At 37.4% G+C, this 72,089-nt stretch overlaps 1 protein-coding gene and 1 long non-coding RNA gene across 5 annotated transcripts; one reads left to right on the forward strand and one right to left on the reverse strand.

The window, feature by feature from the left end:
- Positions 1–22,032: 22,032 nt before the first annotated feature.
- On the reverse strand, positions 22,033–23,949 carry LOC141665692 (uncharacterized). Its single transcript, XM_074471677.1, has 3 exons — positions 23,481–23,949; positions 22,836–23,381; positions 22,033–22,412 (listed from the first exon to the last, which is right to left on the reverse strand). Exons 1-3 carry the CDS (start codon positions 23,947–23,949, stop codon positions 22,033–22,035), a joined length of 1,395 nt encoding a protein of 464 aa, XP_074327778.1.
- Positions 23,950–37,757: 13,808 nt separating this feature from the next.
- LOC141667316 (uncharacterized) lies at positions 37,758–41,183 on the forward strand. Of its 4 annotated transcripts, none has more exons than XR_012552566.1 (9): positions 37,758–37,987; positions 38,070–38,133; positions 38,247–38,496; positions 38,580–38,678; positions 38,794–38,943; positions 39,953–39,996; positions 40,087–40,307; positions 40,747–40,794; positions 40,931–41,183. It is a non-coding gene; the product is annotated as an uncharacterized LOC141667316 (long non-coding RNA). The 4 variants fall into 4 exon arrangements; XR_012552564.1 differs by having other exon boundaries at positions 38,842–38,943; XR_012552565.1 differs by lacking the exon at positions 39,953–39,996 and having other exon boundaries at positions 38,842–38,943; positions 40,068–40,307.
- Positions 41,184–72,089: the final 30,906 nt, after the last annotated feature.

A 72,089-nucleotide genomic window follows, 5' to 3' on the forward strand; every position in this document is an offset into this window, starting at 1 on the left:
ATTTCCATGCTGAATGTCAGTCAGAAAGAACAAAATTCTGCATACTCTGGTGGTGATATTTGATGCAGTGGGTTATTTGCAGGCAGTCATTGTTTATTGTCACATACATCAGAAGATGATTGAATTTTGGATAGCAGCGCATCTGATCATATGTGCCATGACATTGCTTTATTTGAAGATTATACTGAGATACATAAGGATAGTAGTTTTATTACAATTCCGGATGGAAATAAGATCAAGGTTACACATGTTGGAACAGTTAAGATTACTGGAGATATTGTTTTGCACAATGTCTTGTATGTTCCTACTTTCAAGTTTAACTTGATATCAGTCCTTCAATTGTGTAAGGATGCAAATTGTATTCTTCAATTTGATTCTCATGGTTGCACTCTTCAAGGTCAATCATATCAGAAGCAATTTAATTTTGGGAAAATTCAGCATGGCTTGTATTTGGTAAATAGTGCACAAGAACTACATAACAAGTATTCTGATCATTTGTCAATCACGTGGCATCCTCGAATCTTGATGCCGCTAAGCTATTACATTTAAGGATGGGACATGTGCCATTTTCTCAATTGAAGTACATTCAGGAAGATATTAATGGACAAGCATTGGCTGATCAGTTCTTGTGCACCATCTGTCCTCAAGCTAGACAACAAAGACTTGCCTTTCCAACTAGTGATATCAAAACTAAACAGTGTTTTGAGTTACTACATGTAGACACCTGGGGGCCCTTTAAGGTAGCAACACATGATGGTTGTAAATGGTTTTTAACCATTGTTGATGATTTTTCCAGAATCACCTGGATTCATTTGATGAAGAATAAAACGGATGCTGTGCAAATCTTGGTTTCTTTTGTGGAGCTTATTTCCAACCAGTTTCATGCTAATGTGCAGAAGATAAGAACAGATAATGCTCAGGAATTCTGTAATGGTCATATATTGTAACTTTACAGAACCAAAGGAACGGTGTAGTAGAAAGGAAGCACAAACACTTAATGGAGACTGCTAGAGCTCTTTATTTTCAATCTAAGGTACCAGTTTGTTATTGGGGTGAGTGTGTAAAGACTGCTGCATACCTCATTAATAGGATGCCATCAAGGAGATTAGACTATAATTCACCATATGAGATTTTATTCAAACATAAGCCTGATTATTCTATTCTTAAGGCATTTGGGTGCTTATGTTTTGTCTCTACTTCAAAAACTTATCGAAGTCAATTGGATCCTAGAGCTGTGTCTAGTGTTTTTCTAGGTTATCCAACATCTCAGAAAGGTTATATCACTCTTAATCTTCTGTCTTGCAAACTCTCAGTTTCCAGAGACGTAATCTTTCATGAGGATAATTTCCCATATCACGCTTCTAAATCCTTACATCAATCATCTATCTTTTACCTGCCTGTGCATAAAGAACAACCAGATATCTCTTCTGTTAGATATATTTGATAATGTCATGGCTAATATGTTTTATGTTTAGCTTTCAGATCTTGTGTGAACAGGATAGATCAGTACTTAACTGTTGATCAGTACTTATACTGGAAGTCAGGACTTAAGGATATCAGTACTTGTATTATCAGGAGATAAACATCAGAAGATAGATATCAGAACTTAAGTGCTGAAGGACAATCAGATAAGGACAGTAGCTGATTAAAGAAAAGAAGATCGAGATAAACATAAGAAGAGATATGAATGAAGAAGGAATTCCGTGAAGAATGGAATACTTGGAATAGAAGATATCTGATTGATATATTTTAGGAAGCAGAATTATATTCCATATCAATTAGCGATTATCTTGTAACTGTGTAGTATATAAACACAGGCATAGGGTTTACACTATAAGTGTTATCATTATCGAAGTTATTATTCTATATAACCCTAGCAGCTCTCGTGATATTTGTTCATCACTGAGAGGTAACAGTTCCATACTGTAAAAGAGTTTATTGTTTCAATAAAGTTTGTTTTCTGTTACTTAAGTTCTTTAAGTTCGATTTGAGTGTACTATACACTGTATTCACCCCCCTCTACAGTGTGTGTGTGACCTAACAATTGGTATCAGAGCCTATCTGTTAACATACATACAGTTAAAGATCCAAAAACAATCATGTCGGACACAGAAACTCCAACTAAGCCTACTAAAACTGAGGAACCACCGAAGACACAAATTCAGAGTCGGTATGAGACCATCAGAGTCCCCATACTGAGACCATCTGAATATCCCATATGGAAGGTAAGGATGACCATGTTCCTGGAAGCAACAGATCCAGAATACCTTGATAGAATCAAGGAAGGTCCTCACAAACCAACCAAACTCGCAGTTGCAGTTGCAGGTGAAGCAGCAATGACCGTACCAAAGGAGAAGAGTGATTATACTGCTGAGGATATAACATCAATTGCTAAGGATGCTAAGGTACGACACTTACTGCATAGTGCCATTGATAATGTAATGTCAAACAGGGTAATCAACTGCAAGACTGCTAAGGAGATATGGGATGCTCTGGAAACAAGATGTCAGAGAACTGACACAATTAAGAAGAACAGGAAGACAATACTTACTCAAGAGTATGAACACTTTGACTCAAAGACTAATGAGTCATTGAATGATTTATATGATAGATTTGTCAAACTTTTGAATGATTTGTCATTGGTTGATAAAGAGTATGATCTTGAATATTCAAACCTTAAGTTCCTGTTAGCTCTTCCTGAATGTTGGGATTTGAAGGCAACGACAATAAGAGACAACTACAATCTTGATGAAACAACTCTTGACAAAATTTATGGAATGCTCAAGACACACGAGCTGGAGATGGAACAAAGAAGCAAGAGGAAAGGAGGAAAGTCAAGGACAGTAGCTCTTAAGGCTGAAGAAGAATTCCCCAAAGCAGCTTCCTCAAAAAAAGACAAGGGTAAAGCTCTTTTCATAAAGTCTGATACTGAGTCATCAAGTTCTGAGAGTGATGATGACTCAGATTCTGAAAGCTTGCCTGAGACTGATGCTGATGAGGAGATGATGAAGCTGTGTGCTCTTATGGTGAAAGGAATCACAAAGATTGCATACAGGAAGTTCAGGAAGGGAAAGAAGTTTTCCAGGAAAAGCATAAGTTCTGATAAGAAGAATTTCAGAAGATCTGAAGGCAGAGGAGGAAAGTCTGACAGAGGAGATTACACCAATGTTAAATGCTATAACTGTGGTGAGAAAGGCCACATATCTCCTGACTGCAAGAAGGTAAAGGGTGACAGAGGCAAGGCTCTTGTCACAAAGCAGAAAAGCTGGACAGACACTTCAGACTCTGAAAGTGAGGAGAACTATGCATTGATGGCAAATGCTGATAAAGAAAGTGCTGAGAGCAGTTCTGAAGCTGCTGAAACAAAGGTACCTCAGACTACTTATGCTTTTCATACTGATGATATTAATGAGTTGAGAAGATATCTTAAAACCATGTTTGTTAGTTATAGAGATCAAACCTTAACATGTGAAAGATTAACTTCTGAAAATCTTGTTTTTAAGAAAAGAAATGATTTCTTAGAAAGAGAGTTAGTTATATTCCATCAAACTCAGAAGGATAGAGATGATGCTTTTTATGTTAGGGATGAAGTGCTAAAAATGAATGAATCTCTAAAAACTGAGTTAGAAAATGAAAGAGAGATAATCAGGACTTGGACTAACTCTGGCAGAACAACTCAAAATTTGCTAAGTAGTGAAAATTGGAAAGAGGGCTTAGGTTATGGAGAAAATAAGAATGATAAAGGAACTGAAGAAATTACGCCTGTTGTTAAGCAAAAGCCAAAGTTAAAACCTGTTAAGTTTGTAACTGTAAAGTCTGATAATGAGAAATTAGAAGTTAAAGAGGAATTAACTTCTGACAAACTAAAACAGGAAAAGACAGCTGAAGTAAACATAGGCTTAATGACAAAGAAGCAGCTTAAGTCTAAGCTGAAAGATGTCAAGAATGCAAACAAGGTAAAATCACCTAGGAAAAATAGGAATGGAAAGGAAGGTGTGAATAAAAGCAATGATTATAAACCTGTTCCTGATGCTCCTAGGAAAACATGTCATAACTGTGGAAGTTCTAACCATCTGGCTTCTTTTTACAGGAAAAATAAGAATATTAACTCCTTACCTTCAAAATCAGGAGTTAAGAGTCAGTCAATTAGATACAAACCACAAAATCCTTGTTTTCATTGTGGTAGTTTATGGCATTCCATTTATACTTGTAAGGAATATCATAGTTTGTACTATGATTATTATCAAATAAAACCTTCTTTGAAGAAAGTTTCCATTGTTCCTTCTAGTATAAATTCTGATTCAAAGTCTGATAATGTAAATTCTGATAAGAAAAATGTTAACATAAACTATGATGCTAAATCCGCTGCAAATGTTAACAAACTTAATAAAGCCAAAGGATCCTAGCAAGTCTGGGTCCTTAAAACTAATAATTAGTGGTCTTTATGATTGCAGGGCAACAGGAAAAATATTCTAGTTCTGGACAGTGGATGTTCAGGTCATATGACTGGAAATAAGGCCCTGCTATCAGACTTTGTGAAGAAAGCTGGCCCAAGTGTTTCTTATGGAGATGGCAACATTGGAAAAACATTGGAATATGGCAATATCAATCTTGGGAATGTCATCATTAAAGAAGTAGCTCTGGTCTCAGGACTTAAACACAACCTTCTGAGTATAAGTCAAATCTGTGACAGAGGTTATCATGTTGATTTCTTTGAAGAACACTGTGAAATTGTGAGTAAATCTAAAGGCAAAGTTGTTCTGAAAGGATATAGACGTGGTAACATTTATGAAGCTAAGATTTCAACAAGTACTGATGGCTCTGCAATCTGTCTGTTAAGTAGAGCATTAATTGAAGAAAGCTGGAATTGGCATAAGAAACTCTCTCATTTAAATTTCAACAATATAAATGAACTGGTCAAGAAAGATCTTGTGAGAGGATTTCCAAACACAGTATTTGCTCCTGATGGTCTTTGTGATTCATGTCAGAAAGCCAAACAAAGAAAATCTTCATTCAAGAGCAAGACTGAATCATCAATTCTTGAGCCTTATCATCTTATACATGTTGATCTATTTGGTCCAGTAAATGTCATGTCTATTGCAAAGAAGAAGTATGCGTTGGTCATAGAGGATGAGTTCACCAGATACACATGGGTGTATTTCTTGCACACAAAAAGTGAAACTGCATCTATCTTGATTGATCATGTCAAACAGCTGGATAAAATGGTCAAAGATTCTGTGAAAATTTTAAGGAGTGATAATGGCACTGAGTTCAAGAATTTGATAATGGAAGAGTTCTGCAAAAGCCATGGAATAAAGCAGGAATTTTCTGCTCCTAGAACTCCACAGCAAAATGGAGTTGTTGAAAGGAAGAATAGAACTCTCATTGAAGCTGCACGTACAATGCTTGAAGAAGCAAAGCTTCCAACCTATTTCTGGGCTGAAGCTGTGCAGACTGCTTGTTTTACTCAAAATGCAACACTCATTAACAAGCATGGAAAAACACCATATGAGATGGTGAAGAAAAAGAAGCCAAATCTGAAATATTTTCATGTATTTGGATGCAAGTGTTTTGTTCTCAAGACTCATCCTGAACAGCTATCAAAGTTTGATCTAAAAGCTGATGAAGGAATCTTTGTTGGATATCCACTTTCCACAAAAGCCTTCAGAGTCTATAATTTGAGAACAAAAGTGGTCATGGAATCTATCAATGTCTCTTTTGATGACAAGAAGATCACTGGTCTTAAAGATTTCGTTGACCATGATCAGCTGAGATTTGAAAATGAAGACTCATATTCTGATACTGAAAATCCTGACAGTCTAAGTCCTGATACTACAAACTCTGACGGATTAAACTCTGATGTTATTGAAACTGTGGTGACTACGTTAAAGAAAGATGCACCTATGCAGGGGGAGCATACTCAAGATCCTACCACATCTTAAGAAACATCAGAACATGCATCTGGCTCTTCAAGTTCTGATTCGTTAAGTTCTGATAAGCCAAGTTCTGATAGTGCTGAAAATCTTAATTCTGAAGAATCCAACTCAGAGAGCATAGTTTCAGGGGGAGCATCAGAAAATGAAAATGATGATAGCATGGATCATGGGGGAGCATCCAGTTCTAGAGAAAACATTCCATCTGCAAGGAAGTGGACAAAATCACATACACCTGATTTGATAATTGGAAATCCTGATGCAGGTGTCAGAACTAGAACAGGTACTTCAAATGAGTGTCTATACAATTCTTTTCTCTCTCAGACTGAGCCAAAGAAAGTAGAAGAAGCTCTTCAAGATGCTGATTGGGTGCAAGCAATGCAGGAAGAGTTGAATGAATTTGAAAGAAACAAAGTCTGGACCCTAGTGCCAAGACCAAAGAATAGATCTGTTGTTGGTACAAAGTGGGTATTCAGAAACAAAACTGACAGTGATGGCATAATTACAAGGAATAAGGCAAGGCTGGTTACAAAAGGATACTCCCAATAGGAGGGAATTGATTATGATGAAACATTTGCACCAGTTGCTAGGTTAGAAGCCATAAGGATATTTTTGGCTTATGCTGCTCACAAAAAGTTTACTGTCTTTCAAATGGATGTGAAAAGTGCTTTTCTCAATAGAGAATTGGAGGAAGAGGTATATGTTGAACAACCTCCAGGTTTTGTAGATACCAAACATCCAGATTATGTCTACAGGCTTGATAAAGCACTTTATGGACTTAAGCAAGCTCCTAGAGCATGGTATGAGACTTTAGCTCAGTTTCTTCTGGAAAGTGGATTCAACAGAGGGACAATAGACAAAACACTGTTCTACCTCAACCATGGAAAGGACTTACTTCTGGTCCAGATTTATGTTGATGATATCATTTTTGGATCTACAAATGACAAACTTTGCAAGAAGTTTGCCAAACTAATGCAGTCAAGATATCAGATGAGTATGATGGGGGAGCTTAGCTATTTTCTGGGCCTTCAAGTCAAGCAAAATGAGGAAGGCACTTTTATTTGTCAAACCAAGTACACCAGAAACTTGCTAAAAAAATTTGGAATGCAAGATTGTTCAAGTGCATCCACTCCAATGGCCACTGCAACAAAACTGGATAAGGATACCGGTAAATCAGTAGATATTACTGACTACAGAGGTATGATTGGCTCTCTACTCTATCTAACTGCTAGTAGACCTGATATCATGTATGCTACCTGTCTTTGTGCAAGATTTCAAGCAGATCCAAGAGAACCTCACTTAACAGCTGTAAAAAGAATCTTTAAGTATCTTAAAGGGACAGCTGCTCTGGGATTATGGTATCCTAGAGAATCAGATTTTAAACTAATAGGTTACTCAGATACAGATTTTGCAGGTTGCAAAATTGACAGGAAAAGCACAAGTGGAAGCTGCCAATTTTTTGGAGGCAGATTGGTTTCTTGGTACAGCAAGAAACAAAAGTCAATTTCCACATCAACTGCAGAAGCAGAGTATATTGCTGCAGGAAGCTGTTGTGCACAGATTCTTTGGATGAAGAATCAGTTACTGGATTATGGGTTAACATATTTCAAAATCCCTATTTACTGTGATAATCAAAGTGCTATTGCTATGACAGGTAATCCAGTTCAACACTTTATGACAAAGCACATCAGCATCAGGTACCACTTCATCAGGGAACATGTGGATGAAGGTATAGTGGAATTACATTTTGTTCCCACAGATCAACAGTTGGCAGATATCTTCACAAAACCATTATATGAAGCTACTTTTACAAGATTGGTAAATGAACTTGGAATGGTTTCAGGTTCCTTCTCTAAATCTGCTTAGACTTGTTCTGTGTTATCAGACTTTATGCTCAGTATTTACAGAATTAATCTCATTGTGTATTCTATGCTTAATTGCTAAATATTTTTAAGTACTGACTGTTGTCTGATATATATTTCTCAACTCTGATAAGTGATATGTCTGTTTCAATAATTATTCAATCCTATGAGGATAACTGTGCTAGATACTGACCTAGTAGTCTTCAATAAACAAATGATTCCATGGAAGAAGTAATTATTTCAGTGGAAATCTTATGACACTAGCAAATTCTGATAATTGAGCTTAGTTCAGTTCACTTTGTATATCTTATTACTAAGTCACAAATTAGAATAATGCTACCCATCTGTTAAGTTCTGATACTAGTAAAACTGCTGAATGTACTAAGTGCTGATAAACCTCCCTTATCAAAAGAAAAAGCAAAAAGATCAAAGAATAAAATCAGGTACTCCTTTGAGATCTAGAGTAAAAATGTGGAAGGGACGACCCAAGTGCATTGCTGGTATTAAGTAAATATGCATCAGAAAAGCAAAATATTTTCTTGGTGACTTTTCACACTCTATGATTACTGGAGAAATACTCTGAAAATAGCATAAATTCTGATAAACAGTCGTGACTCACTTACACTGAGAAGCCACTGTAAAATAGAATTTCAAAAGATGCATAAAATTAGCACAAAATAGTTGAGGTGGACTCAAGCATAAACTCATTCTTCAGTCGGTTTCAGGACAATGACAGATCCTTAGCAAAATTTTAGTTATGCCTTATTTCTAAGATGTACTGCAGTGAGTCAGACTTTACTATTTGTCTGTTTTTAGCTTAATGCACACACTAATCACTCCATCTGAATGATGAAAATTTCTGTGGTGGTCTATGTTATTTTCGATAAACAGTCAGTGTGTCCTTATTGCACAAATTCTGAGGACAAGTTCTAAGTTACACGTTCTGATGATTAAGTTCTGACGTCCATAACTCAGAACTTGTATGAGGATTTACTAAGATGGGCATTCCTTTTTCGAGTTAAGAAATTATGTTCTGACGACTGTTAAGTTCTGGTATAGGTCTAAGTTCTGATTTCTCAGTCTAATCCTTTACTTGGCTTATCTTTGAATAAAATTTGATAACAGTCTCAGTTTGTACTCAAATATGTTAAAGTGTAAGATTAATAGTCACTGTGATTAGGATTAATGGTATTTGTACTTGAACAGACCACTGTTTCTTGTGTTTTGTGCGGTCTAGACCATGCTTCCTCTTTCCAATGACTGTTATTCTTTTTCAAAGTCTAGGAAGATGAGGTAGAATTAATTCTACCTGTCAGCATTAAATATCTTTGCGTCTCTTGGCATTCTCTTGCCTATATAAGCAACCACTTCACATCAGTCTTTCCATCACATTCTTCTCACACACTTATCCTCCTTCTTCTATCAAAAACACAATGGTTCGATACAACATGTTTTTGAACAACCAAACCTTCACAATGGAGCTAAGTTGTGCCGATTGGCAGCAGGAGTGGCATGTAACAGCCATTCCTGAGGAGATCTGGGATTCTGTCCCACAGGAGGTGCTAACTCACCTTCTATTCTTCTATATGGACTACCATCGCCACCTGGAGCGATTGGAGGAGGAAAGGCGGGAAGCTATCCGTCAGCAAGAGCGAATTATACGACTCGCCATCTTGTTCGTCGAAGATAGGAAGAGGAAGATGACTTAATCTCGTCTTCTTCCTGTTCTTCTTCATCCTCAGCTTTGTCAGGCTTCTTAGCTAGGACTAAAGCTGTTGACGTTAGGATTAGAAGCTTAGGGAAAATCTTGTATAAGTATTGATGTAATTTCCATTTCATAAATGTATTGACTTGATATATTAATGAAAACTGTTTTTACTTCAAGATTGTGTCTCTGAGTTATTTTATCTTGTGTTGATAAATCCTGATTGATATTCTGATGACCATTTAAATTGTGCCTTTAGTTAAGTTCTGATTCTCTGTCAGCACTTATTCATCGAAATTATCTCGGTCATTTTTAACATGATTTATTTTCAGAATATTAATGTTGCAGTGACAAATAATTCAATCAGTGATAACGGGTTAAAATTTGAATTGTTTCCCTTGATAAATGGAACAGTTTTTCCTTGAAACTCGGCAAATGGGTAAGTAATGATTACTGTTTTTTCGAGCCCAGTAACTATCCGTTATTACTGCATGTCTGACAGGTGTCCAACGGTAATATTTTTTTTGTATAAGTACAGCAGAGAGAAGATTTCTTTAATCTTTTTAATTTCTTCATCTTTTATCTCTCTTCTTACTTTTACTCTCCTTCACTTTACTATTTCCGTTGTTTTCATACAGATATTATATCAAACACCTATCAGGCATACTTAATTCTCAATTTTTTTTTCACATGGCACCAAAGGATTTAATCATTGATGGCGCAAAGTTTGTTCCAAACAACTATGCTGCAATTCTTGATCATGCTGAAGCTCCATCTGAATTGCACTTTGTGCAAGATCTTCTTGCACATAGTGAGGTTGGGTACGCCTTAACTCAGCCTGAATTATTTTCAAGTCAACAAGTTCTGAGGTTCTGGAGGACTGGCGTTTTTGATGATGGTGGTAACCGTGGAACTCCTAGTATTATCTTCCAAGTGGGTGATTCATCTTTTGTAGTCACTCCTGGTACAGTACGCAGGGCTTTACATCTTCCCGAGGATTGTACTTTCTCAGTTCCAGAGGACTCAGCCCTTCGGGAGTTAATGGCTGAATTGGGATATGAAAAGAGTCTGACGAAACTTGGACAGTTGAAACGGGCTAATATCAGAAGAGAATGGAGTTTCTTCTTTGATTGCATCACCAAAGCTTTTGGGAACAAATGTTCAAATTTTGATGCTATCCCAATTCTGAGTCAGCACATAGGGTATGCTATTATCCATCAAACTCATTTTGATTTTGCAACCGGAATAATTGGTTTTATTGGGGATAGGATGACAGAGGATAGAGATGTTGTTTATTTTTCTAGATTCTGTCAACTTATTTACACTTACTGTACTGATGAACCCCAGTTAGTCAGCACTCAAACCCCACCTTTTAAGGTTACAAAAAGGTACTTTAACGACCTGATAAATGCTGACACAAAGAAATCAATGGTGAGATAATTACAGATCCCTCAGTCTATGAAACAGATTCTGGTAAATGCTGATCCTGCTACTTACAAATCTGTTTACTCAAATGTTCAACCAACTCACCATAACCAAAATCCATCAACCTCAGTACCTACCTCTCATTCTACTCAACCTACCCTCAGAACTTATCTCAAATCCTATCTCTCCACTTCACAGACTGCTCAACCTTCTTCTTCAGCACCTATTGTGAAGCCTACATCCTCTAAGCCAAAGAGAACAAAGACTGTTCCTCAAACACCTCAAAAGAGGAGGAGAATTACTTTGAGAGATGAATCAGATTCTGAGGATCAGATTCCTTCTTCAGAACCTGTGGTAGATGAAGCTGAGAAGGCAACTTCTCAGAAGGATTCTGCAATTGGGGATTCTAGGCTTCTCAAGAGGCTTAGACGTATGACAGTTCCTGAAACTCCCAAGGAATCCAAATCAACAAGGAAGTACAAGAAACAGAGGGCACAAAGGCCAGTTTCAGATGATGAGGAGGAAGCAGCTAAGGAAGGGGATCAGGAATCTCTGATCTCACAAGACAAGGAATTTGCTCCAGTCACTTCTTCTCCATCAACTCCATCTCAGGAAGCTGTATCTGACAAGGCTAATTCACCTTCTGTGTCTCTTGTTGATCCAGGCACAAGTGCTGAAATTAATATTCAGAACCTGGTTGTGCCTGAAATACTTTTCTTAGAAGCTCCAACAGCAAATAATCCTTCCACAACACCTGTTACTGATGCTGTTCAAACTCCTGAGTTATCACCAACACCTTCTCTGCATCAAGATGCTGATGATCAGATTTTAGGTGAGCATCAGGATATGGCTGTTGATCAGAACTTAGTATCAGATCAGCAATTAGAGGATGCTGAAGCCTCCATTGCTACTCACACTGTTGTCTTATCGGAAGATACTGATTCTCTAAGTTCTGATGCTGCAAATGTTGGAGATACTGGTGAGGCTGCTACAACTGTAGCTGCTGATGAAGCAGGTCCTTCAGGACATACTCCTCCACTGACTCTTCCTAAGTCCGAACTGGTAAAGGAGTTTGTTATCAGGGATGCACCAGTACCTTGGAGTGAAACTCCTGCAGGTCAGGAGTGGACTAAGGAATGGAACTCAGTTTCATGTGTTCCAAATGCTTTACATCTTGCTGAGCACTTGACTAAAGCTGATGAAATGTTATATTCTGATGATTTTAAAACCCAGCTTAGAGTCACTGCATTGAGTACTAAACATCTACAAGGTCTTCATTCCAACACTCATGCAGAGCTACACAAGATTCAGGAGACCTTTATCAAACAGGAAGAAGTTTGGAAAATTGATAAGAAAAAGTTCTTCCAACCTACCATTGACAGGGTTGCTTATATTGAGAAAACTCAAGAGAAGCAACAAGCTCAGATTGATCAAATTCTGACAAATCAAGCTTCTCAGCAATTGCAACTTACTGAAATCCCGACCTCAGTGGAACTACTTATCTCTCTTTTATTACCTGCTGATGCCAAAAAGGGGGAGAAGGTAATTAAGTCCAAATGCAAAACCAACAAGACACTGCAAGGAAAGGATGATGGAAAAGATGACCAAGGAAACTCTGGAATGGGTAGTGGTCATAGTCAAGGTAGAAGGTTTACATCAAGACAAGCTAGTCACAGAACAAGTTCTGATACTGGGAAAAGAATAAGTTCTGCTGCTGGTAAAAGGATAAGTTCTGATGAACTTCTAGATCTTGATGAGGAAATGTCAAGACAGTTATTTCTTCAAGAAAATCCAGGGATGGACTTGGAAAGTTTAAAGGAAGAAGAAGCCAGACTTAAATCAGAGAAAGTCACATCTAAATCTGAAGCTTCTGGTAAAAAGTTACTTCCAAAACCTAAAGGCATTGTGATCAAAGAAAGGATACATACTGAAGAAACTTTGGCTAGATCACAACCACAGATAGATCCAAGATCCAAGGGTAAAGAAAAGGTTGGTGAACCTATCAAGCCTTATGTACCTCCTGAGGAAGAAGAAATTACTGATGGAAAAGATGATCTTGCTCTGACTTTAAGAAAAGTTCTTAAAACAACCTCTGACATGGCTCAAGTTGTTCAGAGTCAAGAAATTGTAAGTTCTGATATTCAGAAGAAGCAAGTAACCTCTGACAGTGCTCAAGTTAACTTGATATCAGAAAATAGATCTAAAACACTCCTACCAGGATTCACTAAAGCAAAACAGACTCAATCTTTGAAGACTACTCCAAGTGGTTTTGAAGCAAGAGTAGTTACTGGAAAGGAAGCTAGAGATAAAACTGGATTGGGAAGTGCTGATGAAAGAAGAGTACACAACACTACCGATGATCCAACTTCCTTGAGTGAACCAGGTATTGGAGCAACTCCTGAGAGATTGAATCAACTGGAATCTGTACAGATGGTTTACCATACCTACTTGAAAGAATACATCATGTTGTATTTCATGACAGATGGTAGGGTTTATCATATAAGACAAAATGCCATTCCTTTGAAGTATTTTGAAGAATTGGAGCATGTACTTTTCTTACATCAAGTGGATGACAGAATAACAGAGACTGCTGCAAACTACTTAAAAGAACAGATTCAGAGACAGAAAAGGCTTTATTCTATTAAGTCTGACAGCAGATATGTTCCAAAGTACAGAGATCACAATGGTGATATTGTTGATATGAAGCCTAATACTGCACAGATCAGAACGTATCTTGGTATTAAGGGACTTGAATTCAATCTTGAATCTGACAAAGTTTATGTTATAAGACTAGATCAGGAGTTAAGGAAAGCAAAGATTAATGATCTCAGAGCTGCAATTTTTCAAACTGGTGAAGATACTGCAGAGCTTAAAGGTGTTAAAAGGAGAATGATTGATGAACTAAAATATGCTGAGAAATGTTTGTTGAAGAACTATCTCAGAACAACTCCTGACATCAGAGAGATCAGAAGATGATGAAGCCAAGTCGAAGATCTACAACTGCTTAAATTCTGATATTTATACAGATTGAAGTTGTTATCAGAAGTTAAAATTGGTAAAACTTTAAGGACTGTAAGTTGTAGTTATCTAGTCTATTTCTCATGCATTTGTACTTAATGTTTTTGACATCATCAAATATCTGTTTAACTTGTATATTTTGTTAATTTACAAGTTGGGGGAGATTGTTAGATATATTTGACAATGTCATGGCTAATATGTTTTATGTTTAGCTTTCAGATCTTGTGTGAACAGGATAGATCAGTACTTAACTGTTGATCAGTACTTATACTGGAAGTCAGGACTTAAGGATATCAGTACTTGTATTATCAGGAGATAAACATCAGAAGATAGATATCAGAACTTAAGTGCTGAAGGACAATCAGATAAGGACAGTAGCTGATTAAAGAAAAGAAGATCGAGATAAACATAAGAAGAGATATGCATGAAGAAGGAATTCCGTGAAGAATGGAATACATGGAATAGAAGATATCTGATTGATATATTTTAGGAAGCAGAATTATATTCCATATCAATTAGCGATTATCTTGTAACTGTGTAGTATATAAACACAGGCATAGGGTTTACACTATAAGTGTTATCATTATCGAAGTTATTATTCTATATAACCCTAGCAGCTCTCGTGATATTTGTTCATCACTGAGAGGTAACAGTTCCATACTGTAAAAGAGTTTATTGTTTCAATAAAGTTTGTTTTCTGTTACTTAAGTTCTTTAAGTTCGATTTGAGTGTACTATACACTGTATTCACCCCCCTCTACAGTGTGTGTGTGACCTAACATCTTCTTATGATGATATTGATGTTTTTCAATATTCTCATTCATCTGATTCTACTAATGATACTTCTGATGAGAATTTTGATGCAACTATTCCTCCTAGACGTTCCTCAAGAGTTTCTCATAGGCCTGTTCATTACTCAGATTATGTTTACACTAATGCTACTACACATTCCCTACCTGTCACCCATATGTGTAATATGGTGCCATACACTTCTTTACCATCTGTTCACAAAGCTTTTATAGCTCAAACTTCCCAGATAATTGAGCCTGTTTCTTATCAAGAAGCAATTCAAGATCCAAACTGGATACATGCTATGGATCTTAAGCTCAAAGATCTTGAAAAGAATAATACATGGGATCTGGTTTCTTTGCCAAAAGGGAAGAAAATGATAGGCTGTAAATGGGTTTTTAAGGTTAAGCTCAGGTCTGACAGTACCATTGAACGTTACAAAGCACGTCTTATGGCAAAAGGATTTACACAAAAGTATGGTATTGATTTTCATGAGACATTCTCTCCTGTTATCAAAATGACAACAGTTCGCAGTATCATTGCACTGGCTGCTAGCAGAGGTTGGAAGTTATTTCAGTTGGACGTTAATAACGCCTTTCTTCATGGCGATCTACACGAAGAGGTGTACATGAAGCTTCCTGAAGGACTGGTTGCTCTAAATTTGGTTTGTCGTCTTAAGAAGTCTCTTTATGGACTTCGACAAGCTAGCAGAGAATGGTTTTCTAAGCTGCTCCTTGAATTGCAATACCAAGGTTTCTCTGAATCCAAGAATGACTATTCTTTATTTCTTAAACATTCAGGTCCAGATTTCATCATAGCGGCTGTGTATGTCGACGACATCATCCTTACCGGTACTAGCATTTCCCTTATCTAGTCCCTTAAAGACCATTTGCACAAGACATTTAGTATTAAGGATCTGGGTCAGCTCAGTTTTTTTCTTGGCATTGAGGTTGGTTACTCTGCTGATGGAATTACTCTTACTCAAGGTAAATTCACAAGAGAAATGCTTCTTGATAGTGGTATTCCGTCATTCAAAATTGTTGCTACTCCTCTTCCTCTATCACTCAAATTCATTACAGACATGGGTTTACCAGTTTCTGATCCTTCTTACTACAGATGTATGCTAGGAAAACTTAATTTTCTCACTAACACTCGTCCTGATTTAGCATACACGGTGCAAACTCTGAGTCAGTTTATGCACTCTCCATGTGATCCTCATCTGCAAGCCTTGCATCATGTCCTTCATTATGTCCATTCTACTGCCGGTCAGGGAATCTTATTACAAGGTTCATCTCAGCTAACTCTCCAAGATTTTTCAGACTCTGATTGGGCCTCCTGTCCTAACACTCGCAGGTCTGTGACTGGTTATCTTGTTCTTCTTGGTAATTCTCCAATAAGCTAGAAATCAAAGAAACAATCCACTGGTTATTTTGTTTTAATTTTTTGATGTTTTAAAGTCAAAATACCCTGTTATTTTAAGTCAAAAGTGCCCTGTTCTTGGTCTGTTTTTTTGTGTTCTTGTTATAATTATAAGTCAAACTGCCCTGTTCTTGGTCTGTTTTTTTGTTCTTGGTTCTTGTTGTTGTCTGATTGTGTTGAAAACTTAAGTGAATTTTGTGGTTTTGTTTTAAAAAATTTATGTAGAAAATGGATGTTAAAGGAGAGAAATGGGTAACACTTCCCAAGTATAGTGATAGATATAGGAAGGGAGTTGAAGCTTTTGTTAACCAAGCATTTTCCCGATATGCCGTAGGAAATGAGCTTAAGTGCCCTTGTAAGAAATGTGGTAATCATTTTTGGAGTGGTGCTAAGGCTATACACGAACATCTAGTCTGTATTGGTCCTTGTCCCCATTCTGTTAAATGGATTTACGAGGTCTCAACCCATGGGATAGATAGGGTTGCTGATGAGATGGATATTAATATAGGTCTAGGTCTTGGAGATGAATTTGATGCTATGATACACAATGCATATGGTACTAATGACGTTACTGACCACGTTGGTAGAACAGGACTAAACCTGAGGTAGCAATTCCATTAATGAGGTTGGGAGCATTCTTTAGAGGCATATGTGGAAAAGTCATTGAATTAGAAGATGTTGAAAAATTGCAGAAGGAAATAATCGAGATACTTTGTAAGCTTGAAATGATTTTTCCACCTGCATTTTTCGATATAATGGTTCACTTACCAATTAATTTGTGCAAGGAAATAGAATTTGGTGGACCGGTGCACTTAAGGTGGATGTTTGGAATTGAACGGTATTTGTGCAAATTGAAGTCATACGTTCGGAATCAGAGTAAACCTGAAGGGTGCGTAACAGAGGGCTACTTGGTAGAAGAATGCCTTACATTTTGCTCTAGATTTTTGGATGAACAGGCTAAGAGTGGGACCGATACCAAGGATAGTCATACAGATGGTGGATATCCTATCGGGTCTCGGAGAAGCAGAGAAGGAAAGTCTATACATCTGGACAACAAGACATGGACAAACGCTCATCGGTACATATTATTCAACTGTGAAAACGTGGAAATCGAAAAGCTAAAAGAGTAAGTTCTAATTAACAACCAAAAATCAAGATTAATTAAAAAAACTTTAAGACATTATAATATTGTGCTAACTTGCTGCTAATCCAATTGTAGTGAACACCATACCCTTGTTCAAAAAGATGACAAATTAAAGAGGTATAAGCGCGAAAGAATGCATACAACTGACTTTCAAAAGTGGTTGAAAGATGTGGTTCAAAAAAGAGATGGAATTTCACTGGAATTGTCCTCGTTGGCAAGGGGCCCTCTTCGTTCGGCAAAGAGATTTACAGGTTACAATGTGAATGGATATAGATTTCACACCAAGCTCAGAGATAGTAGGTGTACGACGCAAAACTCTGGTGTGTTCCTCACTGCCTTAACCACCAGTTTTGCAAGTGCAAAAGATAAGAACCCAATAGTTGGGGATGTGGGATACTACGGTGCAATTGAGGAGATTATTGAAGTGGACTACTGGGGTGCGGTGTCAGTAGTGCTTTTTAGGTGTTGTTGGTACCAAAAAGCTGGGGATTACTATGGGTTAGCAAGAGTGAACTTTAGTAGGTTATGTCAAAAGGAAGATCCCTTTGTCCTCGCTACACAAGTACAACAGGTCTTCTATATTGAAGATCCTACTGAAAAGAATTTGCAATTTGTTCTTCAGAAATATCCAAAGGATCAATACTCTGAAGTAGAAGATGGGTTGACTACAGCAGAAGAAGTGTCTGACATAGGTTATATCCCGTGAGTTGACATACCTGATACATTCACTTGGTCCAGAGATGATGTCCCGAAAAAACAATTCCCTGTTACACCTAATGAAGACCTGGATGATATTGATATATGACATGGCACTGATTTATAATTTGTTTATGTAATTGGTACTTAGAGTTTGCTTTGTAATTTGTTAGTTGAATGAGTTGGTCTGTAATCTATTTTGAACTTGAGTTGAACTTGAGTTGGTTTGTAACTTGAGTAGTAATTTATTTGGAACTTGCGTTGGTTTGTAATCTATTTGTCTATTTTTTACATGAGCCTCAATTAGTTTCTTGTTTTTTTTTTAATTTGTAACATCTAGGACTTGTATTTATATCACTGACAATTTTTTTGTACTTTTTAATTTTCAGGATGGCAAGTACAGATTATGTTCTCAGGTTCTTTCACAAGGGAACTTTAACAAAATCCAAATATGTCGGTGGGACCTGTAAAGTGATTTTGGAGTATGTTGATGCAGACCGATTCTCGTACACGGTTCTGATGGAGTATGTGCTAGAGGTGCTGAAATATAAGGAAATTGGTGGTGTTTATGTGAAGAAGGTTCCTTCAGGTTGGCACTTGATTCAGTCCGATGCTGACTTAACTACATTCCTAAGCAAAGTTGAAGGTGAAAGGTTGGATTTTTACGTCGATTATGTGGTTGACCAATCTGTAGAGGCTAAGCAACAGGTTCAGCCCCATGTAGTTGTGCGACCAAGAACACAATTTTTTGAAGGGAATAGATTTTCATGTTGATGATGCATTCAATTTGTGCATGTTAAAATGTTACATATTGTTAAACTGTTATTGTACCAACAGATCTACAAGCAAAACGAAATTTTGTGACAGTGGATGCCCTGCAGAAACAGAGGACAAGTCGCCGATTGGCTCTTGAAAATTTGCAGGTAATTTTTCTTTATGTTTTCATGTAATTACTCTTATCAGTTATGCCTTGGATCTAATTATTATTTGATCCTTTTTTTCAGATAACAGATTATGAGAGGAAAAGAATGTTGCAGATTGAAGAAAATAAAAAGAAGTAGAAGGAGTTGGGAATAAATGCGGAGAAAGATAAGAAAGGCACAAAAATCACTCCACTTGATGATGATGAGGAAGTTGATAGGGAGTACATTCCCGAACATGAGAGCTTGTCCGATGCTGAAGAAGAAGATGTGCGAGTTGTTACAAAGAAAGCTGAGCAAGTTGGTAACAAGAAAGCAAAAAATAAAAAGGTGACCATTCCGGTGAAAAGACTGAACACACGTTCAAGGGCCACAGCTCCTACTGAACCCACTGAAAAATCACCCCAACAACCAACTCGAGAATTAACCCCTCCACTGTCACCTCCCCCTCCCTTACCTGAAATTACATCACCATTCTTCCCATTGAAAGTGGCTCCTGCCAAAAAATTCAATAATTTAGGAATTGGTATGATGGAAGCTTATGTTTTAATGAAAGAATGTCAAAAGAACCTTGAAAAAGATAAAGGGCTAGGGGATGCTGATGGTCAAACATCTGAGCCACAACCTGATGAGGAACTGAGTGGTGATAATTTAGGAGGTCAATTTCTATTTCTTGATTTTGGCTTAATTCTATTGTTAATTTTTTTCTTGATTTAATTGGCATTCAACTATTAATTAAGTGTTTTGTAATATATTTAGGTGCACCCAAGAATAGAAAGCGTCGAGGACCTACACTCATGAATGACGTTTATAGAAGAAGGCCTGATGAAAGAAAGGTCATTAAACTGAATTGCGAGCTTCAGGCCATCGCTGATAATGACAAGATCCTCTCTGAATTTACCAACTTTTTAGGTACATTGGCTAGGCAGTCTGTCCCACTTGATTGCCTCTCTTGGCATAAATTTCCTGAACAGCAGAAGGAAGAGCTCTGGAGTTTTGTTAAGGTAAACCGGAAACATAAACACGATAATTTACTATGGTATTTTGTATTGTCTTTAGGTTTAGATCGAGTTACACTAATTTTAATTAATTTTGCTAGTCAAAATATAATATTCCTGAGGAAGGAAGGACGTACACATTGCGAACAATTTGTGCTTTGTGGAGGCTGCACAAAAGCCGATTTAAGAAGAACCATTATCTTAAGTATGATAATGATGAGGATAGACTCAAAAATAGGCCAAATGTTGTTTCAGTCGAAGAATTTAAGATTTTACTTAAATACTGGGGGGATAAAGACGTGAAGGTATGCATTTTAAATATTGAACAGCTAGCCAGTACTCTACATCATGTTGGAAATGAATTAATTGTTTGCACATTATTGAATGATCAGGATCGAGCTCAGAAAAATGCTATAAATCGCAAGTTAATTGTCGAAACGCACACTGCTGGTCGTAAAAGCTTTGCACAAATTGGGGAGAAAATTGTATGTCCATAATTTATAAAATCGATGTTTTTTATTATCTATTTACGATTTCATAGGTTCACTTTTTCTTGTGAATTTTTCTTGAGTTCTTGGTTTATCTTTGTAGAAAGCAAAGAAAAAATGTCACCTAAGCAACTAGCTCCCAGGGATGAAATTTATGTGAAAACCCATAAACGAAAAGAAGGACGTGAATACATGGTAATTTAAATTACTCATTTTCAGTTACAGGGAGCAAGTTATTTTAATTTTCATTTTTAAGCTACGGAACATGATACTAATGTTTTATACCTGTTAATTTGGTAGACTACATTGGTTGCTGAAGATGGCAGTGGGGACCAAGTTGGTAAAAAACCAAGTCATGGACCGAATTGGCTTCTTGGCAGATCGGGGAAATGCAGAAAAACAAAGAAGGCTCAGCAGCTAAAAGATCTAGGCAGTACTGTGCCTACTGATGTCACTGACTTGAAAAACACAATAAGGGAGGAACTCATGGCTAAAATGCAAGAGATGATAGAAAGAAAGGTGTTTGATAAAATGACCAAAGTGGTGGCAAGACTTGGAGAAATCAATCCAGATTTCAGCGACATTGATGTTCAAGAGCTTTGTGCTGTTGCTAAGGATGAAAGCGAGGATAGTGATCATGCTGATGAGAATTTGGAGGATGACAATCAGGTGGACGGCGAACAGGATGATACTGAAACTGCAATTTCTGATGAATGATGCTCAGTAGTTTTATTTTTATGTGCATACTTTTGGTACTTGGTCTTTTGATATTTTGGTCCAAGAATATTGTTGTTGATGTTTAGACTATTATCAGTACTTGGTTTGATATTTAGACTATTATCAGTACTTGGTTTGATGTTTAGACTATGATGCAGTATGTGGTTTGTTGTCACTTGTTATTGTTGGATTTGCTAAATTGCAAACTGGAATGTGTTTTCAGGATTTTGACAAGTATTTGTCAGGTTATTGTAATCATAAACAGCATATTGCAGTTTTACCATATAAAAGTATTGCACAAAAATGTTGCCATATACATTTAAAGTATTACACTAGGAGATAAAAATGTTGCAAGCACATGTTACTAAAAACCCAAAATTTGTTAAAATAGTATAAAATGTTGCAAAAAATGTTACAATAACTCAATTTTGTAACATTTTAAATATAAAAATGTTACACTAAAGTGTTGCAAAGTTCTATTGTAACACCCTTAAATGTTACAAAAACAGAAATAAGTGTTACTAAAACTCCATTTTGTAACATATTTATATATTAAAATGTTACACAAAAGTGTTACATGATCTATTGTAACAATTTAAAAATGTTACAACAACAGGACAAAGTGTTACAAAAAAGCTCTATTGTAATAACCAAGAAAGTGTTACAACAGACTAAAATTCGTTACAAAAAGGGTCTATGGCAACGGCCGCAAACGCAATGCTGGTTTTTGGCAAATATGTTACCATAGATTCTATTGTAACACATATTGGGTCTACCACAACGCTTTTTTGGTCTTGCAATAGGCCATATTTGGTGTAGTGGTTTGATCATCATCTCCGACATCTTCAATGTTCTGGTTATCACCGTCATCGTCATCGCCAATGAAAAATAAACCAGCAACTTTTCTTTCATCCTCGCTCTATCTCCAGTAATCTGATTCATCAAACTCAACATCTCGAGAAATGATTAATTTCTTCATTAGGGGATTGTAAAGTCTGTACGCCTTGCTCCTTTTGTCATATCCGGTAAATATGCACTTCTCGCCTTTATCATCCAACTTCTTTCTTTTCTGATCAGGAACGTGGACATAAGCAATACACCCAAAAATTCTGAGATGTCCAACTGATGGTTTGCTCCCGCTCCATGCTTCATTTGGAGTTTTTTTTTTGACACTTTTTGTTGGACAGCGATTCAACAAATAAACTGCACATAGAACGGCTTCCGCCCAGAAAGTTCTTGGTAAGTGCTTTGCTTTTACTATACTCCTTGCCATGTCAAGAATTGTGCGGTTCTTCCTTTCTGCAACACCATTTTGTTGAGGAGTATAGGCCGTTGTCAACTGATGATTGATTCCATGTGCTCTACAAAAGCTTCTAAACAGATTTGAAGTATACTCGCCTCCTCTGTCTGATCTGCGTACCTTCAAATAATGACCACTTTGCTTTTCTGCCAGTGCTTTGAACTCCTTGAATTTATCAAGAGCCTCCGACTTTTCTTTGATGATATACACCCAACTTTTCCTGCTAAAATCATCAATAAAAGTTAGGCAATACATATTACCTCCAAGTGATGAGATATCAAATGGACCAGCAATATCTGTGTGAACAATATCCAATGGCCTCCTGGCTCTCCAAGATTTTCCAACGGGAAAACTTTGTCGATGTTGCTTCCCCTTTACACATGCTTCACACAAATTTTCAGGTTCGTTGATTTATGGCAAACCGTCCACCATTTTTGTCTTTGACAATAATTTCAGGCCAAAAAATCCAAGATGACCATCTCTCAAATGCCACAACCACGAGTCATTTTTCATGACCGACTTTAAGCACTTCTGCACATTTGTTTGCATATCAAGTGTAAACAAATGATTCTTTGACATCTCCACATTTGCAATCAATTCCCGAGCTTGATTTCTGATAATGAGGGAATTGTCCTGCATCTGTATATTATATCCTTTCTCCACAAGCTGTCCAAGACTGATAATATTATATTTCAATGCAGGAATATAATAAACATCATTTATATATTTCTTTTCACCTTTGTTTGACATGATTGTGACGGTACCTTTTCCTTTCACCGGAATCTTTGACGAGTCACCAAAAGTAACTTCTCCGCCGATGGTGTCGTCTATCTCCATGAATAATTCCTTGTGACCAGGCATGTGATTACTGGCCCCTGGGTCAAGATACCAAACATTCTTCTTGCTTTTCTCGTCTCCTTTGTAAGTGAGGAACATAGCAGTGCCAACATCTTTGTCTTCTTTTGCTGCTGCAAAATGACTTCTTTCTTCCACCTTTGGTGCTCTACACTCATAACTGAAGTGACCAAATTTATTACAATTATAACATTGAAATTGAGACTTGTCACCTCGTTGTTGAAATTCGCCTCTTCCACGACCTCTGAAATTTTGACTACGACCAGATGGTTGATAACCTTCAGAATTCTGACCTTTATTGAAAGACTGTCTTCCACGACCTCGTCCACCGCGGTAGCCACCTCTAAAGCCACCTCTGCCACGTATAAAACCACTACTCCCAGAACTATCACCAAAGAACACCTTACTTTGTAACGCCTTTTCCAAGTGGCTTGCATCATCATACTGATTCATTCGCTGCTCATGCGCTTGAAGTGAACCAACCAGCTCGTCAATCGAAATTGTTGACAAATCTTTTGACTCCTCAATAGAAGTAACCACATAATCAAATTTTCTGGTCAGTGAACGGAAGAGTTTTTCCATGACCCGAACATCGTCGAGACTTTCTCCATTTCTTTTCATCTCATTTGTCACGGCTTTCAAACGCATAACAAATTCACCAATATTTTCTGAATTCTTCATTTTTAAATTTTCGAACTCCCCGCGTAGCACCTAGAGCCGCACCTTTTTTACTTTTTCAATTCCTTGGAATGATTTTTGCAAAATCTCCCATGCTTGTTTTGTCATTTTTGCGTCAAATTTTTTTTCAAAGGTTGATTCATCAACACCTTGAATAATTGTGTACAACGCCTTTTTATCTTTTTTCCGGATCTCCTTTAATGCCGTCTTCTTGGCATTTGGAAGCCCTGCTTCAGCGGTTGCATCAGCGGGCCCGTTGAACCCATTTTCGACAATTTCCCAATTATCGTAAGAACCGAGTAACACCTTCATTTGGATACTCCAATTCCCGTAATTTGTGGACATCAATTTTGGAATATTGGGTTGCACCATATTTGCCATTTTTCACGAACGTAACCTTGGCTCGGATACCACTTGTTGGAAACGTAATGGGCTTTAAACACTTTGTTCAGAACAAAATAAAAAACACAAAACATACTTTCTTCTTTATATATAGATAAAAGCTACCGCTTTAATTTATACACATGCAAGGCTAACGCCTTTTTTTATTTCTCACAGACACAACACCCAGAGCTTCTGCTCTATTATATTTCTCTCAACTGTTTCTTTTTTATCACTTCGGTGTGTACATTCAAAATGAACTAGCTGATCCTATTTATAGACTGACTAAATACACATGAGGTCATTGCTACTATATGCAATATTTATTACACGCCATACTTGATCATCCTGGAGACCAGGCTCATTTTCAGGAGCTGGTTGAATTTTCCTTCCTTCACATATTTCACCAGCTAATTTTTGGAGGCTTCCAGCATGCTATATTTGACTACTTCAAACACAGCCACCTTATTTTAGGGTTTCATAAAAGAGCAGACACTACCCAGCTATTTTGATATCTCACCGCTTTGTTTGTTGTCCATCTAGAAGCCTTGACTTTTTAACCTGTTTAAGCCTTATCCGTGTATGTATACTTCAGAGCTTCAATTCCCTATGTACAGCTGCAGCTGTGTATACCTCTATTCATGCACCTCTTTATTTAATTCAACTAGTTTTATATGATAATTATGCTTCTGGAGAGTTTGACAAATTCTAGCAAAAGAAACAGAATTCGGGACCGGCCGGACTAAAACCGCGAGAGACTAACCGCGGGCTCGGGTCGTGCGGGTTGAAAGAGGACCAGCCTTCTTTTTTTTCTTCAGGTCGTGTCACATCACACCCCACTGTCTGTCACACGACTCACACCACTATGTCTGTAAGGTTACAATTTTTTAATCATTGTTGTGCATGTTCTAGCATTACTCTTGTGTAGTTGTGTTAGTTGTTATTATTATAGTTTTTGCATTTTCAAGACAACAAACTTTCACAATTGATTTTTACCACAAACTTTCATAGACCGTAACACTGTTAGTTGATTAACATTGTTAGTTGTCTGTGGTAAATTTGCAATATATTAGTAATTTATAAGTATTAATAGACTGCGGGTCAGTGCGAACCGTGCGGGTTTGTGCGGTTCAACCGGATCGTGCGGGTTCGTTCAGTTCGTGCGTGCTGTGCGGGCTCGGTCCCGGTTTTCATATTCCTAAGTCGTAATCAGCTCGTTTCTTCATACGAATTGTGCGAGTTTTTAGCGAGCCGAACCGGGCCGAATAAATACCGGTTTTAGAACGAGTCGGTCCCGGTTGTGCGGTTCAAACCCGCACAATTGGCCACCTCTAGTTATAGGGGAGGGGCTGGAAAGACATGCAGCAGGGCAAAGGAAGAAGAAAGGTTAGAAAAAATTATACATCAAAAAACATATATATTAACGCTATTTTCAATAAAAGACCACCAAGAATACCCTCCTAAACATTTTTCCAAAAGCAAGTAGATAAATGCTCCGTTTGGGATTGCTGTTGAAAACTGCTGTGCAGTGACAAAAAATGCTGGTAAAAAAAGTACTGTCAGGAAAATTAGATGATTGTTTGGTATTTTTTTAATTTATGCATATTTTGAGATAGAATATATAAAAATAATATTTTTGAGAATGTTTGATGGTTAAACTGATAACTACTTTCTGCAAAAGTTGAAAACAGTTTTTTCCAAAAGCATGGGAGAACATGCTTTTACTAACCACGGCTTTTAGAGCAAAAGCACTTTTTCAGACAACAGCTTTTAAAATTTACCAAACACCTATCTGACAGCTTTTCTGCAAAAAGATGTTGTAACTGTCTGTAACAACAATACCAAACGGGGACAAAGTAACAATGGAGGGTGTACTTCAAACATTTAAATTATCTTTAAGGTAATAGCTAAATATTATATTATAAACACTTGAACTGAATTAAAAAAGACCTTCTTAGATAATGGGGTTACCAGAAACTCTTTGAAACCTCAAATCGAGAAGACAACTTTTAAAAAAATTAAACAAAATAAAAATTCCCCAACTTAACCTACGTGCTTACATGTATAATCATAGTTTTGTGTCCTTATTGAAGCAGTGACCTATAATTTCTGAGCATGCATGTAGTTTTGTAACACAATCAATTCTTTTTTCCTGAGCGATTATGCATATTGTTGACGGAAGAATCTGGTAACAACAAAGATTGAGGTTTCTCGCCGGAATTAAGATCTATGACGGTGGTTCTTCGCTGGAAAATCAAGCAGTGTGTGGTGGTCTATGATTGTTTTAGGCTGAGATTGATCAGAGTAAGTGGTGGCTCTCTTATCAGCTCTCAACTTCTTACCCCCTCAATGTGCCTACGTACCCTTTATATAGGGATCAAGCCTGGCGTAGTTCTTGTGGAATAAGAAATCTAATGGGCTTAGACTTCTTATTCGTAGGCCCGGTAGAAGCCCATCCAAAGTCCGTCTTCCGCTAGCTTTAGGAATGTCCAACTATGAGGCCCAACCGTGAAGGCCCAAGACTCATCCGTAATTGCAGGACTTCACGGATAGTGCATCTCCCTGCGCAAGGATAACACCCCGCTACAGCTATCTCCCTTGATTTACAGACGCAGGTATAACCACGGTTCACCCCAAGTGCCGGATGCATCCCTGTCCCGCGAATGAGGATAACCCACCAGATAACAGGACAGGTGATCCCAAACTCTTGGGTGCAAAGTGCAGGATGACTCCAAAGTTCCCCAACGAGGACACCCGTTGAATACAAGAACAGAGTTCCCAAAGCACACACCAATTTTAACCCCGCATTCCCAACGAGGACACCCGTTGAATACAGGAGGAGGCCTTCAATCATCAGGAATACCCCTGGAGGCCTTCAAGCTTTTCACGGACATACCCTTGGGCGCGTCCTCACCTTTATGTAGCCTGTATTATCTCCTCAGAAACCGTCGTGCACAACATTCCACTACTTAAGACGCGTCCTAAGCAAGACAGATGCGTCCTCCAGCTTCCATTGCCACAAGACCACAATTTCCTGATACTTTCACCATGGTGGACGCGTCTACAACGCTTGGGTGCATCCTTCCCTAATCATGCACTCCCAAGCTTCGCCATCACCAGACTATAAAACATCTTCTCAAATGTAGGCGCGTCCTCTGTGCCTGGACGCGTCCTTACCTTTTACAATACAACACTACTAGAAAAAGTAGAATAGACATCGCCTCTTAGACATCGGTTGCTCTTGGCACCGATGTAAAAAGTTATTTTTACATCAGTTTTTCCCAACCGATGTCTTTGTATAATATAGACATCAGTTGTTTTATCCCAACCGATATTAAAAGTGTGTTTTCAAAAAATGATCCAGCACGCCTCCCATATTTCCCCCCTTAGTCAAATAATTCATTCCCTCTTAAAATTCCCCCCATCTTATTTTTTACCTTTAGCAAAATTTCAAAATCGTCATCTTCCCCCCTTTCAACTTTATACATAAGATTTAAATAAATTAAAAATTAAAATACATTCACATACTCTCATCTCTTAAACATAAAAACATATAAATCAAATAAATCAAAAACTTTCTCCTCTCTCTCTGCTCGACTGAAAGAACAGCTCCATCTCTCTCCTTCAACTGCTCTCGCTCTCTATCTCGCTCTCCCCGTCTCTCCCTCTCTCTCTCTCACTCTTTGCTCAACTACTCTCTTTGCTCTCTCTGTGTGCCCTCTCGTCAAACTTTGAAAAGTTTGGAGGTTGTTTAGGATGGGAAGTAAGCTCAAGTTAGAGTTTAACGGTTTAGAAGTTGAGAACTGAAAGCTCAAAGCGGTGTTTAAAACTCAAGTCAGAGGTCAAAGTTTGAATTAGGTAAGCCTTAACCCTAATTTTTAAATTGGGGATTTCAATTTCAAACCCTAAGTTTTTAATTATTTAATTTTAATTAGATTTATATAGTTAATATTCTACCTATTTTTTAACACTTCCACGGAGTTTAATTATGCATTAAGTTGTCCACACTGCGTTGGTAGGATGGGACGAGGATGTGGATGTTACAATCATGGAGCGCAAAAAGATGCGGCAGGGGAAGATGTGAAGGGGGGATGCAATAGACTACTTTCATAAGTTGATGTTATAGTTTGATGGCGTCATGTTCTGTGTTATTTCTTTGTTGTGAACTTTTTTATTACTATCATGTTGTGGTAGCACTGTGGCTTAGTAATTGTGTATGTATTTGTAAACTTCTGCTAATTTCAGTTCATCCTTGTATTGTATGTTTGTTCTTATGCTATTCTCTTTCAATATATGTTTTCTGCGTGTTCCTGAATGCTAAATGGTTCCAATATTTTGTTCCTGTAAATGTCGCAAAATGTCAAAGTTTTTTCGAATTGGAACTTATGTTTGTGCTGAATGGAATTTTGGGTATTCATCTTTCGGAGATCTATGGTTTCGTATTCTTTGTGTTGCTTCTATTGCTATTCATATTTTATCAAGGTGATAAAATTGGTCTTTCTTTCTTTTGGGATGCAAGAGTTTTCCTGTATGGTTGAAATATGTTCCGAGAGTTAGCTTCCGAACTGATACTGGACCATTCAAGGTTTCAAATCATATATGTACCGTAAATTTTTAACTTCAGGAAGGACACTTATGGTGTATTCTCCGAGCATGTTAATCTGAATGAGGCATTCTTTTGTACTTGATGCATGGTTGTTTGATCTATAAATGACTCATATTTGTTAATTAATGTTGTTTATTCTTTATAGCTTCCTGATTACCATGAGATTATTGAGAATCCAATGGATTTTGGCACCCTAAGGAGGAAACTCGATGCAGGATTGTATTCAAACCTGGAACAATTGGAGGTTAGTTATTGGGTTTTTGTAAACTAGCTACTGTAATTGTGTAATACTGTGGTAGAATATAATATATATAGCTAGATGCATGTATGAATGTGTGTATCGAGTTTTGATGCTATTATTGCTGAGTCGTGTTTCAAGCAACTTATTACTTATTTATTGTATTGATGGCTTTATGCTCTTGTATCAGGCTCTGGATTGATTACGAAGAAAGGATTCAAAGGATCGTTTGGAGAGGCGGGTAAATCTTCCAAGGTATAGTAATATTTGTTTCCAAAACTGAGTTGGAGAAATCATACTTGTAATTTACTACTTAACAGACCCCTAGACTAGTATTTGTTGGTGTGTAACTAATTGTATTGCTTTTGCCTATGCCAGACATTTGCAATTTTGTCTGGAGTCCACAGCTTGGTTGCGTGTCTTTTGAAGAGATTAAGAGGGAAAGATGATGGTAAAGCATTTATATTTGATAGATGGCTCCTTGTCTAAATTATGTTGTTTTTTCTAATTATCAATTTAGATGGCTCCTTGTCTAAATTATGATTCTTCTACTTAATTATATGTAGTTTAGACTGGGAGTTATATAGTGAGTAAAGATTTATCTTTGGATAATGTTGAATGAGTTATATTCTGTTAAGATCCCATTTGATAAAGAACCTGAGGATTTTATTCTCAACTAATGAATAAAAATGAAATTTATTCACACACAGAAGACTTTTTCTTTTAAACAAAGGGCTTTCTAGTTCTCAAGTTAAATGAGTCACCATTCAAGCCAAGACCGGTATCCTTGAGATCATTAGTCATTACTATTTACTTTCAAGTCAAGTAGACATGTATTGATATCAATATGTCTTTGCGTTTCCGTAATTAGATTCCCAGATAGTTGAGAATTGGCGTGTTCTTGATATATTAAGTGCTCTAATTTATATCACCAGTAGTGAAAAACTGGATTTGGTGTTTGTTGCATTTTCTCTTTGTATGATCAAGCAGATTGTGTGATCTGGTCCTTTCATGTGTTTTTTTATGTTACCGTATTGATGACTTTATGCTCTTGTATCAGGCTCTGGATTGATTACGAAGAAAGGATTCAAAGGATCGTTTGGGGAGGCGGGTAAATCTGCCAAGGTATAGTAATATCTGTTTCCAAAACTGAGTTGGAGAAATCATACTTGTAATTTACTACTTAACAGACCCCTAGACTAGTATTTGTTGGTGTGTAACTAATTGTATTGCTTCTGCCTATGCCAGACATTTGCAATTTTGTCTAGAATCCACAGCTTGGTTGCGTGTCTTTTGAAGAGATTAAGAGGGAAAGATGATGGTAAAGCATTTATATTTGATAGATGGCTCCATGTCTAAATTATGTTTTTTTTCTAATTATCAATTTAGATGGCTCCTTGTCTAAATTATGATTCTCCTACTTAATTATATGTAGTTTAAACTGGAATTTATATAATGAGTAAAGATTTATCTTTGGATAATGTTGAGTGAGTTATATTCTGTTAAGATCCCATTTGATAAAGAACCTGAGGATTTTATTCTCAACTAATGAATAAAAATGTAATTTATTCATACACAGAAGACTTTTTCTTTTAAACAAAGGGCTTTCTAGTTCTCAAGTTAAATGAGTCACCATTCAAACCAAGACCGGTATCCTTTAGCTCATTGGTCATTACTATCTGCTTTCAAGTCAAGTAGACATGTATTGATATCAATATACCTTTGTGTTTCCGTAATTAGATTCCCAGATAGTTGAGAATTGGCATGTTCTTTATATATTAAGTGCTCTAATTTATATCACCAGTAGTGAAAAAAACTGGAGTAATTGTTTGGTGTTTATTGCATTTTCTCTTTGTATGATCAAGCAGATTGTGTGATCTGGTCCTTTCATGTGTTTTTTTATGTTGCCGTATTGATGGCTTTATGCTCTTGTATCAGGCTCTGGATTGATTACGAAGAAAGGATTCAAAGGATCGTTTGGAGAGGCGGGTAAATCTGCCAAGGTATAGTAATATCTGTTTCCAAAATAGAGTTGGAGAAATCATACTTGTAATTTACTACTTAACAGACCCCTAGACTAGTATTTGTTGGTGTGTAACTAATTGTATTGCTTCTACCTATGCCAGACATTTACAATTCTGTCTGGAGTCCACAGCTTGGTTGCGTGTCTTTTGAAGAGATTAAGGGGGAAAGATGATGGTAAAGCATTTATATTCGATAGTTGTGTATTTCTGTAACTGTATCTCCGGAAATGATTACTTGGGATTGAGTTCACATCCTTCGATAGGTAAGGCATCTGCAAAGGTATGCTAACCAGTCTCTGATATTACAATTTTTATCTGATTATATGTTTATTAGATGTTAGAATTTAATACCTATGTTTTCCCTTTATTCTTTTTCTAGGCAGCAGAAGATGCAGATGAACAAGGGCGTTCCTCAAATGATATTTTACATGTTATTGTCGGTACCAAGTCAAATTCTTTGTATAGACAGTAGTAGAATATATGAACGGATATGTGTAGTACTTGATATTTGGATTAGATGAATCTCTTGTATCGGATGTTTGAATATTGACTGTTAGATTTATATATAACTGATATTATGTAGTAATTGGTTTTGGTAGTTCATTGGTTTTTGGAATCTATATTTTAAAATGTGCAATAATAATATAGGTACAAACATCATTACAATGGAAAATGATGTCTATCAAAGCTTAATACATCAGTTTTAGTGGACCATTAACATCAATAAAAACCGATGTTAAATACTACAGCAAAAAAAATCTTAAAACAAAAAACTGATGTTATTAAGTATTATAGGCATCAGTTTGTTATAAATAGACATCGGTTACCAATTAAGAACCGATGTCAAAGGGATTGTTAACATCGGTTTTTGATGAAAACTGTTGTTACTGGTACTAGTAACATCAGTTTATTGATTAAATTGAAAGATTTTGCTTAGCTCACATATATTTAAATTGATAAAAATATCATATTATGATGATATATGAAGATTATATATGTATGAGAAATTTAATTTCAAGATATAGAAATCGGTTTTAAAGAAAGAACTGATGTTATATGCTATATTTAACATCAGTTTATAACTGATGTTAAATGGGGGGGCTTTAACATCACCAACGAAGACATCGGATTTTTGCATTCATAGACATCGGTTTTTAGCCGATGTCTATTGACGTTTTTCTAGTAGTGCAATACCGGTTTTGACTGTACTTAATCCACATTGGACCCGAGTCAATCCAATGCCAAATTTTGGGTATAACAACTACCCCCCGAATTCCATTTGCAGTTGAAAAAAAATTGGAATTTTTATCCTTAAAGTCAAGTAACGAAATTTGGCTCACAAACACAGGACGCGTCAATTACTGAGGACGCGTCTTGCCTTTACTTTATACTTGTGGCATACAGTTGTCCTCCACGTCAGCTATCCCTTCTTCTATAAATACCATAAAAGGGAACTCCCATCGTCATTTCTACCCTTTTCTCTCTCAGAAAACCGCTATCGCCGCCGCCTCTAAACTTCAAGTTCAAAATTCCGACGATTCAGCCGGCCATTTCTCGATTTCTTTAGCTCAATCCAACCCTCAACTTACGAAGTAGGTAAATCATCTTTTATTTTTTTATTTGGTCGGGTAATCCAACCGCAATAAGCGAAAGACCGTTCGTATTCTTCATTTCTACCTCGACTGTTCTTCATTCCCTTTTGTATATATATGTGTATGTATATGTAGAAACATTATATTTAGCTCTTTTGATTCTCTAATTACATGTTTTTAGGTTTTTAGAGAACTTCCCCCAAATTGCTTATAACCGATTAGAATTCCCACGTATTCTGCTAGTTTAAGACGCATCATCCTTAAAGGGCACGTCTCACTTAAGACACGTGTTTAAGTTATTTTAACCAAAGGTCACATAGAGGAAATGCCTTACTAGGACGCGTCATCGTAGTGCGTGTCCTGTGATAGATTCTTAGGACGCGTCCTCGTACGTTTCCAGTATCTTCCTCCCCCCCCTTTTTTTTCTTTTTTTTATATGGACGCGTCCTCAAGTTTTTTTTCCTTCTTTTGAAGCTGGAGTACGCATCTTCTTCGTCACCTTTTCATCCATTAAAAGTTCTCAATAAATGCCTTAGGATTTACTCCCCACACTTGATCTCTTTCAAACCCGACTTCCCTGAATTTCACAGGATGAGTTCCTTCCTTAAAGCAGAAAGACGCGTATTCGAATCTCTCAAATCAAAGACTTCTATAATGTCTGGTTGCAGTTCCGATTCTATGGATCACGTTCCCATAAGCTCTAGAATGAAAAAGAAAGGATTCAAACGAAAAAGAACTCCAATTCTCAATGCTAGAGCTGCTATCGAAGATTGGACAAATGATGAAATTGTACCCACCACCAGCTAATAGGCCCTACGCATGATTACTTCAGATGAAGATGCGTCCCCTACTAAAGACGCGTCAGCTTCTCAGGACGCAGCATCTTCACAGGACGTGGCTCCTTCTCAGGACGCGTCTTCTCTCAGCATAAGTGAGTTTGAAAAGAGGATTTATGATCCTGAAAAGTATAATGTGTCTCCTCAAAAATCCGATCCACCTCTTGAACACTGGGAACCCTCAGATGCTGAAGTGGATTGTGACTTGACAAAGCTTGGTGCTCTAACTGAGGCAGAGAAAAATGCCCGAAGGAAAAAAGAAAGCAAGCTAGCTTGTGTTGCCCTTGAATCCACTGCAACTAACTTGGAAATTCAGTGGTGCATGAAATACTACGACATGGAGGGCATCTGGGCGCGCCCTCTTCGTATAATGAGGCCACACATTTTCAACATTGGGAATCAAAGGATCTCTAGAATGGTGCTCACACTAAAACTGATTTCTCTAGGCGTGGGCGCGCCCTTGCACCCATACATCAAAAAGATTTTAAAGTGGTATGACGTTGCCCCGGTTCAATTGTCTCCAAACTCGTAGAAGCTAGCATGGGCTCTGTACATGATGTACCACAATCTTGGACTGGGCGCGCCCTCCATGAAGGAATTCAGCTTCTTTTACAGCATCAGAAAATCAATCCCTGGCTACCACTTCTTTGTAGTCAACAAGTGGCTGAACAACAAGGGATTCAATGAAGGCAAGATCAGCCACGAGAGGGATTGGAAGGAACCTTTCTTCTATGTCTATGACGTCAAGAGAACCTGAGTTCGCTTCAACTTAGAACCAAGTAAGTGATTTCCAAAACATGTCCTCATAGGCTTGACACGTCCTTTATTCTGGATGCGTCCTCTTTTTTCCAAATTTCTCTTTTTCTTTAACAAGTCCTCATTTTTTTATCTTTAGACAAGAGAGTTCAAAAGGAATTAACAGGAAAAAGAAAGAAGAGAGCAGATAAAGTACTCTAGTATGCAGAGAAACACTTCAACCTCAAAGACATGATCACAGAAGGCAACCTCAAACTGGTGGGCGCGTTATCTGCCCGGGTTGCCTCTGTTTGCAAGTTCCGTGAATTTCATAATGACAAACCTGTTCTCACGGCCTCAGAAAACGTCAGGGGCCTTATTGCCGCAGAAGTAGTCGAGATTGACATTAGTAAGCAATTTGACTTAGAACAAGGTAAGTATATATGAGAGAGGACGCGTCATACTTTTTGGGCGTGTCCAAAGCTACAAAATTAGCTTCTCATTTTCAAAAGTACCAATTCACCGACATTCGTAGGACGCGTCATCTTTCTTTGACACGTCACACGTTTGTTTGTCTTTCCTTTTAGACGCGAAACTTAATCTAATTTATAGGTGTTTCCTGCATATATGTCTTTATTTTGGGCGCGCCTTAATTTCAGGGTGCGTCTTCCCGTAATAGTTGTGACTGACATTGTTAGCATGTCACTCATATTTTCCTCCCAATCCTCATTATAGTCAATGGGACGTATCGTATCTTTTGGACACGTCATAGTCACACATATATATGCATTTTTTATATCTTTGCATACATTTTTCTTGACACATCTTCATGCATTTATATGTCTTTATATGCATTCTATTTGACATTTGCGCATTGACAATCTTTAAATTATGTTCGCGGCGCGTCCTACTATCAGGACACTTCTACCTTTTTCAACTAATGTTTTTTCATGTTCATGTCACAGATATGACTTCTCTCCCAAAAGGATTTGCTATTGGAGCTTCCAAGAAGCTGAGAGCCAGGAAACAGGCCCCTGCAAAGCCTGATCCAAAGGTTAAGACCCTCACTCCTGTTGTGACTCATTTCCCTCCACCAAAAATAATTGACAACACTGTGCTGGACATCCTTGAGAAGGAGGACGCGCCCACAAAGCGCCAAAAGACACTTCCAGATGATCAATCTTTTGTTCTCCGATATCTGGGCGCATCCTCAGCTGGCCACTTTACTGAAGATGAAGTTCGAGGCTGGACATTCAGGACTGAGGAACAAATAGAAGAGGCCATGGTGAAGGCTGCAGCTGAGCTTCATTTGCACGCCAGATAAAGTGCCAACATGGTTGCTAGACTCAGGGCGCGTCTTGCTACCACTGACACTGCAAAGAGCCAGGCTGAAGACAAGATCAAATCCTTAAAGAAGTACATCAATCTGCTTGCCCAAGAAAAGGACGCCAAGATCAGGCGCCTGCAGGAGGACAAGACGCGTCTTGAGGTGGAGAAAGTTGTGTTGAAAAGTAATGTCTCCTCTATGGAGAAAATGATGGAGAGTGTTATCACACTAAATTCCACCATGTAGCTAGAGCTTGACACTCTAAACGATTACAGACTGTATGGGTGGAAAGAGGAGAAAAAGTTAGTCTATCAAAATGGTTTTGCAGCTAGGTTCGAAGAATGGTGCTCTGGGTTTATTGCAAATGACCTAGAGTATTCTTTTTCTAAGTTCGATGCAGACACCCAGACATGGGTAAATGATTTCAGAGTCAGGGCTGCAGATTCCATTAAGAGCAAAAGGATTTTTCTGGGCTTGGAGAAAGAGGACGCGTCCCCTACTCCTTCTCCACTTCAGACTCAACCTCCTCCTGTCTCTACAACCAAGACAAGCCTCAGGACCCGCCTCCTGCTTAGGACGTATCCTATGTTTATTCACGAAGTTTTTACCTGAACTATTATAAGGGTGCGGGCCCCTTGAAGCCTTGCAAATTGTAATGATTACTTTTGAACTTTATTTGTCTGCACGTTTTATGAAGCTTTTTCTGCCTTAATCATGCAAACTTTTACTCACTTGATTATTTTGTTCTGTCATATATTTGGGTGCGTCCTACTATTAGGACGCGTCACCTTTGGAATCTTGTTGTATTTGTACCATCATCTGTTAAGTAGATATCCTTGAAGGGTGCGTCGTCTTTAATTGGGCGCGTCCTTGGAAGAACGTGTCTTCCCTTTTAGTTATGTTTTGTCGTAATAAAAAAAACATAAAACTGAAGGAGCATCAACCAAGATAACTTGGGCGCGTCCTTGGAAATAGTATGCGCCTTAGTTCCATTTCTACCTTGATTTTGTTGTTCCTTTCAACATTTACTGTTTCCATTAACATCTGTATAGAATTACCACTCAGGGCGTGTCCTGACAACTAAGTAAATCAACAAATAAACAGCCCTTTGGAGAATTTTCAAAGTTTTTATTAATAATGCGCTCTGGTGTCAAAGGTGCACTAGTCCCACGGCTACTATGCTCTGTGGGGAATTTATTAGAAAAAATTATCCTTTGACTAGTTCTAAGGTAAGTAGTACGTGCACTACCCCCCCCCCAGGCTAAGAGGAATTTTATTGCTTCTAGTCTATAATCTGGGCATAGCCCTAAGTATATAATAAAAGAGGTATGTAAGGGGCCAAAGCCGCTCCTTACTAATAATACTTTCGGAGATGTTCCGCGTTCCACTCTCGCGGAACCAGCTTCCCTTCCATATCCTCAAGATGATAAGTCATTTTCCACAAGATGGCTTTTATCTTATATGGTCCTTCCCAATTAGCTCCAAACACTTCATGTTGGGGGTTCTTCGTGTTGGGCATCACCTTCCTAAGCACCAAATCTCCCACCTTCAGCAGTTGTCCCTTTACCTTCTTGTTATAATACCTTGCAGCACGTTGCTGATACGCTGCAAGCCACACACTACGCCATAAGTGGGCAACTGTAATGCAAGTGTTACAAGTAGCGTTACATTAGCTAAGAAGTTTTTGTCCTATTGTAACACCTCTCAATTAGTGTTACAATAACATAAACCTAGTGTTACAGATAAATGTTGGTGTTGCACGACATGTAACACCAGCACCTGGTGTTACATTAGATACATTTTACATTTTTTAAAATATTAAAAGTGAAAATGTTATCATTAATTAGTATTAAAATTATATTATGTCTTATTAGTGAATGAAAAATGTAATATAAATATATAATAAAATTTATAAATATAATTGTACATCAATACAACAGTTAATTTGTTTGTTTTTTATTTAATAAATAATTATTAAAATTAAAAAATATAATTAAAAAAATGAAAAGGATACACGGTTTTGGTGAATTATTGGGCGGCATTCTTCCCCCTAAATGAAAACACGACAGAACTTAAACAAAAAACTCACTCTCCTCGTACAAACAATCTCTCTCACACATAACATTCTTTATGGCTCTCTTGTTTCTCTTTCAGAAGGACGAATTGAAGGAAAATTGAAGATTTATACACACATGTTTATAGAACTTTTCTAAAGGCCCTTACTAATTTTTTTAATTTATATGACATTGTAGGGTTTGAGAGCATCAGATTAGGGCTTTAGTTCTTTTGCTAATATTTAATGGTAAATATTTACCCTTTTGCTATGATTTAAACATATACGCATATTTTCTCCGATTAACATATATTTGATTGTGAAATTTCAGTTAATTTGAGCTTTGAAATTGGGCATTAGAGTTTTTTCTCATATTCAATTGGGTTTTCGTTAAGGTATGGTTCTCATATTCAATTGAGTTTTTAGTTTTATACATATATGTACTCTGAATATGGATGTGTATGTAAAAGAGCCCAATTGAAATAAATAATGCATAATTTCAATACAGAGATGATGGCTTATTCAAGGAAAATGAGAAGTTACCAGGAGTTTCAACTAGTTGAGTTGGGATCAAGAAATAGAATAGGAAAAGCCAAGGAAGCTACACTACCTCATTTTGCAAAGCTACAAACCTTATTCTTCCCTGTATATGCTATATAATATATAATATTTTTATTTTAGTTCTTGATTTTATTAAGGCAGCGGAAGATGATGAAAATTTAGAGAAAAGAAATAGATCCAAGATGACAAGTGGAGATGTGAGTGGTAGTATTAAATAGAAGAAGAAATATATCATGTTTGTTAGCTATGATTACTTTCTTATTCTTTTGGTGGTACATAGGGAGTTGCCCTCCTGCAGTTCTCGGACTATCATGGAATGGTTAATTCCGTTGGTCATCACATGGAAATGCCTCTAGATATTGATACCATGTCGTATGAGGTAACCTGATGAAACTTGGATTACTCATTGGTGGTAACATTTAAAGTTATATTTGTTTATTTTTGTATTATTCGTATAAGTAACAATATCATGTTCATATTATAAAATATTGCAGTTACAGATGGATGTTCAATAAAATATGTTTCCCCTTTAACTCGAACAGATACATCAAACAAGAAAATGAGTTGGACAAAGGGGGATGCCAACTTTAATGCCAGTCCTTCCAACAAGTCTTTATCATATCAGGAATGGTGTGCGGAAAAAGGTGTGAATTCAGTTACACTTGTATATCTAGATTGATTCTTCATTATATGTATATAATTACATACTTTATTTCACTGACAAATCATAGTGTAAATAGAGAGACTTAAACAATCGAGAATGAACTTAAAATTAATGAGATGCGGGTATTATAAGTGAGATCCTTGTCCAGGTTTTGCACAAATCTACATTAGTTAGTGTCAATAGCTTTAATCTATGATAAATATTAAGTATTAAAGATTAAGCGACTGTGATTTTTTTATTACAGTAATCTAAGTATATGTTTTCCTTCATTTTAAAGTTTACATAAAATTTGTAGAAATCTCACAGAGGACAAGGCCAGTGAACTTCAGTCACCTGTATTACAGTCAGTGAGCACTGGATAAAAAAGTCATTGTTGATAATCTACAAATAAGAATTGAAGTAAAGTCAAACATGCACTTGTGTTTCTTCCTCTTGATGATAATTTTTGCTAATCTACAAATATAAAGGACCATCACAGACCATACTGCTTAAGACTAGTGTCTCCAGTAATCGAGTATGAACTTAACCACCTATCAAGCTTTGTAGTCACCAGCACATCTAGTAACTCTTAAATAATGCAGGGAAATGGAAAGTAGTACTTTGAGAAATAAATAGCAGGAAATTGCTTCTAGAACATCTTTGCGCTAACTTGAGATATTATAAGCTCCAGCAGAAACAAGTAAAATTCTGAAGACTTCAGTTTCTCTGTGGAGATCATATATTTAGCATACGACTAATTCAGTGAAGATCACAGTAACATCTAAATTAAGCACGTCTAGAGTGCTTTGCTTTTTTAAAAAGAATGAGTTAAGTTCTTGTGTTTAAAGTAGTTCTGGCCAAATCTTTCTACCAGCCCAGCATAGCGATTGTGATTAATGCAGGTTTGATTTTTAAAGTATCCGGTAAAAGTAAAAGCTTACTACACATTCATATTCTGATTTTGTAGAAATGAATAGGAAAGAAATTATCCCTTTCATTGTGTATAACAGGTTTTCCAATCAGCTTTGGTACCACCACAATTGCTATAATTCAGGTTTTGGAAAATCTCAAATCTAGATTTAATTTATCAAATGTGATTTATACCTTATATTATGTTTATCTCAGGATCTATATCTTCATACAGATTTTAATATCCGCTTTGGGTGTACTCGTACTAGATAGGTCAGGAAGGCTCCAGTTCAAATGGTCAGAATGTGTAACATGTAGCCACCGGGTAGTGAAGAAAGCTTCAACAAACATAAATAAACAAAACGGAATTGTACTTTTGAGAGCTCCTATTTTCAGTTTCTGCAATGATACATTTGAGTAAACAGACCGATCTTCATCCCACCAAACCTTAAACTTGTAAGTATATTATTAAGCTCATTTAAACAACTCACAAATTTCTTAAAGTACATAATGAATAGGAAAAGAATCAGCTGATTAGCAGTTGTATGAGAAAGATGATGAATGTAACATCCTTTGGAAGTGTAAATTACCCAGTTTTGCTTTTTAAATGTCGGAACACACATAGTTTCCTATAGTTAATATAATGTTTTTCTGAAAGGAAGTGCACAACTTCTACTTGCACTAATGTCTTTTTAGTTTCAGTCAGAAATGCAACTACATTTATCTCATGCAGAGCAACAATACAGTACAATAAGTTTGTTAAAAAATTTAATGTCTTGCCTCCTATTTTTATTTTTCCAGGCCAGATCTTCGGTTCATCTGTTAATTACTTGTTATCCATATCTTGATAGCTACAGTCTAATTTTACATATTTTGTTATTCACTGTTTGAGCAGAGAAGGAGCTTCTGTGAATACTAAAGGCCGTCAGCTCGGAGGAAAAAGGTAGGCACAGTTTTACAAAATAATTACCGGAAAAGAAGTTATTTTGAATTTCATCTTCATGAAAAATTTTCCGATAAGTAAGTGAGTCATTCAATGTCGTTATTTTACTAATCTTGGTTTGTTGTATAATATACAGTGTATTCAGGTGCAGGGGACTCATGGCTGCTTAAAGATTTAATATTTGCACCACTTACGATTGCTTTTATGGGAAGAAATGGATCAACATAGCTGCAAAGTATTAATAACTTTCGTTATAGTTTGGATATGCTTGGAGTATGGTTAATTGATCGATCGTATTGTTGTAATTTTATGTGGTGTTTGTAATATTTTGGATATGTATTGTAGATTTTAAACAGAACATGTAATTAAAATTTTTAAATTAAATATTATATATGCCTATTATAGTGTAATGTATATTTTAATTTAGTGTTAGATTACATTTAATGTTAGATTACAAATGCTACTATTATTTAATTAAAAAGATTGGTGTTACAATTGATAGAATAGACTATTACAATAAGTTATATGGGACCCACAGGTGGTCCCACTTATGCAATCTTGATCAAGCTATTGTATCACTCATTTTGCGTTACATTTGGGCCTGTTAGTATTACAGTAGGTGCCTATTGTAACGTTTTCCTCTCTGTTACAATAGATCAGTGAAGTGTTACATTAGGGTGTCTATTGTAATGCTCGTATACGTAACTCCCCCTGGTGTTAAAATAGACCTATTGTAACGCTTTTAGGGCTTATTGTAACACCATTTAGGCATTACAATAACCCACTTATGGCATAGTGTCAGCTGAGAATTTTCCCTTGTTTCTTCCAAGAGATCCAAATGAAGCCTTTGATTAACCTCTGCATCCTCCTCAGTGTAACAATCTCTGCGAAGCGATCCCGAACCAACTTCCACGGGGACCATAGCTTCATAGCCGTAAGTAAGCATAAACGGAGTTTCTCCCGTAGTAGATCGTGGAGTAGTGTTGTAGGACCACATCACTTTTGGGAGTTCTTCAGGCCAATTTCCTTTGCGTTCTTCCAGCTTGGCTTTGAGGGTATGTTTTATTATTTTATTCACAGCTTCTGTCTACCCATTGCTTTGAGGATGATAGACCGCTGCAAACTCCTTCTTAATTTTCAAATCCTCACACAGTTGTCGCAACTCCTTGCTGTCAAATTGCTTTCCGTTGTCAGTTACAAGCTTGTAAGGTATTCCAAACCTGCACACGATGGAGTTGAAGAAAAAATCTCTGATTTTCTTTGCGGTTATAGTAGCCAATGGCATAGCCTCTGCCCACTTAGTAAAATAATTAACCGCGACTACCGCATACTTGACATCCCCTTTAGCCTTGGGGAGCTCGCCAATAAGATCTATTCCCCACATGGCAAATGGCCACGGGCTTACCATAGATGTTAAGAGCGTCGCTGGCATATATGAGTAGTTTGCAAAGCGTTGGCAGTGATCGCATGCTCTGACGAAATTCGATGCATCTTCTTTCATCGTAGGCCAATAATATCCTTGGCACAAAACTTTCATCGCTAATGAGTTACCCCTCGAGTGATTACTACAAATTCCTTCATGCACCTCCCTCAAGATGTAATTTCCTTCTTCTTCATCAACACATCCAAGCAATGGTTGATTAAAGCCTCTCTTATACAAAACTTCATCGTACACCACATACTTTGCGGCCTGGTAGCGGAGTCGACGAGCCTTGAACTTATTCTCGGGGAGTGTTCCCTTGTGAATGTAAGCAAGAAGGGGCGTCATCCATGTTTCCATGGGAGCCTCATCTACTTGCATCGCCTCTATCTCTGGGATGCTAGGAATTTCCTGAATCTCTAAAGGTATGAATCCCAATAACACAACCTCTTGCTGTGACCCCATTTTCACTAAAGCATCCGCATTGCTGTTCTTTTCCCGCGGTACACATTCCAACCTAACCTCTTTGAACTTTCCGATCAGGCGCTGCATGCATCTCAAGTACAATTCCATTCGCGGGCCTCGTGCTTGAAACCCCCCATTAACCTGATTCACCACCAGCTCCAAATCACTCCTCACAATTAGGTTTCGCACCCTTATTTCCAAAGCGATCTTTAAGCCATTAATCAACGCTTCATACTCCGCGTCATTATTTGTTGCAAAAATTTTGAAGTGAATTGCAGTCATCAGATGATGGCCTTCTGGAGGCACGAGTACTATGTCTGCACCTGCTCCTCCATTGTTAACTTCCCCATCTACATGTAAGATCCACCAGGGATGTGGGAACTCTTCTAAAGATTCTTCATTATTAGGGGGCTGCAACACCACCAAAGCCTTATTATCAACCGCAAAATTAAATTCCAATAAAAATCGGCTAAGGCTTGTCCTTTAATTGCTGTATGGGGCATGTATTCCAAGTTAAACTATCACAATTCTACGGCCCATTTCAACATCCTCCCCGATGATTCTGGCTTGTGAAGGACTTGTCATAGTGGATATGTTGTGCGGACTTCAATTCTATGCGCCTGGAAGTACGGCCGTAACTTCCTTGACGCAAGGATCAAGGCATAAACTAGTTTCTCCATGCTTATGTAGCGAGTCTCAACATCGTATAATCACTTGCTCACATAATACACTGGTGACTATTGCCCATCTTCCTCCCTTACCAGAACAGCGCTGATGGAATATTTCAACACCGCGAGGTACAGTATTAGAGATTTTCCATCTAACGGTTTTGACAACATGGGAGGGTTTCCCAGTTGTTCCTTGATCCTTCTGAAAGCCTCTTCGCATTCTCGTGTCCATATGAAGTCTTTCCCTGCCAACTTAATCGCCTTAAAGAATTCCTTGCATCTGTCAGAAGATTTGGAAACAAATCGATTCAGCGCGGCAATCCTCCCAGTTAAACCTTGTACCTGTTTCACATTGGCGGGTGATTTCATATCCAGCAATGCCTTAATCTTTGCGAGATTGGCCTCGATTCCTCAATGGTTGACGATAAACCCGAGAAACTTACCCAACTCCACGCCGAATACACACTTTTGTGGGTTCAACTTCATGCGAAACCTCCTTAGAATGTTAAACATTTCCATCAAGTATTCGACATGGTCATTCACCTCCTTGGATTTTACCAACATATCATCCACATACACCTACATGGTTCTCCCAATCTGGTTTTTGAACATCATATTCACTAACCGCTGATAGGTTGCGCCAGTGTTAATCAATCCAAACGGCATTCCTATGTAGCAGTACAGCCCCCTGTCGGTGATGAAGGATGTATGCTCTTGATCGGGACCATACATGGGGATCTGATTGTAACCCGAATATGCATCCGAGAAACTTAGCAAGGTATGCCCTGCCATCACGTCAACCAACTGATCAATTCATGGGAGCGGAAAACTATCCTTTGGACATGCCTCGTTGAGGTCTGTGAAATCCACACACGTCCTCCACTTCCCGTTCAGCTTTTTTACGAGCACTGGATTTGCAAGCCATTCGGGGTAGTAAGATTCTTTGATTAGTCCCACCTCCAACAATCGGTCTACTTATTCTTTTAATGTTATCGCCCTTTCCCCGCTCACTGGGCGACATTTTTGACGTATGCCTGTATAATTCGCGAAGATATTCAACCGGTGACACATTACTCCTGGGTCGATTCCCACCATGTCTGAATGACTCCATGCGAAGACATCGAGATTTGCAATCAAGAAGCGGGTAAGACTTTCCCTCATTTTATCACCTAATTGGGATCCCACTTTCAAAACCTTGCTCGGGTCATCTTTGTCGACCAGAACAGATATTGTGTCTTCGGCCGACCTCGCCTTTTCGGCGGGCAAAGGGATCCTGGGATCCTAATCAAAATCAAAGTCACGGGGGTCCTCCATGCCCATTTTTTTGTCCGGGGGCGCGTCCCCATGAGTGGGTGCATCTATCTCAGGATAAGGCATGATTTTGTGCAACGCAGGTGTGGAGGGCGCGTCCTCATTTTGGGGAGCATCAACATCAATTCCCTTTTTGCTCTTCAAGGGCGCGTCCTCTTTTTGAGGAGTATCAACCTCAATTCCATTTTTGCTCTTCAAGGGCGCGTCCTCTTTTTGAGGTGCATCCACCTTGAAGTTAATTTCGAGACTTTGCAAAATCTCACTTCTTCCTTCCAACTTTTCCCCGTTAAGCTCCTTCTGCATGATCTCTTCTATATGGTTCACCACAACTTCTACCACACTATGGATCCTCGAAACATTCCCTAACGTCAAAACAGGGGTCCCGGTGGTACGGGTTTCTTCCTCCTCTGGGCCTTCTATGAAATAGTGGGCATGAACCTCTCCACTTGATTTTGTATGAATAACCACTGCACCCTCAAATGGAAGACCCTTTCTGTGGCGCCCCAAAATCAGGGGTCAGGAATCTCGGAGACCACGCCATCTAAACTACTACAACCACACAACTCAACTATAATATATAAATACTTACGCTTCACGACCCCACACTTATCACACACACACACACACTTACAGGTTATTGTCTTGGAAATGAACCGTTCATAACTAGAGTAATACAACCATCAAGTGATAATTATTACAATCCAAAAGTGATTAAGTCTTAACGGGGAGTAACCTTTAAGTAAGGCTAGTCCGTCGGACAAATATACGTTTCTTGTTTATTACCTTACATAAGTCATACTTATAAATAAGACGAACTAAAAACAACTGAAAACTAATCCAGCTTATTCGGACTAACTGTGGTACAGTACCAAACAATCTACGGAACAGCAGGCCATTTCCTACCCGTTTCCTGGCTGTGGTTCTCATGGCAGGCATCTTGATTCACTGTTGTGTTGTGTCAATTTAAGAAAACAAGTGTGAGATATAATGCCCAGCATAATAATGTACAGTATAAAAATGACTGTATGATAACTTACGTAAAACATCAAATATGATAGTTATGTTTTATTCGAAATTAGTTTTCCTTGGTGATACACACCTTCTTATGAAAATAATTCTTTAATGGATTTTATTATCCTGCGAATACCTTAAAAGTAAACCCAGCACCTAGGCTTGGGTTACGGTATTGCATCACAATTCCAATTGGAAGAATTAGGACATTCGTTGGAGCCACCGCATACGATGATCAGTCGTACTGCGATAAAAGTAACCTTTTCTACTAGGGACGACACCTTCGTATCCCGGTTATCACCCTTGCCGCATACGGGCTATGTGTCCTCATTTCGGGTATACACACACTTCGCAGGTCCGTAGGTACATATTGTACCGTCTCCTACGGTACCAGTAATCTATCCAATACACGAAGTACTTGGATCCTACCCCTCCCTTATCCTTTAGGAGATCCTATCATATCTCGAGAACTCGAACCACATCGAAGTTCCCCCAAGCGTTTTGCTTGTTGATAGGAATAACTTTACTTTATATATATATATGTACTTCCGAAAGTTTTCAGAGGAAAAACTAAGAATGTGAGTTGACCATTGTCAACAGATAATTAAATAAGGGGGAAAAGTTTCTCCTTGAAACTATATTCAAAATATTAAATAAATCGGGATAATATTCTCCGACGATCTGAATTTATTCGAATGATTTTCTATGATTTTTAAATCATAAATAAACCCTTTAATAAATAATAATTAATTAAATGATAATCGATAAATAATTAAACCTCGAATGAGTTTACTCTTGTAAAATAATATTTAAAATAATATTCCTCAACTAGTTTATGTCTATGAAATTAATAATCTTTAATGTTTAATCGGGTTTGAAATAAGTAATCGTTGGAGTATACTTCTCCCATAATAAAGGAATTGGTATATAATATTTATTATTCAAACAATAAATTAGTTGAGGGAATATGATCGTTGGGAAGTCATTTTAATAAAAGTTCGAGGTATTTTAATGTTTCGTAAGTGGACGTTGAGTCCCTTTAAAACGTACTATTATGGACTTGTAATCTTCCTATAATATCACCGGAATGATTCCCGGGTTTTTATCTTGAAATCCCGACCGACTCTAGGTCTTATTATAATACGATACACTTATAGCGGAAATAAACATTTCACAATATATACTCATCGTACAACATTGCTATATCATGCAAAATTTAATAACTACGTATCATGGCAAACATGGTACTTATGCAATGATAATAAAACAATCCTTTCACAACATAGCAGTAAATGGAGTTGGGTTCATAAACTTGCATGAGTATCTCGAGGTGGGGATGCTCTAGGTTCCGCTCAGAAATCTATTAATCATAAACACAATTCGTTAGGTCCCGTTCTAATTTACGGCGACTCGCATTCATGCACTACTTATTGTGCACCCTCTCAACTTGTATTACCCTTATTATTCCTTTAAGTCCTTATTCACATCATGGTCGCTTCATTTCTCTAAGTATCTTAGGTTCATTTTCATTATCGTCGTCAGCTCCGCTTATGGATTCTACGGTTTCTACTCGCGCGGTCTCGGCCCCAATATTTTTATAAAATTGAATTATCATTATTTTCACTTGAAATTGTTATGGAAGTTAGGAAACTCAATATTCTACTTTCTGTAAAAATTTCATGATTTATGAACACTTTTAAATCGATCCTTGATACTTTCAAAGTTCATAATTCATAGCAGTTTTTATCGCATAAATCACTTTTAGTAAAATGGCCATAACTTTTGATCCGTAAATAGGAATCAAGCGATTCAAGCGCCTAAACGATCCTTATAACATTTTCTATCATAATCAAGAGTTAGTTTTCAAGAAACTACAGTTACATCTTCGGTACTTTCTTCAGAAACTTAAAGTTACGATTTGTTCGTTTTAACGAAATTACGTTTACGATCGGGATTTCGTTTACGCCCTAACTCTTGACACAACCACCAACAATCATCATCTCATCATCAACACACAAACTCCTCTCAAGAACATCATGTTCTTGAGGCAACAACAATCAACCTCACATCTACTTAACTAAACATCAAGATTTCAACAATACCACTTCTAAAACTAGGTTTACATCTACATACTAAATGGATCTTGAAAATGAATCTTAAATAAAGTTGGGCCAAATATTTTTACCTTTATTGAAATCTTGAGATGTGTTCTTGAGGATGGTGGAGTCTTGGAAGTGCTTGGTATGATTTTTGGAACCTAAAACCACCATTGAAATCAAGAAACCAAAGAAGAGTTACTATTCATACTATTCACTAGTAACTTTCTTGATTTTATTTCACCCATCAAACCTTGATAAAAAGAGATGAAAGAATTTTCTTACCTTATTTTGGTTTTTAGGAAGCTTGATAATTAATGGGATGATTTTACCATGGCTAGAACTTGAGATTTTGAATTGGATTTCCTCCTTTTTCTTGAAATTGCCAAATGGAGACAATGAAGGGGGGAGAGAGTTTTATGCTTGCTTCCTTGGTTGTTTCTAGGAAATGGGATTGGTGATATCTTACATTGATTTGATATTCTCCTATTTTGTATCCTAGGATTTTATTCTTGTTGCATATCTTGGGGACAAATCCAAGTAGCTTGCTACTTTACAAGCTAAACTACATGTGCTAGCTTCCTTAGCACACTATTTGGCTAGCTTGCTTGATCGTCCTAAATTTAGCTCACAATTTGATAAAGTAACCATGGTTACTTTCTTACCATGGTTACTTTCTTACCATGGTTAGTTAGTGCGTTACGTTTATTTAATCGTTTACGCGTTCGCTCGGTCGCTTAAGCATTTTCGTAATACTTACTCGTAAATGGTTCGCGACGTAATTCCTTTCGTATTTATTCCTTATATTTTAAATTATCGTACTTGGATATAAATTTGTAGGGTTTTAATCTTGTAATTATATTGTGATTCCCGTAATCCTCGATGAGTCGTAAATACTGTCGTTTTTCAAAGTTCGTTTTCTTCGAAAACTAATACTGTTTACATACACTCATTTGGTACGTATAATCATAATATCAACTCCGAAACTCATTTTCTCGTGCACTACATAGTGTGGGCTCAAAAAAATTTCCCGTTCGTCAGGGTTACTATTCATTAAACGTTTTACAAGGTCTCAAAAATTTGAGTTATTACAGTATTCCCCTCTAACAAGGATTCCGTCCCGGAATCAATTAGAAAATAAATGGGGATATCTATTCCTCATTGCGTCTTCAAGTTCCCAAGTTGATTCCTCAGCATTTTGATTTCTCTATAAGATTCTAACCAGCTTCACAGTCTTGTTTCTCAGCACTTGTTCTTTTTGGTAAATTATCCTTACTGGTTGCTCGATGTAGGTAAGGTCTGGTTATAAATCTACCTGCTCGTATTCTATTACATATCGTGCATCTGCATGGTACTTCCTTAACATGGACACGTGGAACACGTTGTGCACTTGTTGCAGATTAGGAGGCAAGGCGAGCTCGTAAGCTAGAGGTCCTATTCTCCTCAAAATTTCAAAGGGTCCTATGAATCTGGGACTCAGCTTCCCTTTCTTCCCAAACCTCATCACTCCTTTCCATGTAGATACCTTCAATAGCACAGAATCTCCTACTTCGTATTCCCTATCCTTCCTGGTCTGGTCGGCGTACTTCTTTTGTCTGTCCTGAGCTGCTACCAGTCTTTTCCTGATAAGTCTCACCATTTCCCTGGTCTGTTGGACTAACTCTGGCCCTAATATCTTGTGTTCTCCACCTTCATCCCAACATAGGGGAGAGCGATATCTCCTTCCATAAAGAGCTTCATACGAAGGCATTCCTATGCTAGCGTGATAGCTATTGTTGTAAGCAAATTCGATCAGGGGTAAGTGGTCATCCCAATTTCCTTTAAAATCAATAGCACACACTCGTAGCATATCTTCTAGGGTCTGAATAGTCCTTTCGCTTTGTCCATCAGTCTGGGGGTGGTAAGCGGTACTCATGTTTAGTCTGGTGATACAAAATTTCACAGTCGTAGTCCTTAATCATCTCTAACCATCTCCTCTGTCTCATGTTCAGTTCCTTCTGAGTGAAAATATATTTGAGGCTTTTATGGTCAGTGTAGATCTCGTATTTCTCACCGTATAAGTAGTGTCTCCAAATTTTCCGGGCAAACACTATGGATGCTAGTTCTAGATCGTGCGTCGGGTATCTGCTCTCATACTCCTTCAATTATCGAAAGGCATATGCTATAAATTTCCCGTGCTGCATCAGTACACATCATAATCCTTTAAGCGATGCGTTGCTGTATATCACAAAGTCTCCCTTTCCATCGGGAAGAGCGAGCACTAGTGCTGACACCAGCCTCCTTTTCAGCTCTTGAAAACTCTCCTCACATTTCTCTGTCCATACAAACTATTTTGTCTTTAGGGTAAGTATAGTTAGTGGACCGGCTATCTTAGAAAAGTCTTTCATGAATCTTCGGTAATATCCTGCTAAACCCATAAAACTCCTAACCTCTGTTGGGGTAGTTGGTCTTTTCTAATTGGATACCGCCTCTATTTTGGCAGGGACAACTAAAACTCCTTTGCTACTCACCACATGTCCTAAAAACTGAACTTCTTTCAACCAAAACTCGCACTTCGAGAACTTGGCATATAATTTTTCATTCCTCAAGATTTCTAAGACTATCCTCAAATGTTCTTCATGTTCTTTCTCTGTCCTTGAGTAGATCAGAATATCATCTATAAAAACTATCACACATATATCCAGGTACTTTTTGAACACTCTGTTCATCAAATCCATAAAGGTTGCGGGTGCATTGGTTAACCCAAATGACATGACTAAGAACTCATAGTGCCCATACCTAGTGCGAAAAGCAATCTTCGGTATATCTTTCGGTTTGATTTTCAACTGGTGATATCCTGTTCTCAAATCTATTTTGGAAAAATGTACAGCTCCCTTGAGTTGGTCGAATAGGTCATCAATCCTGGGGAGAGGGTACCTATTCTTAATAGTCAGCTTATTCAGCTCTCGATAGTCTATGCATAATCTCATACTGCCATCCTTTTTCTTTACGAACAGTACTGGTGCTCCCCATGGAGACACACTGGGTCATATCATTCCATTATCTAATAACTCTTGCAGTTGAAAAGCTAGTTCCTTCATCTCAACTGGGGCTAGCCTATATGGGGCCTTGGATACTGGTGCCGTTCCTGGTGCTAATTCTATAGCAAATTCTATTTCCCTGTTAGGTCGCAACCCTGGTAAGTTTTCTGGGAATACATCATCGAATTCGTTTACTACAGGTACGTCCTGTATATATTAGGGACCTTCTTCTTGATATCTATCACATAAGCCAAATAGGTCTCGTTTCCCTTCCTTAACAATTTTTTTGCTTGTAGCATGGTCAGAAATTTATGTTTCTGTTGTTGACCTTTAAACACTACTTCTTTTTCGTTCTGCACTCTTATCTTTACTCTCTTCCATTCACAATCTATTTGCGCTCCGTTACTGGATAACCAATCCATTCCTAAGATTACATCAAATTCTCCTAATGCAAATGGGATTAAGTCAACCTCGAAGACCTTCCCTTCTAATTTCAACTTGCACTTAGGGTGTACTTGATTTACATGAATTATTTCTTTGTTTTCTATTTCCACTTGTAATATCTTGCGTAAGGGTATGGTGTTAAGTTTTAACTTTTTAGCAAAATCTTGAGATATATTTGACTTGGTTGCTCCAGAATCAAATAGGACATTTGCATGCTCGGAATTTAACAAAAAGGTATCTGTTGTTACGTCAGTGCTTCGAACAGCATCCTTAACAGTCATGTTGAAGGTCCTAGCAGCTGGGGGTCGGTTGGATGCAGCTTTGCTCATACCTGAGACTGGGGGCTTCATTATCGGGCAATCTTTCCTCATATGTCCTACTTTCCCACATTGGAAACATGTCTTGAAATATTGGGGACAGTTGTTGGCAAGTTGTCCGGGTTGGTCGCACCTGTAACATTTTATAGGGGCTCTTGCCTGGGTGCACATCCCAAGGTATCTTTTTCCGCATGTCTGACATTCTGGTATTGGGGCTCGTGGTTGGCTATGAAATGTTGCCCTAGATTGTTCGCCGCCCTGGCCAACACTCTCGCTTGGGGCCTTTCTGAATCCGGGGCCTCGTGCAGGTTGGGACACCACTCCCCTGACAAACCTGCTTGGAAGGCTCCTGTTCCCGGTTCCTATTCCTTGGCTTCCTATCTTCCTCTTTCTATTTTCCTTTTCCTTCACACTCTGCTCACTGCCAGCTTCAACAATCGAGGCTTTCTGCACTAAGGTGGCATAGTCTGTCAGCTCTAGCACTGCCACTCGATTTTGGATCCATTGTTTCAGACCAAGCTGAAACCTTCGCGCTTTCTTTTCTTCGGTATTCACGAACTCAGGCATAAATCTCGACAACTCAGTAAACTTGGCCTCATATTTTGCCACAGTCATTTATCTAATTTCAACTCCAGAAACTTAATCTCCATCTGGGTTTCCATAAACCTAGGGAAGTACTTGTCTAAGAACAGTCGGGTAAATCTATCCCATGAGATCACAACATCAGTCTCTAGGTTTCGTTTGGACTCCCACCAGTAGTTAGCTTCTCCTTTCAGCATGTAAGAAGCGAAAATGGTCTTGTGTCATTCCTCAACACCTAGTATCTCGAAGGACTTTTCTATCTCTTTGAGGCAGGCCCGTGCTTCAACGGGGTCGGCAGATCCTAGAAACTCTGGGGGTTTGAGAGATTTGAAGGCCCTAAAGGCAGTGGCTGCAGTCTGTTAGGCAGCATGTGGCTGTGGTGGAATAGGCTGTTGGTTCAGATTTGCTCTTAGCAGTTCCATAAATTCATTCATAGGGTTCCCTCCCTGATGGGTATCCTCGGCCTCTTCTTCTACATATTCTTCCTCATCATATTCATTATAGTCTAGGTCCTCTTCACTTTCTTCATTTACTACAGGGTCAGGTTCATTTCATTGTTAGTTAACTGATTCTGCGGGCTGTGCCCTGGTTCCTCTTCTACGGGGTGGCATTATTCTGATAATGAAGATTTGTCAACATAGTTGTAATTATAACAGTTGGATTAATTTATTCATGTGTAAGCATGCCATTTATTATCTAGCATGTTTTTATAAAGTACAATAATATGGACATCAATTTCTTGATAACTGCTTAAATATATATTTCATAAGGTCACCCACTTATATCTTGGGGAACAAAACAACTAGCTGAGTTCATACATGCCTGATTATAATACATCACTACTTGTCTTGAATACTGAAATACAAATACATAAGCTGTGTACCCTGAAGGGCTAGGAACGCTATCTACTACTAGATATCCTATCAAAATTGGTGACAAGTCACCCAGCCTTCTTCAAGGTCCATATCTAGTCACTAGTCCCTCAATCACTGTCACTGCGCGTGAGGTCACACACCCTCCTCATCGCTCCTGCCAACATCAGCTCTGCATCAACTACCGGGATGTATCCTCCAATCGCTGTCATCCTCATCTGAACCCGGGTACGGAGTTCGATCCCACCAATCTCTCTGTGGGCTATGGCTGGGGAAGCAGCTCTGAAATCCCCTGGGTATCCTAGTCTGATGGCTCTCCCTGGCGTAACTCCGCAATGCGAGCAGATGCCGCAGTAATCTCAGCATTAAGCTGAGCCACCATCCAGTCGTGTACAACTACATGTATGGTCGCCGGGGGTGGTAGAGGTGAGTCTAGGTCGCTAGAGGATATGTCGTAAACCTCGTAGACCTGTGCATATATCCCATCCTCGTCATTATCATCAGTATAGGGCATAGGGCTCTGAATCCCTGGGGGTGGGGTAGGAGAGCGAATAGTCGGGTGAGGGTACATCTCTGCATCCCTCCAGCCTACGCCATCTCCCTGGGTCATCTCAACGTCATTAGCTATGGGGACAGGAAGGTCAGTCTCCTCCTCTGGGACATCCTCAGTAGGGTGATCATCTAAATCATCAATGGGTGGGTTATATGGCTCGGGAGTAGGGTCACGCTCAAGAACCATAACATCCTCAACAGGGTCAACCTCCCTCATAGGCTCCACTGATACCTGACACAATAGGCAAGGTGTTACTAACTTAGAATCGAAATTCCCTTGAGGGTAAAACTGTCAAGACTACCCATGTAGCACGACAACGAACTCGACTTGAGCTCTAATTAATTATTTTATTATTCTTATGTCTACGTATTTTATATCTTATCGTTTCCAAGATTTGATAACCTATGGCTCTAATACCATTTCTGTGGCGCCCCAAAATCCGGGGTCAGGAATCTCGGAGGCCACGCCATCTAAACTACTACAACCACACAACTCACACTACAATAAATAAATACTCACACTTCATGACCCCACATTTATCACACACTTACAGGTTATTGTCTTGGAAATAAATCATTCATAACTAGAGTAATTCAACCATCAAGTGATAATTATTACAACCCAAAAGTGATTAAGTCTTATCGGGGAGTAACCTTTAAGTAAGGCTAGTCCGTCGGGAAAATATACGTTCCTTGTTTATTACCTTGCATAAGTCATACTTATAAATATGTCGAACTAAAAACAACTGAAAACTAATCCAGCTTATTCGGACTACCTGTGGTACAGTACCAAAACAATCTACGGAACAGCTGGCCATTTCCTACCCATTTCCTGGCTGTGGTTCTCATGGCAGGCATCTTGATTCACTGTTGTGTTGTGTCAATTTAAAAAAATAAGTGTGAGCTATAATGCCCAGCATAATAATTAAGGGTGAGCAACGGGTCAGAACCGAACCAAAACGGAACCGAAAGAACCGAGAACCGAAATAGGAATATTTTAAGAACCGGACCGGACCCGTTTATACGTAAGAACCGAACCGGAACCGAACCGTAAAATTTGGTCGGTTCGGTTCTGAACCGAAAGAACCGAATTTATATTTTTATATCTTATTTATTTATTTTGCATATTATTTTGTATTCTAACTTTTTAAATTTTGACTAGTTTTGATTATGTATTAACGGTAACTTAGTAAAAGAAGATTTTTATTAATGGTAGATCATTTTGAATTCGATTACTTTCTAATATTTAAGAAGAGAAATATTTATAAAAATATTCAAAACTTCATAAATATTTAAAGAAACGAGTAAGACAATAAAAATCATATTTTTCTTAAAATTTATTAAAATATTATAAATAAGAAAACATAATACGTAATATATATATTTGTATTTATTTATTTATATACGGTTCGGTTCGGTTCTTACGGTTCTAGTATGTTAAGAACCGAACCGAACCAAAAACCGAAATTTCTAGAAAAACAAGAACCGAACCGGACCCGAATTGGTTAAGAACCGAACTGGAACCGTAATTTTTGATCGGTTCGGTTCGCGGTTCCGAACCGGAAAATGCTCACTCTCAATAATAATGTACAGTATGAAAATGACTGTATGATAACTTACGTAAAACATCATATATGATAGTTATGTTTTATTCGAAATTAGTTTTCCTTGGTGATACACACATTCTTATGAAAACAATTCTTTAATGGATTTTATTATCCTGCGAATACTGTAACACCCCCAAATCCGGGGTCGGGGATCCGGGTTGTCACGAGTTCCATTTCCCTTAATAACACCCAATCTTAACAATTACTCAACTACTCTGTACTGTGACCCCACAATAAACACATACACCACACGTTATAGTCTCAGAGATGAACATCCAAAAATAACCACAAGTCATTTTATTCCACAATTATCTGCCAATACACCTTAAAAGGTTTTCTGAATAAATTTACATTTCTTTGCCATTATTACAATTCATAAATATACATAATCTGGTACATTAGAAGTTGAAAGCCTAGCCTATTGGTAGCTCCTACCTCAACTACGGCGGCATCAATGCTTCTAGAAAACTACGGAACGTCTCCTAATCGCTTGCGAATCGGGAGCTTGGTCCTGTTCATCCTTTCTATCTATTGTTGTGTGATGAAAGAAGAAAGCAAGGGTGAGCAGCAAGCCCACCAAAATAATATGTATAATGATTAATAGTATATGAGCCTTCTCTTAGTACTCATGAAAGTCTTGGTCAAAAGAAATGAACCAAGTTGATATCTTAATGTGATGAAGTCGCAAAATATTCAGTATATATATATATACATATATACTTTTCAAAATATTGGAAGTCCTCTTCCATGCATAATATACACAAAGTCCCAGTGTATAACTGTATATAAAAAAAATATCGTTGCAAGGTGATCTCATATATCTAACCTTGTCTCAATATTTTTCTGAAAATCTTTATCATTCATAAGACAATTATTAATTAGATATAAGTTTAAAAGATGAAGTTACAAGATACCCCAATATACTTATATCTTTCCCAAATACTACTTGAACTACCACCGATCAAGTTATAATTAGCTTCAAAAGTTCATCACATAGATGAGACTATAAGACAAGATTTGAATAGATTAAATCTTTAAAATATTATCAAAATAAAATGAAGTTACGAGATACTTCATTTGATGTAAACATCATTTTGAAAACTTGACCCTGCCAACACTCAACAATCGCCCAACCGTAGCCTTTCTATCGAAGTGCTCTGGGTAGTGTTGCAGAAATTATCCAGTTGGATGATGAACTCATTACGGGAGTTTGCCGCGCCAGGAAGACCACTTACGATGATCAGTCGTAGTAGTACAACCCCACCATTTTCTACATGTAGAGGAGAACCTGTCGGATTTACTTGTCAACCGAACACTGAACTCCTAAGGAATGGACCGCCTTAGCGGAACTTCCAGGCCATTTGGGCCAATATAATAAGGTTGGGTCGGCGCTACTCGGCCACTTACGCCACTCCTAGTTCAGATGAAATCCATGACTCTGAAACGTAAAGCTCGTCCCCACTTTCCCCAAGTAGAAACTTGTTGATACGGCTCCACCAAGAAGTCGTATCTATTTGGAAAGGAGAACTCACCGATATTTCCCAGGCGATGCATGTTAATGGATTAACTTGTTCCAAGAATTTTACTTCCCGAGTGTTGGGTAAGTAATCAATTTATTTATCAAAACAGCAACCTCGTTGCGAATATAAAACACACCACAGAGCCGGATCCCTCAGGTTTTGAGCGAGTATTTAAATCCCCTTCGAAAGGAGGATCTTAAAAAAATGAGTTTTGGGATCCACTCTAACTTTTAAAAATCATTTTGAAGACTCGCAAAACATTTTTAAGAATGTTTGGAGTGAAGCTGATTTAATGAAGTAAATCAGTCCCCAGAATATTTAGAAAATATCTGAATATTATTATTTAAATAATATTCCCATAAAGAATAATCTTTATAAAATAATTGAAGTAGAAGTATTAAAACTTATACTTGAAATGAGTATTAAATAACCAAAGATATACTTATATGAAAGTACTATCTTTATTTGAATAATCAAAAATAAGTTTGATTATCGACACCTTATTCTTTAATAAAATAAAGAATATATCTCAGCAAATAATCGGAGTCATAGATCCTCAAATGAATATTCAAATAATATTCAATAAATAAAATAAGCTGAGTCATAATACCTCGAGTGAATATTATAAATAATATTCATTAAATAAAATAAAGGAGTCATACATCCTCAAATGAATATCCAAGTAATATTCAATAAATAATATAAAGGAGTCATAAGTCCTCGAATGAATATTTAAGATAATATTCATTAATAAAATAAAGTTATCGAATAAACTTTATTCTATTAATAGTTTTGAAAACTATAACCATATATATATATATAAATATATATATATATATAATCTACTCGGGATCCTCGACTCCCGGTTTTAGAAAATGTTTTCACCTTTGGGTCCCTATACTATGGGTATATGCAAATTACTGCTATTCTCTAGCATAGGTATTATCAACTGAACCAACAAATATATATGGCAAGAAAACGAAACAGGCATGCATATATATACCATATCAGCATGCTTAATATATCGCAACATTTGCTAATTAACCAATCATGCATCTATCACAAGATAATGCATATACATATATACATCACAACAACATTTATAACGGGTAGAAAACTTGCCTGAGCGACTTGGGGTTACGAATGGCTCGGGACGAGTCTGGTAACCTATAAACAACAAGTAAGTTGGAATTAACCAAAGTCACTTGTACCTCTATACTTTAACTAACTTAGACTCTAACGCTTGTTTTGCGCTTACTGATTTTCTTAAGTCACTCGAGTACCCTCGGCTCCACCATTTTTTGTAATTTAACCTTTACGAGTTCTAAGGCGATTCCTTCGTGAGTGTCTTACGAATTGCCTAACACACTTACCATAAATGTTTCATGCATTAATTAACCCTTTTTGGTCTTTAACCTATGTTTCAAAGTAAGGCGAGGGGAAAAGTTTCGTTCGCGAAATGCCGTTACTTGAAACGGTCGTTTCTCCTAAACCGTGCATCGGAATCGAACGAACTACATATCAAAACGAAGCTCGTAACATGAGCTATCTAAAGATGGCAATGATCAAAATCTAGCAGGGGGTTCTCGGGTCCTAATGTTATGCACAAAAACAGTCTAAAGAAAATCGGACGTTACGACGGCTATGTTTACGCGATTTCCCAATTTTAAACCATTCAAAACCAACCCAATTCAACCTCAAATCCAACATACAACCAACATCCATCCTTATCACATCATAACAACCCCAACCAATTCAATTTTAATATTCATACTTATGCCTAAGCTTAACTTTAACCATTCTTAAGTTCTTTTAATCAAAATAACAACATTTACCATTCCAATTCAATACCATTTCAAATCCCAAACTCTAAATCACAACATCAAGCTACAATATCATCCTACTAATCAAAATCATCTTATAATACATAGGAATCTAGGGTTTGGAGATGGTATACCTTCCTTGAAGTGGTGGGAGGAGCTAGGAAGCCTTAAGAAGCTTTGAGAAGTCTTAGGAATGCTTGGATCTTCAAGGAAAACAAGAAAAACTTCAAGTTAAAAACTTGAAAACACTATTCATAGTCTTCTTCTTTGATTAAATGAAGAAGATAGAGAAGGAATTGATGGCTTAAACTCATGATATAGCCCTAACTAAGCATGAAGATGATTAGGGAATTAACTCACCAATTTAGGAAGCTTGGATCTTTGATTTTGAATTTCTTGCTCTTTTGAATAGTAAAAAGCCGAGAGCTTCTTCAAGAACAAGCCTTGGTTCTTTTTGATTTTGATGAAAATGATTTTGCTTGGCTTGGTTGGCTTGTTTTTGTGTTTGATTTAGTCAATTACCTTGTTGCCCTTGAATTTGTGTGGTTCTCATTCAACCACACCTCCTTCCTTCCCATGTCATGCTTGTCTCATCCTCATGATGTCATCCTCCCCTCCTTGTCCCCTTCTCATTGGTTGGGTGACATCATCCTCTCTAATCCCTTTGATTAACTTCCTAATTGTTTGCCTAATGACCGCTGATCTGTTATACGGTTCGCTTAACTTTCGTTTTCATTTATCGTTTGAAGGATCATACCCGGGATCTCATTACTTAGGTTCCCTTAACCTTTCTCAATACATTATATTCCTTTTTATGATCCTCTATTATAATCCTTTAATTTAAATCCTTTTATCCTGTTATCTTATACTCAATTCTTTCCGTATCTATTGGATTTTCGGGAAAAATCTAAGTGTTCGGATTTGGATTCTGACGATCTTTACATACACTTATATCCCATATAAAGTACTAATAAAATCTCAGAATATCCATATCAGAACCCCTACATAGTGTGGCATGAAAAGTTTTCTCATTCAGCTAAAACACTATTCACAAGGGTTACAAAAAGTTCAAAATTTTGGGGGTTATTACAGTCTCCCCTCCTTAAAAGGATTCCGTCCCGGAATCAAATTGAAAATAAATAGGGATACTCTCTTAGCATTGCACTCTCTAACTCTCGAGTAAATTTTCCCACATTGTGGTCCTACCACCAAACTCCGCCTAGTTTGATAACCCTTTTCCTAAGTACTTGTTCCTTTTCACTCTATAACCCTTCCTGGTTGCTCCATATAGGTTACGTCTGGTTGCATGTCTATGCGCTCATATACCCCTATTTATCTGGCATCCAAATTATACTTCCTTAACATTGATACGTGGAACACGCTATGAACTTGCTACATGTTCGGGGTTAGGGCTAACTCATATGCTAACTTCCCAATACGTCTTAGTATATCCCAGGGTCCAACAATTCGTGGACTTAGCTTTCCTTTCTTTCCGAACCTCATCAATCTTTTTTTTTCCAAGGGATACCTATAACATTACTAGGTCCCCTATTTCCCATTCCTTGTCCTTTCGTGTTAAATCAACATACTTCGTGTTCCCATCTTGGGCTACTACCAGCCATCCTCTGATTAGATTTATCATGTCCTTGGTCATTTGGACTACTGCGGGTCCGAGCATCTTGCGCTCTACAACTTTATCCTAACATAAGGGAGATCGACATTGTCTTCCCTCTAGGATCTCATAAGGCGATATCTCAATACTGACATATGATCTATTGTCGTGATATAACTTAATCCGCGTTAAGTGATCATTCCAAATTCTTTCAAGTCTATTGCACAGACTCTCATTATAGCTTTTAGCATTAGAGCTTTTGCTTCTCAATACCCATTCTTTTCCAGTTCGTAATCGCTATCACCTTCCGTTCCTAATATTATACTGGTTATACTTTTGCTCGTTAGCGTTCTATAACCTTTTAATAACCACGTCAACCTTAGTATCACGAATGTGTTCCCATTCTGCATACTACCACCACTTTATTACTCCTTTTTCAGTTGTTTCTATTTTCCAAAATTTGATCAATCAAATAGAAGTAAAGGAATTTGTTGAGAGATCACTATGATCATGAACACTTGTTATATCGCATAGTTAGTACAGAAGGTGGCCAGCCTTTAGTACTTGACAAGCAATTAAACAACATGTGGTATCCTACTAGGCTTCTATCACAAAGATAGATAGTCATTCGGCAATACCTCCCCTTCTGGAAGGGTTGTTCTTCTCAGCTTACATGAAATGAAAAGAAGAGAAAAGAGCGAACTGAAGAGAATTGTATATATATGTAAAAATATTGCCATAAAATATCTGGCTTGGAATCTACCTCTGAACTATAGAGGTTTGTCATAGGAGAACAAAACATATATGTATTTATATCAACATCGAGTATTATCACATCGCATTTCACATGCTTAAATATTTGCTATTCCGTCCATCATTCTATGGACCCATGCACTTCCTCTAGCTTATACACAATTACCTTTGAAACTCCCTCGATGTCGAAAATCGAACCTGGGATCTCATTCTAGACATCATCGTTACTAGAATTCTATGCTTGCATCGCAACCTTCCTTATATAATAATATGGCTCTCTATTGATAAGAAAGAATAAATATTCAATAGGTAGATACTCTACTTAATTAGTCTATCAATGATAACTTATACACTACCACTACCCGATTAGTGGTATTCAATCTCAACATCGATTCCAATACAACTCTCACGGTTGTAACCAGCTCATTACTCGCAGAATCATTGCTGCATTACTATGGTCCACTACTGACCTACTGTCGTCATTCATTTTCCATGAAGTCTTAATAGCTAACCATACGGAGTCCATACATGTCGTATCAAATCCTTCTAGGGCGGTAACATAATCACCATTTCTGATTCACGAAGAACACTCCTGATCCTGACATACATACATGACATGAAGCAGATAAAATTGCAGAAGAGTTTCAATCAAAGCAACGATAGCAGGTTAATACCATTCTAAATCATATGCCTTAAATAGAAGACTTACTCAAAGGTTCGTCTAGTCCTTTTTGAAACATGGTCCTGGCTTATCTCAAGATAGGACCTTCTAAGATAGATAGCCCGTTCATGGCGATTACACGAATTAAACCTTTACCAACTACTATTACGGTTGGGTATTGCACAGTCATCAGAAGGAATGTCAATCTTCCAAACCATAATACAACCTTCACAGTTTTAACCATCATCACTGTATTCTTTTGGCACAAGCGCCTATAATTATCCTCTTACCTTTAAAGTGTCGGCCACCTCTTTGGCCTTTCCTGATAGTAAAATTTCCTTACAGTCAATGTCACTTTAACCACCTCCAAATAAATTTTCTACCTTATTTCAATCACAGCTTATGTGAAAATGCTTTCCTTAAAATCTGATGAGTAAAAAAAAATCACCATTTTTCCATAAGTTATTGCCTCAGTCTTTAGAGGTTAATCACTGTCATGACTGACTCTCAATCATAATTAGAACATCTTTTATCTTAAGTCCTAATTGCCCTGAATAATTTCGACCATTACTGGTTCGATCCATACTTTCTCGTGGTTTAACACGTGCCCCACTTGGCAACATTATAATTACGTCATATTTCCTTTATCAACATTTCTATTCTTGAAAATTTTGAATATTACCTTTCTCCTTGTAAAACCTCTAAGGTTATCCTTCAATCGTTCCTCCTGTATTCCCTAGATACAGGGCATATTAAAATACCATTTACTATTACTAGAACCATTGTCTATATACTTCTGAAAAATTTCTCCACTGATTCTTAAAGGTTGTTATTACCTTAATCCTTTCCAATTCATATTGTCAAAACTCACACTATCCCTATTAAGGGTGAAATGCCAACCTTTATGCATTCCCCTAGGATTCATTTTAAGTTACCGATGTTCTATCCTTAATTCCACCTTTGAAAAGGTACATGCATCCATCCATGGATAAACCAAGTCATATATCCTTGATAGATTATTTTATTCATCATTTCCACCTCGATAGTCTATGCCTAACTTCATAATAGCATCCTTATTCAAATTGGGGTCAATCCATATGGCTTCCAAAAGATAACAATGGTCATCCGCTTTTCTTTCCTGATTTGGTAATGATAACATGGATGTTCTGGAAGATATTGGTCATGTTCAACGTGAACTTCTTCTTAATAATTCCTTATTTACTTTTGTTGTTTATCTCAACAGTTACCTCAATGTTGGGATATCTTTCATACCTGGCGTCTCTCTTTCTGAGTATCGAGCCACCGGTCTTACATTTCACATTATTGAAGGTCACTTCCTTCATCCAATTTTCCTACTTTCTTACTTTCTTGTCTCCTTAGTCTATCCGCGTCTTATTATTTATCCTTCGAACTATCTAAAGGTTTCCTTGAATCCTCCCAACTTAAAGGGGATAAAATATATGTATCTCTTATGCCTTCAACCATCAATTTTAACTCATGGTAAATCACCCTCATCCTGACGATTACATACTTTTCTATTTCTATTGCTACGAGTCTTTAGGGTTTCCTCATACCCATCTTCCTTATCATTCCTCCAACTCTATCGCCTTTATATTCCTTTCCACTTCAGTTTCTTTTTATTTTCGTTTCCATTACAACCATTACATGAACCAACACTACATAAGCATTGATTTCAACCATCCCGTCATTCTGGATTCGTGTCCTCAGAACGAATCTTGACAACTTTTACATCTTAGATTCATAATTCATCATACTCGTCTGCCTTTGTTCTGGCTCTAAAGCTTTTACACTATCTCCTTATCTTTGGGAATTACTTTCCCGAAAACAATTGAATGAACTTAAATCAGTTTATTCTAACCTCTGGCTCCGTGCCTTTCTTGGTCTTTCACCAGCGGGTGGTCTCTCTCTTAGGAGGGTAAGTGACAAAAATGGTCTTTTGTGGTTCATCAATCATTTTGAATCTCAAATGATTCCTATATTTCCTTTAGCCAGGCTCTTGCCTCGGCTGGGTCAGCCTGTTCCTTGGAACTCTGAGAGCTTAGCGATTTAAAGGTCATGAAAGAATTTCACACCACATTGTTTCCTCAAGGTGGTGGTTGGGAATAAAATATAAGTTCTGTTTAGACAGGTTCATGAATTTCCGTATAGGAGTACCGTCTCGGGTCTCCTTATCTCGCTCGACTTTTGCTTTCTTAGTCTAAATATCTCTTCCTACTCCCCATAATTGGAGTCATCTTTTAATTTAAAATCTTCATTTTCCACTTTATTATATTCCGGGTTCTTTATATCTTAATTGCGACCTCCCTGATTATCACGTTCAAGGTTTGCCCTTCATCTTATTCCTTGTGGGGGCATATTACTTGGAAAATTTTGAGAATCTCCGGATATTTGTCTTACTTACTTTGCTTAAGTCTTCCCCTCGTTTAGTCCTTGCACGATTGCAAATTATGAATTCTTAAGTTCGATAAACTTCATGACACTCTCTTAAGTGTTAATAGAGCAATTAACAATGTGATTTATCACAAACAAGCTGATCTGAACTGAAATTAACGAATATATACATAACCATTTGTTCGAGGGTACAACAATTGAACATATTAAAGAGGATTACATCATATGAACTTATCGCTCCTATCCCAAAAGTACTACCATAGATAGTCATCTCGTCATTAAAACTAATCATTCATAACTTAGGCTAATCCTCCAAAAGCGGTGCTACATAAAACCCTTGCTTGATTGCTCTGGCTCTGCACACTACCATGGATTAAGAGATGCGAGCACGCACGACATCCCTAACCTGCTCCATCACAGAGGTGATGAGGTCTAAGATAGTCGCAAGTAGAGCTGGATCAACCTGACCCTCAAGATGGCCTCTAGCTGTAACACGGGTGGTAGCCTCAATCCTTTCCATGCTATACGCTAATCCTGCCGGAAGTATCCCACCCTCAATCCTTGGTGCAGTAAGTCGATCCAACAGATCACTCCTAACATTCCGGGCCTCTGACAGGCCACCCAAAGTCATATGATAATCAGCGATAAGAGAAGCCTGTGTGGTAGCATCTAGCAGTCCATGGGGTGCAGGTGGTGCAGACCCAGGAGATCCAAATGGATAACCAAGCACGGTATCAGGTGACAATGGTTCAGGGGATAAAGGTGGCATTTCCTCAGTATGTGCTGGGCTCTGTACAGGGGAGGGAACAGGAATTGGTGGAACCTCATGGGTGTCTACAGGAGCCTCTGGAAGAGGGTCTGATACTGGTATAATTGGGGTCGTGGAAGGCCCCACTCCTTCTGCCCTCATTAACCTTTGGGCCCTTGGTAACTCTTCATCCTCTAGTGCCACCCTCGCGGCCATTCTTGCTCTGGTAGTCGCCCTGACTACGGTCATCTGTTCCTCAACGGTCCTTTCTTCATTCTCATCAGGATCCTCCATGAGATCCTCCTCAGCCACAATCCTTTCCGAAATAACATCCTCAACCGCAACATTCTCTATCTGAACCTCATCCGGTCCCTCATTAGGGTACTCCATCGGATTCACAATTTGATCTCCAACTTGTAATAAAACATCCTCATGCTGATGCTCCTGAACCTTAAGGTTTGGTGCCCCGCTGCCCTATACGAGAACAAACTATGTTACTATCACGATACTTATAAGGGTTCCCGTAAGGGTTTTTTTAACTGTCAGTGCTACGTCAGGTATCCCGACTATGAACTTGGCAAGAGTTCTTATTATCTTAGTGAACTTATTATCTTAACGTCACATCATCTCTGAGGTTTATAACGCTTAGCTCTGATACCATTTCTGTAACACCCCCAAATTCGGGGTCGGGGATCCGGGTTGTCACGAGTTCCATTTCCCTTAATAACACCCAATCTTAACAATTACTCAACTACTCTGTACTGTGACCCCACAATAAACACACACACCACACGTTATAGTCTCAGAGATGAACATCCAAAAATAACCACAAGTCATTTTATTCCACAATTATCTGCCAATACACCTTAAAAGGTTTTCTGAATAAATTTACATTTCTTTGCCATTATTACAATTCATAAATATACATAATCTGGTACATTAGAAGTTGAAAGCCTAGCCTATTGGTAGCTCCTACCTCAACTACGGCGGCATCAATGCTTCTAGAAAACTGCGGAACGTCTCCTAATCGCTTGCGAATCGGGAGCTTGGTCCTGTTCATCCTTTCTATCTGTTGTTGTGTGATGAAAGAAGAAAGCAAGGGTGAGCAGCAAGCCCACCAAAATAATATGTATAATGATTAATAGTATATGAGCCTTCTCTTAGTACTCATGAAAGTCTTGGTCAAAAGAAATGAACCAAGTTGATATCTTAATACGATGAAGTCACAAAATATTCAGTATATATATATATATACATATATACTTTTCAAAATATTGGAAGTCCTCTTCCATGCATAATATACACAAAGTCCCAGTGTATAACTGTATATAAAAAAAATATCGTTGCAAGGTGATCTCATATATCTAACCTTGTCTCAACGTTTTTCAGAAAATCTTTGTCATTCATAAGACAATTATTAAATAGATATAAGTTTAAAAGATGAAGTTACAAGATACCCCAATATACTTATATCTTTTCCAAATACTACTTGAACTACCACCGTTCAAGTTATAATTAGCTTCAAAAGTTCATCACATAGATGAGACTATAAGACAAGATTTGAATAGATTAAATCTTTAAAATATTATCAAAATAAAATAAAGTTACGAGATACTTCATTTGATGTAAACATCATTTTGAAAACTTGACCCTGCCAACACTCAACAATCGCCCAACCGTAGCCTTTCTATCGAAGTGCTCTGGGTAGTGTTGCAGAAATTATCCAGTTGGATGATGAACTCATTACGGGAGTTTGCCACGCCAGGAAGACCACTTACGATGATCAGTCGTAGTAGTACAACCCCACCATTTTCTACATATAGAGGAGAACCTGTCGGATTTACTTGTCAACCGAACACTGAACTCCTAAGGAATGGACCGCCTTAGCGGAACTTCCAGGCCATTTGGGCCAATATAATAAGGCTGGGCCGGCGCTACTCGGCCACTTACGCCACTCCTAGTTCAGATGAAATCCATGACTCTGAAACGTAAAGCTCGTCCCCACTTTCCCCAAGTAGAAACTTGTTGATACGGCTCCACCAAGAAGTCGTATCTATTTGGAAAGGAGAACTCACCGATATTTCCCAGGCGATGCCTGTTAATGTATTAACTTGTTCCAAGAATTTTACTTCCCGAGTGTTGGGTAAGTAATCAATTCATTTATCAAAACAGCAACCTCGTTGCGAATATAAAACACACCACAGAGCCGGATCCCTCAGGTTTTGAGCGAGTATTTAAATCCCCTTCGAAAGGAGGATCTTAAGAAAATGAGTTTTGGGATCCGCTCTAACTTTTAAAAATCATTTTGAAGACTCGCAAAACATTTTTAAGAATGTTTGTTGTGAAGCTGATTTAATGAAGTAAATCAGTCCCCAGAATATTTAGAAAATGTCTGAATATTATTATTTAAATAATATTCCCATAAAGAATAATCTTTATAAAATAATTGAAGTAGAAGTATTAAAACTTATACTTGAAATGAGTATTAAATAACCAAAGATATACTTATATGAAAGTACTATCTTTATTTGAATAATCAAAAATAAGTTTGATTATCGACACCTTATTCTTTAATAAAATAAAGAATATATCTCAGCAAATAATCGGAGTCATAGATCCTCAAATGAATATTCAAATAATATTTAATAAATAAAATAAGCTGAGTCATAATACCTCGAGTGAATATTATAAATAATATTCATTAAATAAAATAAAGGAGTCATACATCCTCAAATGAATATCCAAGTAATATTCAATAAATAATATAAAGGAGTCATAAGTCCTCGAATGAATATTCAAGATAATATTCATTAATAAAATAAAGTTATCGAATAAACTTTATTCTATTAATAGTTTTGAAAACTATAACCATATATATATATATATATATATATATATATAAAATCTACTCGGGATCCTCGACTCCCGGTTTTAGAAAATGTTTTCACCTTTGGGTCCCTATACTATGGGTATATGCAAATTACTGCTATTCTCTAGCATAGGTAATATCAACTGAACCAACAAATATATATGGCAAGAATACGAAACAGGCATGCATATATATACCATATCAGCATGCTTAATATATCGCAACATTTGCTAATTAACCAATCATGCATCTATCACAAGATAATGCATATACATATATACATCACAACAACAGTTATAACGGGTAGAAAACTTGCCTGAGCGACTTGGGGTTACGAATGGCTCGGGACGAGTCTGGTAACCTATAAACAACAAGTAAGTTGGAATTAAACCAAAGTCACTTGTACCTCTATACTTTAACTAACTTAGACTCTAACGCTTGTTTTGCGCTTACTGATTTTCTTAAGTCACTCGAGTACCCTCGGCTCCACCATTTTTTGTAATTTAACCTTTACGAGTTCTAAGGCGATTCCTTCGCGAGTGTCTTACCAATTGCCTAACACACTTACCATAAATGTTTCATGCATTAATTAACCCTTTTTGGTATTTAACCTATGTTTCTAAGTAAGGCGAGGGGAAAAGTTTCGTTCGCGAAACGCCGTTACTTGAAACGGTCGTTTCTCCTAAACCGTGCATCGGAATCGAACGAACTACATATCAAAACGAAGCTCGTAACATGAGCTATCTAAACATGGCAATGGTCATAATCTAGCAGGGGGTTCTCGGGTCCTAATGTTATGTACAAAAACAGTCTAAAGAAAATCGGACGTTACGACGGCTATGTTTACGCGATTTCCCAATTTTAAACCATTCAAAACCAACCCAATTCAACCTCAAATCCAACATACAACCAACATCCATCCTTATCACATCATAACAACCCCAACCAATTCAATTTTAACATTCATACTTATGCCTAAGCTTAACTTTAACCATTCTTAAGTTCTTTTAATCAAAACAACAACATTTACCATTCCAATTCAATACCATTTCAAATCCCAAACTCTAAATCACAACATCAAGCTACAATATCATCCTACTAATCAAAATCATCTTATAATACATAGGAATCTAGGGTTTGGAGATGGTATACCTTCCTTGAAGTGGTGGGAGGAGCTAGGAAGCCTTAAGAAGCTTTGAGAAGTCTTAGGAATGCTTGGATCTTCAAGGAAAACAAGAAAAACTTCAAGTTAAAAACTTGAAAACACTATTCATAGTCTTCTTCTTTGATTAAATGAAGAAGATGGAGAAGGAATTGATGGCTTAAACTCATGATATAGCCCTAACTAAGCATGAAGATGATTAGGGAATTAACTCACCAATTTAGGAAGCTTGGATCTTTGATTTTGAATTTCTTGCTCTTTTGAATAGTAAAAAGCCGAGAGCTTCTTCAAGAACAAGCCTTGGTTCTTTTTGATTTTGATGAAAATGATTTTGCTTGGCTTGGTTGGCTTGTTTTTGTGTTTGATTTAGTCAATTACCTTGTTGCCCTTGAATTTGTGTGGTTCTCATTCAACCACACCTCCTTCCTTCCCATGTCATGCTTGTGTCATCCTCATGATGTCATCCTCCCCTCCTTGTCCCCTTCTCATTGGTTGGGTGACATCATCCTCTCTAATCCCTTTGATTAACTTCCTAATTGTTTGCCTAATGACCGCTGATCTGTTATACGGTTCGCTTAACTTTCGTTTTCATTTATCGTTTGAAGGATCATACCCGGGATCTCATTACTTAGGTTCCCTTAACCTTTCTCAATACATTATATTCCTTTTTATGATCCTCTATTATAATCCTTTAATTTAAATCCTTTTATCCTGTTATCTTATACTCAATTCTTTCCGTATCTATTGGATTTCCGGGAAAAATCTAAGTGTTCGGATTTGGATTCTGACGATCTTTACATACACTTAAATCCCATATAAAGTACTAATAAAATCTCAGAATATCCATATCAGAACCCCTACATAGTGTGGCATGAAAAGTTTTCTCATTCAGCTACAACACTATTCACAAGGGTTACAAAAAGTTCAAAATTTTGGGGGTTATTACAAATACCTTAAAAGTAAACCCAGCACCTAGGCTTGGGTTACGGTATTGCATCACAATTCCAATTGGAAGAATTAGGACATTCGTTGGAGCCACCGCATACGATGATCAGTCGTACTGCGATAAAAATAACCTTTTCTACTAGTAGAAGGATGACACCTTCGTATCCCGGTTATCACCCTTGCCGCATACGGGCTATGTGTCCTCATTTCGGGTATACACACACTTCGCAGGTCTGTAGGTACATTTTGTACCATCTCATACGGTACCAGTAGTCTATCCAATACATGAAGTACTTGGATCCTACCCCTATCTTGTCCTTTAGGAGATCCTATCATATCTCGAGAACTCGAACCACATCGAAGTTCCCCCAAGCGTTTTGCTTGTTGATAGGCATAGATTTACTTTATATATATATATATATATATATATGTACTTACAAAAGTTTTCGGAGGAAGTATTAAGGATGTGAGTTGACCGTTGTCAACAGATAATTAAATAAGGGAGAAAAATTTCTCCTTGAAAATATATTCAAAATATTAAATAACTCGGGATAATATTCTCCGACGATCTGAATTTATTCGAATGATTTTTGAAATCAGAAAGTAATTTAAATCCGGTTCTATGATTTTTAAATCATAAATAAACCCTTTAATAAATAATAATTAATTAAATGATAATCGATAAATAATTAAACCTCGAATGAGTTTACTCTTGTAAAAGAATATTTAAAATAATATTCCTCAACTAGTTTATGTCTATGAAATTAATAATCTTTAATGTTTAATCGGGCTTGAAATAAATAATCGTTGGAGTATACTTCTCCCATAATAAAGGAATAGGCATATAATATTTATTATTCGAATAATAAAATATAGTTGAGGGAATATGATCATTGTGAAGTCGTTTTAATAAAAGTTCGAGGTATTTTAATATTTCATAAGTGGATGTTGAGTCCCTTTAAAACGTACTATTATGGACTTGTAATCGTCATATAATATCACCGGAATGATTCCCAGGTTTTCAACTTGAAATCCCGACCGACTCTCGGTCTTATTATAATACCATACGCTTATATCGGAATTAAACATTTCACAATATATACTCATCGTACAATATTGCTATATCATGCAAAATTCAATAACTACGTATCATGGCAAACATGGTACTTATGCAATGATAATAAAACAATCTTTTCACAACAAAATAGTAAATGGAGTTGGGTTCGTAAACTTGCCTGGCTATCTCGAGGTGGAGGATGCTCTAGGTTCCGCTCGGAAATCTATTAATCATAAACCCAATTCGTTAGGTCCCGTTCTAATTTACGACGACTCGCATTCATGCGCTACTTATTATGCACCCTCTCAACTTGTGCTACCCTTATTATTCCTTTAAGTCCTTATTCACATCATGGTCGCTTCATTTCTCCAAGTATCTTAGGTTCATTTTCATTATCTCCGTCGGCTCCGCTTATGGATTTTATAGTTTCTACTCGCGCGGTCTCGGCTCCGATATTTTTATAAAATTGAAAAATAATTATTTTCACTTGAAATTTTTATGGAAGTTAGGAAACTCAATATTTTACTTTATGTAAAAATTTCATGATTTATTAACACTTTAAGTAGATCCTTTATATTTTCAAAGTTCGTAATTCGTAGCAGTTTTTGTCGCGTAAATCACTTTTAGTACAACGTCCATAACTTTTGATCCGTAAATCAAAATCCAGTGATTCAAGCGCCTAAACGATCCTTATAACATTTTCTATCATAATAAAGGGTTATTTTTCAAGAAACTACAGTTTACATCTTCGGTACTTTCTGCAGAAACTTAAAGTTACGATTTATTCGTTTTAACGGAATTTTAAGATCGGGGTTTCGTTTACGCCCTAACTCTTAACACAACCACCAACAATCATCATCTCATCATCAACACACAAACTCCTCTCAAGAACATCATGTTCTTGAGGCAGCAACAATCAACCTCACATCTACTTAACTAAACATCAAGATTTCAACAATACCACTTCTAAAAATAGGTTTACATCTACATACTAAATGGATCTTGAAAATGAATATTAAATAAATTTGGGCCAAATATTTTTACCTTTATTGAAATCTTGAGATGTGTTCTTGAGGATGATGGAGACTTGGAAGTGCTTGGTATGATTTTTGGAACCTAAAACCACCATTGAAATCAAGAAACCAAAGAAGAGTTACTATTCATACTATTCACTAGTAACTTTCTTGATTTTATTTCACCCATCAAACCTTGATAAAATAGATGAAAGAATTTTATTACCTTAATTTGGTTGTTAGGAAGCTTGAGAATTAATGGGATGATTTTACCATGGCTAGAAGTTAAGATTTTGAATTGGATTTCCTTTTTTTCTTGAAATTGCCGAATGGAGACGATGAAGGGGGGAGAGTT

The sequence above is a fragment of the Apium graveolens genome, chromosome 6 (genome assembly GCF_009905375.1).
Source record: "Apium graveolens cultivar Ventura chromosome 6, ASM990537v1, whole genome shotgun sequence".
In the NCBI taxonomy this organism is placed as follows: Eukaryota; Viridiplantae; Streptophyta; class Magnoliopsida; order Apiales; family Apiaceae; genus Apium; species Apium graveolens.

Excerpts from the sequence above, each read along its gene's own strand:
- LOC141665692 (XM_074471677.1), bottom strand. The coding sequence starts at position 23,949 with ATGAAGAATTCAGAAAATATTGGTGAATTTGTTATGCGTTTGAAAGCC. Across the intron at positions 23,382-23,480 it reads AGGCGAATTTCAACAACGAG|CAGCAAAAGAAGACAAAGAT; the intron begins GTGACAAGTCTC and ends GTCATTTTGCAG. Across the intron at positions 22,413-22,835 it reads AAAGACAAAAATGGTGGACG|AAAGGAAGAACCGCACAATT; the intron begins GTTTGCCATAAA and ends ATGGTGTTGCAG.